At 42.2% G+C, this 72,089-nt stretch overlaps 1 protein-coding gene and 1 long non-coding RNA gene across 2 annotated transcripts; one reads left to right on the top strand and one right to left on the bottom strand.

Annotated features, from left to right (window-relative positions):
- Positions 1–8,847: 8,847 nt before the first annotated feature.
- Positions 8,848–9,521, bottom strand: LOC141754670 (uncharacterized). The gene is made up of 3 exons (XR_012590699.1): positions 9,462–9,521; positions 9,185–9,355; positions 8,848–9,069 (listed from the first exon to the last, which is right to left on the bottom strand). It is a non-coding gene; the product is annotated as an uncharacterized LOC141754670 (long non-coding RNA).
- A 16,189-nt stretch (positions 9,522–25,710) lies between these two features.
- Positions 25,711–69,562, top strand: kcng2 (potassium voltage-gated channel, subfamily G, member 2). Its single transcript, XM_074613624.1, has 3 exons — positions 25,711–26,173; positions 40,434–41,337; positions 68,291–69,562. Exons 2-3 carry the CDS (start codon positions 40,546–40,548, stop codon positions 69,119–69,121), a joined length of 1,623 nt encoding a protein of 540 aa, XP_074469725.1. The 5' UTR covers positions 25,711–26,173; positions 40,434–40,545; the 3' UTR covers positions 69,122–69,562.
- Positions 69,563–72,089: the final 2,527 nt, after the last annotated feature.

The raw sequence follows: 72,089 nt of genomic DNA, 5'->3' as shown, positions 1-72,089 counted from the left end.
AATATATACTGCCTACCCTTTTAGCTATAAAGGTGAGCATCTGATGAATGATATCTTCCTGTGACTCAGGAAAAGAAAGAAACCCCTTAGGGTCTGCCATTCATTTACGTGACCTTCTACCGCGTCCCACAGGGGTGTCAGCTATGCGATGTGTTGGCTCTGCTGCATCACGCTGCATGATGCCACGTTTTATGGTCCTAAGAACTGAGAGCACACGTAAAGACACAGCAAGAACAAAAAAAATCAGTCAGACAGAGCTTAAAAGTAGTCAAAAAACAGGATATATAGAAACAGAATAACATTATTTGTCAATTAGGATGTGCAAATGTATTTAGGTGTTGTAATTTTCTGTTTGTTTTATTTTGTGTGTCTGTGTAGTATAATAATAGCTGGCTGGCTTGTTAGTGTGTCGTGTCGTGCACATGCTGTACTGTAGTACCAAAAATACTGTTGCAGTGGTGAAACATTTTGTCAGAAAATAACATTCTTACATAAAACATTACAGTACAAATGCCTGTCCCGAGCTCAGCAAATAACATCTACCACAAAAAGATTCCCTTTCTAAAAATCACATATAATCATCCCTCCTGAAGAGCTCACCAGAGATGAAGGGTATTTTACTAAAAAGTATCGCCCTTAAATCATCATTTAATGAGCAATAAAACATGAACTTCAATCTTAAATCACATAACAAACAAAGCAATTTCTCTTCAGAGAGATCATTAAAACTGACTTACTATAGCAAATGGTACTGTACCTGAACGTTAAATTCTACTTCTCATATGAGAGTTTGAAATATAGTTTGTACCAAGTACCTTAAAGAACATTTTGTGCTGAGCATAATGAATATTACAGTGTCAAAAAGAGTGAAATGTGTAGTAGGTGGAGTATCTAATTAATAGTGTAATAATAACCATAATCATCATTTTCATGATCGCCCATATACTTCCACACAGTATGCACCTAATCTGAATAATAATGATATTCGTTGTGTCGATCATCATTATCATTATGACTGTCATCACGACAATTAACATCTGTCATTGTCATCGTCCCCACCGCCAAGTCAATAACTGACAGTAATGACGGAGAGTATATTTTTAGGAGCATTCAAGGATGCACAGTTTATAGTGGATGTGAAACAGATACACTGATGAGGGAATAAATGAGGTTAAAAGATGAGAAATGGGAATAAGAATAAGGGTGAGAGAAAAAAAAGTCCTTCACTTACCGTCCCTGTGTTCGTCCATGTACAGGGAGTGTTGCCAGATTTGGTGGCCAAAGAAAAAAGTTTACATCTGAAACGAGTGGACTCACTGTTTAAACGTTTTCAAAAAGTTGGTGGAGATAATTTGTCATTACTGTAATTATGGTTTTGGGTTTGCCTAAACCTAAAACAAAGGCCACTTCTCTTCTTCCATCTGTATTTGGCCATGGGGAGTCTCTGAGGACCAAACTCTCAGCACCACAGGACAAACCCAATATGACCATAACTGATTTACTGTGTATATCATGTTGTAATTATTAAGGTAAAGTGTTTCATGCCGTCTAAATGCAGGCGTATCTGTAACCAAGTACGTATTATAACCTCCACCAAGGATGTTATGTTTTTGGTTCGGTTTATTGTTATTTTTTTGTTTGTCAGCAGGATTACGGCAAAACTACGGACACAATTTTCATGAAACTTGGTGGAAGGGTTAAGCATGGGCCTTATTTTGCAGGACAGCTAGATTATCATGATGGTCACGGAAAATCGCGGCATCACCTATCGCACGAAAACCCATCTTGTCAGGCTTCAAGTAATGCGTTTGTGTCTGGCAAGCCAGATCACGGACCAATCATTATCCTGTAAGGAGCTACTGGCTTTGGCAAGAGCTTGATTGACAGATGGTTCATCCAATCACCTGCCAAGTATTTTTTTTTTTTTTGAAAGTGCCTGCCCCTTTCCAAACAGTTTCCAATGACGGCTTCACAGATGGTTTTGTGTAACAAACCATCTGGCACATCAGGCTAACACTGGCCAAGGAATAACCCATTAATTCTGGAGTGGATCCGAATCACGGGGCGATATACGCATTATTTTTCACTTATGGAAGCGTCTTTGGTGGAGGTCGGTGCTGTCCGAGTGCCCTTGTAGTTTTAATATAATATCATTATACCCCACTTCAAAAAACTGGGAAAAAAATGTACAGTATGTAGCTAAGACAAAATACTATCTCCAAACCAAACTAAAAAAGAGCTTATTTTATAATAGTCAAGGCTCTGGTTGGACTCTCCTGTGTCATGATATACTGTAGTTAAATTTAATCCATATGTAGTGCAGATTTTAATGGAAAAGCACCTAAAAAAAAAGTACCAGTCAAACACAGGCGGCTACTTCCGGGTCTGAAAAGTGAAGCCAATGACGAAGTGCCTTAAACTTGCATTCTTTCTAATAGCCAGCAGGGGGCGACTTCTCTGGTTGCAAAAAAGAGTCTGATTATATAGAAGTCTATGAGAAAATGAGACTACTTCTAAATTGATTTATTAACCTAGGTAAACATTGTAAACATGAGTTTATGGTCTCAATCGCTAGTTTCAAGTCTTCTTCAATACAGCATGATGTTCATTTAGTAAATTATGGTCCCATTTAGAGTCAAATAGAGCATAAAGCAGGGGATGCTTTAGGGCGTGGCTACCTTGTGATTGACAGACGGCGTTGTCCGGTCTGGGAGTTGTCCGTGTTTTCGTCATAGAACTTCCACTTTTTCACAGTGTGTGTTCAGTTTATGAAAATCAATTTTTAACGTTTTTGGTCGCCTAAAATGTCTTATTCAGCGTTCGATTGTACTTGGCTACACCCTCTGGTGTCACTTCTGGTTCCAAAAAAACAAGATGGCGACAGCCAAAAACCAACATGGCGACGGACAAAATGCCAAACTCGAGGCTTCAAAACCGTAGTCCGCAAACCAATGGGTGACACCTTGGTGACTACGTCCACTTCTTATATACAGTCTATGGTTTGATATTTCAAGTTTTTTTTTCACCATTTCCACTAGATGTAACTCCTTACAGTAGATGTAACCATTGCTCAACTGATCTATTTTCAGACCGTGGAACATTAATGTGTTTTATGGTGGATTTTCGCATCTTGTGTCATGCCAGTGCATCTCAAAGGTGAAACGAGGTGAAGAAAAATGGCGGGGGCTCAGATCAAAGGTTGTCCAAACCTTTCATACCTTTGATTACAGAGTGCAGACATGCAGCAGCTGTTAGAGTACAGTATGTAGGGCAGCAGAGGGAGGTGTGGGGGGGGGACGGGGGGGGCTGTGATTCGCTGAGAGCTTCCATTAATAAGTCAATGAAAAGGGCCGATTACTCTGACTTTAGCAAGCCATTACAGGACCCAGCATCCACAGTTATTGCTCCAGTCTGTTAAATAAGCGTGACGTTTCATGAAAATAAATGATGTAAACCTTGTCATCCACTTGGGATTCATTCCTTTTCTTTTAAAATAACAACACTACAGTAAATCCAATTTTCGGTTATTACTGGTTGCAGCCTGTGAGCTTCAACAGCAACAACATTTTCGAGCAGTGGCCCTTGACCATCTCTGTAGGCTTCATATCCTGCATGATACATACAGTATGTCTCTGCAGTCATGTAATCCTTCAAAGTCTTTGAAATGGTTTTACTGGAAAGTCCTTATACAAGGTCCACGAGCATGATAATCAATCATCTACAGTGTAAGTTGGCAAGATAGATAACAGCGTGAGCTGAAAGCTGCATAATGAAACATGATAAATCAAGTCAGACGTGTGATTTCACTGCTCTAGGGCATGTTCAGAATAACAGATATGTTCCTCTTCCAAGTAACTTTCAAGTCACGGCAGAGACAGCCCACTTTTAAAACAGGTCAATAAAGTTAATAATAAAGTTTAATATGTTCCCGAAATAAATGACTATTTTAATAACGTGTAAATCTAAGAAATGTGGAGCTGATAACTGGGCCAGGTCAACATTGTGTGCCAACTTCCATTGTAAAGCTGATCACGTCCTACTGGGAACAAGAGTCCTATTGTTCTCTTTCAATAGTGAGCTTAATAAATGTATAACCCTTTTTCATGGTCTGGCACTTTTTAGGAACAGTGTGACACTTTTGGAGAATACACTTTTTCGCTGGACCGCAGAGGAATAACAGAAAGTTTACGAGCAGGCCGCCATGTTGTTTGTTGTTTGAAACGGCAATCGGAGAACCAGCGACCAATCGGGTGCGTTACACGATAGGGTACGTCTCCGCTTGAATGGCCAGCTGAGTGGAGCAGCGCGTCCCCTAGTGTCTCGTAGTGTCGTCGCAGGACCTGGTGGATATGTACGGCTGGCTTTAAAGGTCCCATATTGTAAAAAAGTGAGATTTTCATGTCTGTTATATTATAAAGTAGGTTTAAGTGCTTTATAAATACAGTGAAAGTATCGAAGCGCTCAATATACGGAGAAATACACACAGCCCGTATTCGGAAATTGTGTGTTTGAAACAAGCCGTCCATTTGTGATGTCACAAATATACAATATTTCGACCATTAAACGGTTTTAAACGTAAATGTTCTAAATGTGTCCCAGTTTATTTCCTGTTGCAGTGTACCTGTATGTGAATAACATCAGCTGACAGGAAGTAAACATGGATCCAAACTTTTGTCAGGCAACACAATTCTGTTTCAATTCCGTTGAAATGCGCTAAAACGGAGCGTTTCAGACAGAGGGTAAATACAGGTATATTCAGGCAGACAGTATGAGAGAAATAAAGTGTTTTTTTTAACATTACAGCATGTAAACAAGTTCTAGTAGAAACACAAAATACAACCTGAAAATGAGCATAATATGGGACCTTTAACTTTAGAGAGAGCCAGGCTAGCTGTTTCCCCCTGCTTCCAGTCTTTATGCTAAGCTAGGCTAATCACCTCCCAGCCCTATAGCTTCATAATCAGTGTACAGACATGAGTGATATCAATCTCCTTACTTAACACTCTGCAAGAAAGAGAATGAGGGTTTTCCCCAAAATGTCCAACTATTGCTTTAATTATATCACTGCTTAGATGAATTAATGTCATAAAAAGGGAAGACACTGCTAGATTGTGAAAAATCATAATGACTGAGCGTTTCCCCGTATAGCCAGATCACACGCCTCTCGCAGGGTTGTCTAGCTTGTATCAAGCCAGTGGCTCTCTGGTCCTGATTCATTAGTGACTGAGAATATTAATCAAAATCACACACCTCAGCTAATTTCCGTTCCTCCAGAAATACAGCACTCACTAATTCCCAGGGTATTTTTGTCCATCGTCATGTACTGTAGTTGATTTTTCCAGCTTTTTTTTTTTTTTTTGAAAACATCAAAGTCTTTTAAAGATATTGTAATATTGTACTGGCAGATTTCTCCATGGCTCTGTCTGTGTGCCATTATGCTCTGTTTATGTAACAGGGATTTTCAAAACACCACTGCAGCTTTGCAAAGACACAAAGCTCGACTGAGCTTCCTGTACAGCAAAAATATCCATATTAGCATGTCGGTCTGTTCGGTGATGAGTCTTAAAATGTTCTCAAAACATATGAAAGACGGTCGTAATTGGGTGGATTATTTAAACTGTTATAATGCAAATTAATGTTTTCTTTCTTTATCTCCATGCAGCTAAAGAGGACGTCACTGCAGTATTTGCAAAATAGGTGAAATTACACTGAAAACTGCTGAGATCATTGAAGCCAAGAGTGTGTTTTTTGTTTTTTTTATTTATAAAAGTACAAAATTCAAAATCAGTATACAATTAAAACAGTATCAAAACAAATCAGAACAGCCAGGGGTACAAAACACTAGACAAACATCTTGTGACAAACAGAAATTAATTTTGTAAATAGCCTTTTTGTTAGTCAAATTACAAATTAGTTTTACATATTTTTAGCGTCCTTCACGAAAACACAGAAACATAGTTTATTGTAGCTGAATTGAAATTTATGAATAAAATATTTTGCTAGGATTATCATCAAAATTATTATAATTTTTTTTTTTGAAGAAGAAGAAACCAAAATCAAGATTTTCCCTTACTAAATTAAAGTCTTGTAAATCAAATAAATCTACAAAGGTTTTGCCAGAATTTCTTGGTGTGAGAACAATGCCAAAATGTGTAAAACTGTTTCTGAGTAGCGGTCACGGAAAGAACAATTTGTGTTAATGTCCATTAAGCCAACTGAAAAAGCTCCTTTTTTTTATTTTAGTATAAAAAAATCCAAGATTTCTCAAAAGATGACATTTTTTCTGCAACAGATGGAGCCGAACATGATGTTTAATAACCAAATAAACAGATTTGAAGGAGCGGGACATAGGCGGCCAGACAAAACAACAATGCCAACAGCAAGAACATGCTTCTTATCAACTATTCAAAGGAAGCCTTCTGTTGAAAGACACAATAATCAGACTTGTTTCCAGACCAAAACTCAAGGCGAAAAGAAAAGCTGCTCCCCGGTTACTGTATTTCCTTCAGGGCGTGTTGGATTTATTAATGGCGAGCGTGTTTTTTGTGGCAGTGAAATGTGACTGTGTTCACCGATGTGGATGAGCGGGTCGCTTGACAGCTTTATGATGAGCCAGTTGCATCTTGCGTGCCTCTCTGTCGGTGGGATACGAGCAGTGATGGCTGAAGTACAGGAAAGCCACACTCGAGTAAAAGTACAGACATCTAACCAGGAAATGACTTTAGTAGAAGTTAAAAGTCACCTATTAGAATATGACTTTAGTAAAAGTCTTAAAGGAACAGTGTGTAACATTTAGGGGGATCCATTGGCAGAAATGGAATATAATATTAATAAGTACATCCAACACGCTTGGCACACGAGAGAGGCTTCAGTTGGTTGCAATCTCAACCTCACCTCCGGATACCACCAGATCCTACACACTGGACCTTTAAAGTATCTGATATTTACTGTACTTAAGAAGTAAGTCAAAAGTAATGTTCTGATATTAAATGTACTTAAGTATTGAAAGTAAAAGTACAAGTAAATGCTGTTAATAAAAAAGCAAGAATTTTAATATGTTCACCACCTTAAAAATGGAGGCTACATTAGTCTTGAAAAAAACGAGGTCTCCACAACTTAAAGGATCTAAAGAACAAAATCCAGTTTTCCTTATTCGCAAATAGCATGTAGCATGATCTGACATGCAACTTGCCCGGACGTGAGCAGAAAAAGAAACTTAACTACGGCTTTGAGAGCACTTTGTTTGCTCTTGGCCATCATGTGAATGATGTAACTTGCATGCGAGGACCTCTGATTCACCGAACCTGCTTGCTTGCAATAGTAACGAGTAACGAAGATGCTTAAGGGGAATGTATCGGAGTAAAAGTACACATGTAATTAGTGGAGTACAAGTGAAAGTTGACAGAAATATAAAGCTGTCAATGTGAATGGGATAATGACAATAATTCGTATTAACGTCACTAATTTCTTTAACGCAACTTACGATTTTACGATCGTAGCGGGCTCAGTTTTAAAGATAGAGTGAAGATATACTGGCATCATGTGAAACTAGAAAAAAACCTAAGGAATACATTGGTATCATAGGCTAAATAACGCTCCAAACATACACTTGATTTTGGCGAGGAAAAACTGGCAGGGGTCCCCTTGACCTCTGACCTCAAGATATGTGAATGAAAACGGGTTCTCTGGGTACCCACGAGTCTCCCCTTTACAGACATGCCCACTTTATGATAATCACATGCAGTTTAGGGCAAGTCATAGTCAAGTCAGCACACTGACACACTGACAGCTGTTGTTGCCTGTTGGGCTGCAGTTTGCCATGTTATGATTTGAGCATATTATTTATGCTAAATGTAGTACCTGTGAGGGTTTCTGGACAATATCTGTCATTGTTTTGTGTTGTCAATTGATTTCCAATAATGAATATATACATATATTTGCATAAAGCAGCATATTTGTCCACTCCCATGTTGATAAAAGTATTAAATACTTGACAAATCTCCCTTTAAGGTACATTTTGAACAAATAATAAATGGGCGATTATTTTGCGATTAATTGTGATTAACTATGGACAATCATGCGATTAATCGCGATTCAATATTTTAAACGATTGACAGTCCTAATAAAAACTCAAGTAAAGTACACTGTTAAGAATTTTCCAGTAAAATAACAGTAAAGAACTGGCAGCAGGGTTGCCATTATTCTACTGTAAAATTAACATTATTATACTGTCGCTGAAATTTACAGCTTTGTACTGTTAATGAAAAATACAGTATATACAGGTTTTTTGATTAATTTCACAGTATTTTATAGTTAATTTACTGTTTAAAGATACATTATATAGCTGTTTTTCCCCTTTCTTTTACATTATCTTACTGATTTGTTTTAATGCACTATTTAGGTTGTATTTTTTACATACATTTTAATAAACATTATTTTTTGCCTATATGAATAGACTTAGCAGGTTACAGACAAAGGAATAGTCACACTAAATACAATTAAAGGCACTTGTTAAGAAAAAGGCTATAATTAAGGCTATGATGCCCAAAATGTCTGTCTATATGGCTACAAGCACAGAATGCAAACCATAAAAACATGTGAGTGAAGAACAGAGCTAATTCACTGCTTTTACAATCATGTACAATGTGTGAGAAAAGAACATCTACAGCTTATCTTATTGCACTTTACTTTTTATTTTCATATGAAGTTCAACACAGCGCCAACAAAAACCTGACACAGATAACAAACCAAATTTCAGAAGAAATAGCATTTCTGAAGACATCTGTCAATCTTACTAACCTTACTTTGTGGAACAGCTACAGACAGTTGAACTATATCATAGAGTTAAAACAAAACTCTCAAATAATATTTTGCCTTATATCATAATGAGCACCAACACCACCAGACATGTGACATCATGTCCAAGTATGAATATTCAGTCTCTAACAAGGCACATGGATAAGTGTGGAAGTCCAAGTATTGGGCGATGGTCGGGGAGTGAGTTAGTGAATGACTTATGGCCCACTCAAAGACACCAGTTCTCTCAATCCAGCCTTGGTAGCCCGCTGACTGTGTGAGAGAGAGATATATGAGTTCCAACACAACTTTCATTGTAACTTCTCACATACAAAATCAGCGTGTGTAGCCCTCATTTCCTCTTATCATGTATGTAATGTAAACTCACCATTTTAAATGAAGTCCCACTCAAGTCCATGAGTCCCATCAGCAGAGTGGATACATGTGGATATACGGTTGTAGTCTTGTCTTGTAGCTCGTGAATTTGCCAGTTTTCTTTGAGAAGACTTTGCCCTGTCCATCCTTGGTGCCTCTCTCAGGGTTTATTCCTACGGTGCACCTGAAAAATGATAGTGTTTCTTCAGGTACTGTGTAAAAATCAAGTTGTGTGAATCACTTAGATTAATGCCACAATAAAAATACAGGTTTTACTGAAAGTATCTAACCTTGAGATTAATTTGAGCGTGCAGGTGTAGAAGGTGGAAAATAATGCAGCAAGCCCCATCGAGAAGGTGGGCTGGATCCCCTCACATATGAAGTGGCCCTCAAGGCTGACCATCCAGCGCCAATAGCTTCCTGCTGTTTCACCTGAAACTTAGAAAGAATTTTCCTCAGTCAACTTCATGGATTTTTAGTCAATGTTTGAAATGAATTGTGTTGAGTGGTGTGCATTACTGGTTGAGAAACGTTTTTTTGATCAATTATGAATATTCTGACCATCTGATCTATAGAACATGTGGTTTTCAGATATCATTCAAAAACACTAGTTAGCTAGTAAATAACCTTGCCTTCAATTTTGTATCTGCTCTGCTGAATTACCACCCAATAACCAACATGCACTGAAGTCTTAATGTTACTTTAAATGTTGAAAGGACTTCCATAGACTGTAAAATGTATACACCGTCGTTATGCATGAATTCACTGGCAAAATACATGTGTCAGCACATTAACTTAGATATTAACTTGAATACATAGATATTAAAATGAGCTCCTTGTGTTGTCCGATTAATGTGCAATCATCTGTGAAATTCTAGCTAGCTGTTGAATCCCTCTATCATGACATGCACATATTCTGTAATGCAAAACATCAAACATCAAACTGGAAACATCACTGATAACCTTTGCACAGATTTATTAATTAAATAAAATTACTACTTACCAAATAATCAGTAAGATGGGAATGGATGAAGAAAAGAACGGATCCAGCCTCACATGTGCAGATCAGGTGAAATGCTCTTCCCAGAATTCAAAAAATACTGCATGAAACTGTTATTCATGATACTTTAGACTGTTGATCAGCAGTAAAGTGCTGTTTTTTAAGAATACATTATAGTTCAGTTAAAAAACGGCCTATGAGCGTAATTTAACAGGTTTTCTTTTGTATTAACAGTAAAGCACTGTTTTTAGCAATAACAGGTTAATACTGTTGAAATTCTGCTGTAAATTAACAGCAATTGTTTACAGTGTACAGATACTCCAAAAAAAATACATAAGTACCGCAACAAAGTATTATTACTACTGGATATGAGGCTATAGGCCCGGGATCACTGACTCACGACTTCTTCACGATGACCTTTAGATCCAGGATCTGTATCAGGGATATAAACAATATCATGGGTCACATATATTCAAATCATGTTCACATGTATAATAACATTCTGCTGTGCTATTCCCATCCTTATCTTAAAAAGCATGCAATTTATGATCCTGCTAACAAGCAGTTAGACAATAAAGGGAGTAGAAACTGTTCTTTTTAAAACATTATTTTTTATCAGAGTTCATTTTTACAGCACACCCTCGATGATTCAAACACTGTTATGATTTGATTAGATGGCTGATATTTAATGGGATAATCATATTGGTGGAAATATATATCGCTAATTATGATTTCACACAGCAGCTGGGATGCCAACCTTGATAACGAGGGGGAATTATATCATCGGCATGATTAGTGATAGACGGATAAGTTTATATTTTATTCATTGTATTCTCACCAAAAGGAGCAGCAGGTACCAGAACAACCTAATCCCCGCAATAAAAAAACAAAACTTTGTGACTTAGTAAAAAATTACATATCTGTGCCACTTTGATTTACAGTCCTCATAAAGCCAGTGGCCCCCCCGGGCTTCAGCGGGAGCCACGGTGTACCCTCGCATGTCGCAGCCATAGATAGAAACGCGTGCAGACCGGGGTTAATTAATCAGAAAGTGTCTTTTTCTGCAGCAGAAGCTGGACTTCACCAGGTTATTATTATACTCCTGCGATTCAAGTCATGCTCAGCGCTCAGCTCTGGTTGTCTTAATGTCTTCAGGGGTTATTGGTTTGCTGTAAAAGAAAATTTTATGACTCTTAAATGCAACAGCAGCAAACCGTCTGGTTGACTGCAGGTTCCTTTCATAGTTATCTATCAATATACCCCGGTGACAATAAGCTGCTTTACTGGCCTGTTTTCATTCAGCCTTTTAACATTCCACAAGTGAAGGGGACATACAATGAGAAGAGGCATTTTGGCTGTTTGTGCACACAGTAATAACATCATATTTTCTATTGCAGTTCTCGCTCTGCATCTTCCTGAACGCACCGGAGGCTCAAGGTCCTTCTGCATGGCATCAACTCTGAAGAAGGTATTAACATAATAGATAATATGATTCTTGATGAAAAATTGGTTTGCCTCTTTTCAACTCTATCACAGTTGTGCAGCTCCGACCATCTTTCAGTGTCATACAGTAATAACAGTGAGCATGGAGGGAGACGGATGGCGAGGGGAAAGTGGTGGTGGTGGTGGTGGTGAAGGTGGGAGGAGGTGTAGGCATGAGCAAACCTGACTGTTGCCGTGTGACAAGACAGACGTCCTCTGACACCCACAGTCCACCCTGTTTATGAGATGTCTCCTGCAGCCTGGTGACAGCAGTAACAAATGTGGCAGGCAGTGCCATCCCATGAATCCGCCCCACACGCCTCTCTGTTGGCTGGCTGAGCGCTGATTGTGTGTGGCAGCGGTGAAGGGCATCGAACACAAATGCTGTGACAGGAAAAAAAACAAAAGCCTGTCCCTCCATGTGACTTTGAGATTTCCATAACTTTGACTTAAAATCACTAAATCAAACTATGATCTAGTGATCTTCAGAGTACATTGTGTGTTCGTAAATAGCACTGAGTGCATGAAGACAACACAGAGTAGATTATATAGACACATTCTTATAGGTTTATATGTATATGGCAACTAAGAAAAGTTGACGCCATAATAACGTGTTAACGCAAATTTGGATGATAAATAATACTCCAAACTTATGCAAAATTTTGGCGTGGCCATTTTCTAAAGGGGTCCCTTGACCTCTGACCTCCAGATATGTGATTGAAAATGGGTTCTATGGGTACCCACAAGTCTCTCCTTTACAGACATGCCCACTTTATGATAATCACATGCAGTTTGGGGCAAGTCATAGTCAAGTCAGCACACTGACACACTGACAGCTGTTGATGCCTGTTGGGCTGCAGTTTGCCATGTTATGATTTGAGTATATATTTCATGCTAAATGCAGAACCTGTGAGGGTTTCTGGACAATATTTGTCATTGTTTTGTGTTGTAAATTGATTTCAGTTAATAAATATATACATACATTTCATAAAACAAGCATATTTTCCCACTCCCATGTTGATAAGAGTAAAAAATAGTTGACAAATCTCCCTTTAAGGTTAATTTTGAACAGATAAAGAAATGTGTGATTATTTTGCGATTAATCAAGGACAATCATGCGATTAATCGTGATTAAATATTTTAATAGATTGACAGCTCTAATAGCGCCCTTTATAACCTCACACTTATCAATAACTACTCTGCTGATACAGCCCGCTCTCAATCTCAAGGTGTCAAACACCGACGCTTTGTCAATACTGACGCACAAGGCACCCTTTAGCGTCAGTATGAGACGCTTTCCATTAACTACAGAGTAAACCCATCTATGTCAATATTAAACTCTCAGAGAAAGTGCCGTGTTGACGTAGTTTAAAGTGCGAAAGAGACACACAGAGTGGACGGGAGGGGTGATGGATGGGTCCAACAAACATACAGTAAGACTGTCTTCCAGGAGACTGCTGTTTGTATCCTGTGCGTTACATTTTACTTTTTACAATCAGCTGTTCATTTGTGTTCAGTGTTCACAACATGAAGTCACATTTTCACTGTAAAAAAGTAGTAATTTTAAACCCAACCATATTGTTTTTTCCTAAACCAAACTAAGTGGTTTTGTTGCCTAATCCTTAAAAACTGTTTTTGTTTCATACACAACATTAAGCATGTGTTTACTGCGACCGAAAAGTGATGCTGAGGGGTCTGACAAAGCGTATGTATATGTGACGAGCTGGGATGATCATCCCAACACCGTTACCATGTGATTAGACTGCCAAAATCTCCACTTAGTCCAGTCATTTAGTTTACTAAAGTCCCCAAATCTTTGTTTTTTTCAAAAAAAATAAAGATAATCTGCTAATAGGGTGACATTCTTTTACCTCTTTGCAAAACAAATCAGCTTGTTTAAAGAATGTTCTTGTTACTAATGCAGCGATTTGCCTCGTTTTATCTTGTCTCAAAGGTGTTGGTGCTCATTGGTACAACTGCACTGGCAGCAAGTGGGATTATCCCGCTGGCAACCCGTTGTAGTTTCAATAAAAATAAGTCTCTTAAAAGCTCCATGTGAGAATGTGCCAAGACATGTGAGACAGATGTTTTTACAGTGTATGGATTTCTTTTCTCATTAAACTCTTTTTGCTGTGTGTGAAACAATGCAGGTTGTCAGCGGTCAGAGGTTCATTCAGAAGATCCAGCTGCTGCTGAGGCTGCTCTCTGATGCTGGCAGGGCTCCTCCATGTGAGCTCTGTTTGACAAGGGACGTCAGATTTCCACATGCAGTTCCTTTTTTCATCTCCGGCTTGTGGGACTGTTGCGAGCTGAAGGCGTGCTGTGTAGAACAGCCGATGTGAACTGTGCAGTTAAGTGCCGTGTTTCCCTGTTCTTCAGATGCTGGAGCTGCTGTGTTTCCTGGTGACATTTTCCCCATTCTGTCTCTCTCTCTCTCTCCAAATCAAATCAAATCATGCCCAAATCGAATTCCTTTTTTTCTCTGCAAATCAAATCACACACATGCTAATGCACGTGTGTGCAATGTGTGCGCCAAACGCACATTCAGGCATCATTAAGGCGACCTTGAGGACTTCCTTTTGCTGTGATTCTGTCTGTGGCGGACGGATGGATTGTTTCATCCTCTGTCCCTTCAGTTCCAGGCTTTGTACAGATTTGATTCTTCCATCTGAGGAAGACGTGATAGTGACATAAAAAAAGAGACACAGTACTGTAGGATGGCGGTTTGTGTGGGAATTTCTTGCCTCTGTTCCTCTCCCCCATGTCTTCAATATTGCACAACAGCAGCAGAGCACTTGTCAACCTGATGGGGCCAATAAAGACAGAAAGAAGAGGAGAAAAAGAGCCGTTCTCTGATGGGATGTGATACCTCGAAGAAAGCTCGCCAGGAGATTCTACATTATTTACTTTCTTCAACAGCCTCATCTCTGCAACTCCAGATGAATCAATCTACAACACTGGGATTACTGTGAACTGGACTACACTTCTGATACCCTTCCAGCTACTCACAAATCCTCATCCTTTCCACTTTGCGTGCCACTTTCGTTTCAGTGCTCATCTTGAATAATATGAATTCATTATAAAACTACCTGCAGTGCTGTAAATCATGTGGGTGCTATTTGCACAGCCTTTCAGGATGAAGGCACCTAATATATTGGCTCTTCTGTTTTTCATCCTTTTAAAAAAAATACGGCTCGGAGGTATTTCTTTGAGCAAATAGTCCCCAAATTTTAAATCTCGGAGCCAGTCTGAACAAATGGACCCTCTGCTTTCACCGCAGGGCTGGCTTCTGCTTCCCCAAAAGCTTTTTCATGGCCTTGAAAGTAAGGCAACTCTTTAATCTTTTCATTGTTTCGAGGCAGGGGATTAAAGCAGGATTAATCCATTTTTGGCCACTTGGAGACAGCGAGCTATGAACACAACAGTGTCTATACATTTTATCCCCTCATGGCAAATGTGTTGGCAAAGAAAATCGTTAACTTGGCAACACTGACTGCACCAGCAAGTTGATAACTCCGTATGTCTGCTGCACATTCGCATTCTTTTGGGTAGTGTTTGATTTCACCTGATAAATGTAAGTCTATAATACTCGCTCACCTTTCAGCTCTGTTTTGGTCTGCACTAACTCACAAGGGAAATACTTGTGGGCTGTTTAGCTATTTGTTTACCAGCTAGTCGCTAACTTCATCTGTGTGCAGAGCTGGGAGAGTACAGTGGGATTTTTAGCATTTGTGCTGAAAACCGCTGCATTCTGCTGGAAATGAGGTTGATGAGAGCAGTAAGACTGCACCACATTATTAAAACCAAAATAATGAGCTAAAAGACACTAAAAAGCTCTAAAAAGAGGGGAACTGGAGAGGGTGCCATGCCATTGTTCTGACGGCCCATCATTCCGAAACCCCAATAGTCCGAAAAATGTCCCATAGGAGTTTATGGTCTCAATCGCTAGTTTCAATCTTCTTCAATACAGCATGATGTTCATTTAGTAAATTATGGTCCCATTTAGAGTCAAATAGACCATAAAGCAGGGGATGCTTTAGGGCGTGATTGACAGGTTGCTACCACGGCTAGTTCGGTCTGGGAGTTGCCCGTGTTTTCGTCTTACAACTTTAACCTTTTCACAGTGTGTTTTCACTTCATGAAAGTTAATTATAACCTTTTTGGTTGCCTAAAAATGTAGAACTCGATGCTTCAAAACGGCAGTCCACAAACCAATGGGTGTTGTCACGGTGACTACGTCCACTTCTTATATACAGTCAATGTGTCCTATCATGGCAAGGCATGACCCGCTCTACTCTGCCTCTGATTGGCTTACCGTAATATTTTTTACCCTAAATCTAACTAATCTCACTCCTCATGCCTAAACTTAACCAACCCAACCAACGATGGCAACAAGTAAGAGGCAGAGTGGCTGGTCATGCCTTCGCCAGTAAGAAAAAAAAACATCTGGAAGATCCGATGACGTCATTCTGCATGATATTTAGCAATGTGTTTGTTGCACGGAGAGTGTTCGGAGCAATGGTTCTTCGGAAAAATTGGCGTCTGTTTTCGGGATAATGGGCTGTCGGACAAATGGAACATTTTCCGGACTAATTAATGAATAATGGGCCGTCCCCCTGCAGAGTTGGGTGATAATTATCTGTGAGTTTGTCACTACGAGCAACCTCTTTCACATTACACATAGTCATTTGATCCATTGTTACTATAATAACATCGATTAGTGCAGCTTTAAATGTTGCATATAGATGAATAAGAGCATATTAATCACCACATACAACTTTGGCTGCAGAGCAGGACTCAGCACCTTTCTCTCTGCGCCGCCGTATAGCTACAAGGTCTGGCCTTGATCCTAAACCCACCTCCCATTCAAAGTCGGATGACATTAAGAAAAAGTCTATAAAGCGGGGGGGAAAGTGCTCACATTGAAATGCATTTATGTAATTTATTCAACTCTAAAGTGCCTTTTTTTCAAGATTGATTTGACCATTGTGACTCATTATCTCATAATGATTGCTTTCAGGTTCCTGCAGAAGGAGGAATATCTTTATATCTTTTCACTTAAAGGATAACTCAGCGAGAAAGGTAAATGGCTTGGAGGCTGATGTGGGAATAAATGCCATTCAGAGGTGACATTTAAGCATTTATTTTCCAGCTTTATGTCAGCTCAGATCCCCATTAGCTATCGCCCCTGTGGCCACTTTTCTCGCCGTGGTCTTCAGACTGAAAAAGTAATGGAACAGCTCTATCCCATTATGTCTGACAAATTATGTCTATTTGATGTTAGATCTCTGTGTCTCTGCTGTGATGCATTGTTCTGTCCAAATGTGTTCATTGGTGTGTGAGCCAGTGAAAATCAGTACATGGAATCTGCCAAGTTGAAAGTTTATGTTTTTGGAAATGGGCGCTGATTTTCATTACTTGGTAGAGTAACGAAATGTTAATTAAACCTGATTTTAAAGTTTAAAAGTTTTGAGTTATATTGGGTAATTTAGGTTAAGAAAAGGACTCAACAGAGATTTAAAGAAAAGTTTAAAATGTAGGACTAGGCCCATGCCATTTCAAAATTTTAATTATTCTGCATTGTGTATGATATGTTTCCTTCCTGCCCTGACTTTTCCTTAATACCTATTCTGCACATGACTGTATTGCCATATTGAGTAACATTTAGAAAACAAATAGTTGGGTTTTTGGTGTTTTTTTAATGCCAAAACCCCCTTTAGTGGCAAGGAGTAGTGCTGATTAACGTTGGTACTTTCCGCCAGCAGCTGAATCGAGGCATTTGCATAGTGGCCGCATTGAGACAATGAATGGGACATAGAAACTAATTTGCTCGCCAGTATTCACTCACATGCACTTATAATCACTTATCATCACACTAAGGTATGTAGGCCCACAGTATTCATCATATCATATGTGTAAAATATCAGAAATGAAAGCGAGAATAATCATACTTTTTGTCTAGCTATAAAAGTTGTGTCCCCTGTGTGCCAATATACACACATATAATCAGGTGCAGAGCAGAATTATAGAGAAAATCATCATTCAACCCAGGTTTAAAATTATTTATTTCAGAAGACATCTTATTATTATTTATTCCTATAAGAGCCTGGTGCGCCACACTTCCTTTAATTTTTAATTTTTAATTTTTAATTTTTAATTTTTAATTTTTAATTTTTAATTTTTTATTTTTTATTTTTTATTTTTTATATGCTACAACATCCGTATATGTAGCATAAAATATTTGTATTTTAAGAAATGTCTGGAGAAAAGAAATTTGAAGATTTTTCAGGGTCTATGTAACTAAACATTGGAGTATAATATAGTAATATTTAGGGGTGTAACGATACATCGATCTGGATTGATATATCGATTCGAGGATCAACGATCAAATATCAACGATGCAAAGTGAAAACATTGATACATATCGTCATCTTTAAGATACGCCTTTATTTTTAAAGTCCCATGGCACGTCTGTGTTTACATTTCCATCCAAGCGTGCCTCCTTCCTACAGAGCCCAGTAATAAAGTTGTCAAATCATATTTTAGTTGCTTTTTGCAAGTGTATAAATATAAGTGATTGTATTAAATAGGCACATGATATCGTCTCATATTGATCGCAGGTCCATGAATTGAATTGAATTTAAATGCTATCGTGGCAGACTTTGTGATATCAGCAAATATCGTATCCTTGTCCAAAGAATCAATATAGTATTTCATTGTGATGAAACTCGTGCACCCCTACTCATATTGCAAACAAAGATATATTAGATCTATTTATACACATAAATATGTTTCCTCTGTTATTTTCTCTCTCCTCTTGCAAAGGGCACAGCGGTTCTCTGGAAGAAGACTGAAGCTCCTATTTTAGACCTTAGTTCCTATTTGTTGTGGCTTTTTAATGTATCCATCAGAGTTTGAATTATGTTCATTTAATTTGACACAAACAGAAAACTAAAGGACTCAATTATCCCAGTTTGCTTAAACCAAATGTGCCCGTGGTTCCCGGCACCCTCAAACCACATCTACTTTGTGTGTAAACTTAGACGACATCAACTTTACTGACGGTATACGAGGACATGTCCTTCTTCAGACTTTGAGCTCATTCTTTTTCTCCTTCGGCCTCTGCGCCACCTGATATCAACCAGCTGTGAGCTGAGCCCCAGCGGACTGGCGGGCAGATACTCATCAACAGCTTGTGCCATTAATATTGAGGCCCACTCCGTCGGCCTCGGATCACGACGAGATCTTCCGCAAGGTGAGCATCTCATTACGACAGCGGGTCATGATCATGAGGCCAAACCTGGTATTAGTTGATTCGTAATGTACACTGTGCACATGTTCACTCAGGTAGAGAGCCACACTGCCCTTGACAAACAACCTTACTGTGGAGAGAGAGGATGGATCAATATCCCCAGCAGGGCCAAAACCTTTACAAAGAAAGATGTATTTAATCAATCCTGTGAGGAAAGCATTCATATTAAATAACAATAACCTATAACCTGCTTTCAACAGCTCAGATGGAAACAAGAAACCACAGTAAGGGGTATTTGTACCCTATGAGGTACTGCAGTTGGGATATGTGTAAATGATTGTAGAGTACACAATTATCACTTCCTGATAACAATATTATCGCAATATCTATAGAAAATTTGAAAACAATAATAATAATAATAATAATAATCAGTCAAATTCATCTTTAACCTTGTTTATTGTGCGTTTTGTCTCTTTTTTGGCAAATTAATTACACTCAAAACACGAGTGTAGGGAGGTGGAGAGAGAATCTTTAACCATAACAACAAAATTGTGATTTAAGAGGAGCTGGATTATTTACACAATATTGCCATATGTTAACATGATATCAATAATTCATTTTTATAATATCACAGGTATCGTTAAAACCGTTATATTGTGACATCACTATTGTAGAGTAGCTAAAACGTGACCTAAAAAAATTTAAATTAAAATTATATTCAAATATATCCAGAGTCATCTGTAACATCTAACCACTGGGACTGAGTGTGTGAAAACTAGTTAGCAAGTGAAAAAGCTACGCTAAAGTTGAAATTAATAAACAGTCCAAATAATTAACCATAATTTGTATAGCGGAGTAAACAGTTGAACTGTTTAGTTAAAAGTAATGGATGGTTAAAATAGATTGAAAAAAAAAATGGATAAATGGTTGAAATAGGTGGCTTAAAGTAACGAACAAATTGAAATAGATAGCTAACAGTTAGATATAATTAGCTACAAATTAATAGATAAATGGTTAAAATAGGTGGCTAAAGGTAACAGGTAAATGGTTGAAAAAGCTAACTGTTGATATGTTTAGCTAAAAATAAAAGATAAATGGTCAAAATAGCAGGCTGGTCTCATACACCGTTCATAGCTATATCTACAAAAAGTAATGTGCTGTAATTTGTGTATATCCCGTGAAACCAATTCGTATGTAATCCACGTAATCGTGAACCAAGAAGTATAAAGAGTGACAAAGGCTGCCTAGGCAGGAGGTCTGGGTGGATGGATGGGGAAAAAAAACCACCAGACTCTCGCCCAGGAGACCGGTGTTCGTGTCCCGTGTGAAAACAGAAATCAACGTTGATTTATTTGTCACATAACTTCCTTACTTCCTGAGTTATTTTAACCCAAACCACGATCTTTTCCTAACCAAGTTGTTTCCTGTGAAGATGGAAGTTTATTTTGAAAAGACTGTATGCATGTAATGAGCAAAAACTGACACGTGTTGCTGGACATTTGTAGGAAAAAGCATGAAAAATTAGGAATAACCTTTCGAAGGATATACGATATGTGATGTACTATGATATAGTTAGCTTAAAATAATGGATAGTGGTTAAAATAGAGCTGAAAGTAATGGATAAATGATCAAATAGTTCAAAGTAATGGACATATAGTTGAAATAGTAAGCTAATGAAGAAAAGGTTGAAATATCCAGCTTCTGCTAATCCAGTGCAAAATTGACCAAACCGAGTTAAACATTGACAGTTCTGTTGTATGAAAACATTATCTGCTTTCACATAATCCCTCTTCATATGAACACATTAGGAACATGACAGATGGCCACTCTGCGGCCCTGAAATAAAAAGCATGGCTAATGAGCCTTAAAGGAAGAGGAAAGCATGTTTTCGTGCACATTAGCGGGTATACAAGCATCATTAACCGACTGCAAACACACATCTTTGTCACACTTTGTCTGGAGAAAACAAGGTCTTATATATGTTTTTGGCTCCAGGACAGTTTCAGGCCTGAGAGGACACGAAGAAAACTGGAAACATGTTGCGACCATAATCGCAGGTTTAGCAGCTCGTTACTCAAGGCCCAGTCACTTCGCCCCCCCGCAGAGGGAGAGGAGGAGGGGAGCCGAGATGATGAAGTCAAAGTTTATTATGTACCTACATGGCTGATGCAGCATATTCGGAGCATGGTAATTCATCAATGTCAGGCGCTTGTGGAGAGCGGCTAATAGCTGTATCAGTGTAAACTCATGGTTACTTATCTCTCGGACTATAAACTCATTCTACTGATGTTTAGTTTTTTTTTTTGTCTGCCATCATGAGTAGCCTATTTAAGCTTTTCATGTAATGGATGAAAACCTAAAATAGCTGCCTGAAAACACCTTGAATAGCACACACTGGGACAGGGAAAGTCTGCAGTCTGGCTTGTGAGAGAGAAAGAGAGAGAAAGATGAATACAAGGGAACGGGTGGCAGATTAATAATGTCTGTCTGCAGACAAAATGGGCCCGGGAGGATCTCTTACCTTGCAAAGAGAGGAATGGACTTGCCGAGAGGGGACATCTAAAGGGCTCCTTTTTTTTGGCTGCCTATGTGAGTTTCCCACTCCATTAAAAAAGTCCAATTAACTTTTCCCAAATTTAAAAGATCTCTCACCGTCTGATCTTTATGGTCTTTTCTCGCCAAAGTGGAAACTCATTGGGTTATTTTTTTGATTCGAGTCAGGACATTTCCCACTCAGGACCACCTTGCAGTACTCAGCATCTTTCTTTCTGGATGCCTTTAAGGTCCAGACTCAATACTTTCTGCAGCTCGTCTTAAAAGCCAGAACAGGAGTGACTTGTCAAAGAAAAACAAACAAAAAAGAATAAGTGCCACCATTTCTAAACAGTTCAGGCCCCTGCATCGCACTTGGTTTTAAGGTTCTGAATGGCAGGCCAGGATGGGAACCCAGCAGCAATCTCCCGTGAGTGCACCTCGTCGTCAAGTCTGTCAGCCTTCGGAACAGGTCGCAGGGCACGGACGCTCAGGTGGTAGGGGGGATATGATTGTACGTGTCCACAGGATCCGTCCTTTCCACACTTCCCATTCATTGTCTATGTAAGCAGTCGTGCAATGCATTCTGGTAGAGTGGTGGTTAAATGGTGATTCGTGAGATGGGACATCACGTTGGCCGCTCCTCATTTGCATAAAGTTGAGGTCTAGGTTACTTTATGCAAATCAGCGGTGTCCAGCGCGACTCGCCGCCTCTGGATACTCCCAAGAACCTTTTAAACTAACCGTTGTCGATCTAAAATAAAGACAGATTCAGCAACTGCGTGGCTTATTTCTCTCATAAAATGTTTTAAGAAACACATTTCGGTGAACTATTTTCGTAATATTCGTAAAAAGAAGGCAGTTTCCAAATGAGCCGCCGTGTTAGTTTGAAAGCTGGGTGCAGCAGCCCACGAGGGAAAGCGTTCGTCCAATCAGGTGCCTATAGTGTCTAATAGCAGCCCATCAAGCGTCCAATTCTGAGAAGGGAGGGGACCCCTCGCATGCAAAAACGCCCCTGTGGACACGTACCATGAGGAAGGATGCATCCGATCGTGCCGCACCCACAGCATAGAGATCAGCTGCCAACCTGTCCGATGCTGCCCTCCAAGGAGGCCGGCAGACAGGCCGCCCTCTCACCCCCCCTCCCAGTGAGGACGAATGCCCGGCAAAAAGAAAACCCCTCAGCATTCGGAGACAAACAGACTTTGCGCGCATCCACCAAGCCAACGACCCGCGCAATTTAAATTCAAAGCGAGGTAATGTGACTTTTAAAAATTCAAAATAACACATTATTCATCTTACAAATGAAAGGTTGAATTCATAGCTAATAAATCTCCATCTTGCTCATTTGAAGACACTCAGCGGTTTAGTTGCTACAGCCCTACGTGGTCTGGTGTGACCAGCTTATGGCAGTTACTGTTACAGTAATGTTGGCAAATTTTAGATAGATGTTGCCGAGTAACGGACATTACTGTGACTCGTCTCTACTTGTGCTACTGTTAAGCTACATTGTAGCATTTACCATTGTCAATGTTTCTCAAGGATGATGAAGAACTAATGGATAACTAATTAGTGTAACTAATGGGAAATGCAGTTAACCAATTCCCACTAGCCAAGTTACACTCTACGTAGGTTGCTGCAGGTGCTTTACTTGACTTATTTTAATGAGCCATACATCATTGTGTCCAATCACGCAACCTATAGGCCTTAATGTAACGAAACGATTGTAGCAGACATGCTTAGATGGAGGGCATGCTGGGAGTTTTATGGATTTAAAGGCAACACCAAAACAAAATAATTTATCATGGAAAGGGAGTGGAGAAAAAAAAACTTCACTTACAGATCTTTTCAACCCACAAAACCAAAAGATATACAGAAAATTTCTGGGCAAGTAGCTGAGATGTTATACACGATAGCCAAACTTGCTTGTCCAAAATGGAAATGTAGGCCTATTAAAAAATAAACACAATTTAGACAATTAGGCTGGATTCTAATGTGTAAAATACACAATATAATCAGTTTTCACATATATTTCACTATCATTATGTCAGTTATGACATGGCAGACCTAAGACAGTTCACTAATCAGTGAGAGTACTACTTCATTGTGGACTTCAGAAGATAAAGCCTACTATGTTTTGTCCAAAAGAAGTTCAGTCAATAAAGGTTTTTTTTTTTTCCTCCATAGGGAAATCCAATTTGTTTCTTTTTTTTTACGGAGAGGCCAGAGGTCAGACTCACAGCCACAGAGCAGAATCCCCTGGGACCAGCGTGTGTTCAGTGTTTTGCTCAAGGACACTTCAGCATGAATAATGTGAATTTACCACCATGTCATGTTGTTGACGGGTTGTTTCTGCAAGCAACGCGCAGCCCCTAAAAACAACCACCATGTCCTCGATTCTATTTTTAGTCAACGAAAACAGTTCCTATTTAAAAATCTGGCCAGAGTCATTTTTTATGCCACCACATTTACAGCTTTCGCCCTGAGCTGTTAGCGAAGCAGATATCCTGCATTTAGCGAAGCAGATATCCTGCAAATGGATGCTTCTACTGCCATCACCACTGTTTACTTTGGCATCAATCAGACTCTCGCAATCATTGTCTCTCTGCTGTCTCTCATTTTGAATGCTCTCCGTTGAGCTTGACGGCGTGTTGACAGACTGGGCTGAAATTAAAGAGAAGCTCCAGCCAGTAAGACAGGCTTTCAGCTGGTCGCTGCTGGTCTGCAACACCACTCCTGTACTGTATCAGCTGGGTGTGTCTGCCTCTGACAGTGTCCGGTGTGGTGGATGCCTCAGCCACAATGTTAACTCTAACATACTGTGCATGTCTCAATCTATTAGACCCTTCTTTTAGTTGTTAGTCTTTTGCCTAATAGATTCCCTGTCTCCTTCATCCCAAGTGCTATTAATATGCTCAATAGCATGTAGCACTCTGGCTGCACTTTTTGCACTTCCCTTGTTGCACACTTGCTTATTTGCACGAGTTGCATTGGTACGAATTTCCGTTTCCCTGCTCTAGCTCTATGTTTTATTGTGTTGATGTGTCATTGATGTTGTCCTTTGTATTGTGTTTGTTGTTGTGAACCCTGGCTGTAAAACAAATTACCCTTTATGGGACTTAAACCTGCAGTAGGCATAATGTTTTTGGCATCATTGGGCAAAAATTACATAATAACCTTTCAGCATATTGTAATTCAAGTGTTCTGAGAGAAAACTAGACTTCTGCACCTCCTCATGGCTCTGTTTTCAGGCTTTAAAAAATCTAGACCGTGACGGGAGACTTTGACCAATCACAGGTAATTTCAGAGAGAGAGAGCGTTCCCATTGGCTGTTCATTCAACAGAGGCAGCTGTCATTCAATCTCAAACTCCGATCAAACTAGGCAGCGCTGATCAAATATTAATCCATATTCTGTTACTGTATTGCCTATTTCTCTCCTCAAATGTTTTCAGAAACATCTTGTAGTGTACTGTTTTAGCTGTAAAATGAGAAAGTTTGCTCCGGCTGGTGGGCGGTGCTTGGTATTTCCTCAACTGATCTCAACATGGCTGCCAGGTCTCAAACTTTCTCATTTCACAGCTGAACAGTACACTACAAGATGTTTCTGAAAACATTTGAGGAGAGAAATAGGCATTACAGTAACAGAATATTGATTCATATTTGATCAGCGCTGCCTAGTTTGACCGTTTGATCTGAGTTTGCGAGTGATTGACAGCTGCTCAGAGATGGCAAGGCTCCAGCTTGGCTCTGATTGGTTGTTTTCCTTCTGTCTGAGAAATCTTGCAGATGCCATTAGGAGCACCGGAGGACACAGAGGCACATGATTTTTTTCAGATTACCTGTCACATGAACTACTGTCAGGATATAGTGACCTTTTTATAAAAATAACTTTTTTATTTGCTCCATTTCGACCCACTGCAGCTTTAAGATAACCTAGTTTTCTGTTTGGGAATACATCTTAAAGAGCAAAGGTGATGAGCAAAGTGTTCCAGAAATGAATGTGTAGTCTATATATAAATAAAATTCACCATAATATTATATGAGCAAATTCAGCTGAGCTACGATGCATCTGCAAAGTCGCAGATAAACTTTACAAACCAGAATTCTGTTTGTATGCAGATTTTGGTGCCAGGCCAAATAAAGTGTTAAGAGGATAGTCAGTCCAAATTATTATTCACAAGGAAAGAAAAATCATTAGAGTCCAGTCCATGCTTAAGAAGATATGCACAACAAACCCTCCCCCTGACGCTGGACTGAAGCGTGCGTGCTCTCCCAGAGACGCAGTTTGGCAGCAGAGCAGAGCGCACCGCGGAGCGCGCAGCTCCGACCGGACGCACCTGAGCAGCCAGAGCGGAGCGGAGCGGATCGACCACCAGCAGTCTACTGGAAACAGTCTCTCACCTGCTCTGAGACACACACACACACTCACACACACGCACGCATCATCTGCCACGTCGTCTATCTGTGATGGAGAGCGGAACCAGCCTGACGGAGTCTTGTTGTTCATGTGGAGTCACATGTCTTCCTCTTTTGTGCGTCTCCTTTATCCGCGCTCACATTCTGAGCGTTTAAACGGAGACTTTTAAGAAGCCTTTAAAAAGTCCGTGCGTCGGCTTAATTCTACTACAATGAGCCAGAGCATCTGCGAGGAAAACTTAAAGGCATGCTGCATGTTGAGGGCTGCGAATGCGCGAGCAAGCTGAACCAGATGGACACGAGCACAACAACACACTGGGTAAGTCTGACTATTGTTTGTATGGATTACTGCTTGTCTTTGCTTCAATAAAGCCACAAATAAATCAAAATTGTCAACACGTTTAACGAGGACAGACCAATCAAAATGTTGAACACACAAGTCTTTTATTATAGAAGCAGTCTATTGTCATACACGTGACAAACTTCTTGTAATATTGGTTTTCCCATAGGGGGTTAGTAAAGGGGCTCACTTAATGCTTTCATAATGTCCTCACGGTATGTTTTATTCATTCCTATTATAATCATATAATGCTCCTGAATGGACTCTAAGTGCTTCCAGGAGTGTCCCTGTGGTATTAATGTATCTCCTCCTGTTAGATTATTACTCTATTCCTATGGGGGTTCTATAAGCTGTCTCTTTTCATTAAGCATTGCATGTTAATAAATGAGTACCCGTCATCACATGTTGACTCCCAACACTACTTTATACTTGATATATTTTGTGGGAGAGCATTGTGCAGCTCCCTCCTCACCAGACAGAACATTTGTATAGAGCAATGTGCATGTTTGATTGGATTTGCCTGTCGGTATTTAAGTAAAGTACCTTAACTAGATGAGAGAGGCTTTTAAAACAGCTATCATGCTTCTCAGAGACATCCCCCCCTTCTTCCTTTCCAGTATGGATTGTCCATATATCGGGATCATTAACCTGTTGATGGGTAGAGACGGATGCTTGTCTATCCTGCATGCGCAGTAAATCGTACCATTCTCATTCCCAGGGCGTAAATTACTTTGGTCACGCCCCTCGGCACCCTATAGAGCACTGGTACGAGACACACCGGGCTTTCAAGTAACTACAGCGTAAACCCATCTGCAGATCCACTCAAAGAAACACAAGGCTTTCACCCAGGAGACCGCTGTTCGTGTCCCGTGCGTTAATTTTCACTTTCACGTTACAAACGTAGTCATTTTAAGCCCAATCATGATGTTTTTCTTCCTAAACATAACTAAGTGGTGTTGTTGCCTAAACCTAAGCACGTGTTAATTTGTTTAATTCACAACTTTAAGCATATGTTTACTGCGACCTTAATGCCTAGTTCACACTAACAAAACTTTAGCCCTGATTTTCTGCTCCCCGACACTTTTTGGAGCTCCCAAATAAAAGTCCCAGATCAGAGGCAAATCAGCGCTCGAGCGTCACGTGTGAACTGCTCAAAGACGCGAGCCGAGAAGAAGCTCACAGACTCATTCCAGGTATCTAGCATGCCAAATATCTGAACCTGTCGGAGACTCCGGCCCCGAGCTAAAGCCAATGAGAGCGCGAGACGCGGGTTGAGGGGACATTTTGGTGGAAGAAGGGTCGTCTGTAACAATAGGAACGTATACTGTATGTGCTGCGTTTGCAACACGGAGCAAAGTTGTTCTTGCACCTCGAGGAATAACTAGTAAAAAAGAGTGTGGAAACCAGTGGAAACAGGCTATTCTGTAAACACACGTGCCAACAACAACATCAGCAATGTGTCTTGCGTATGGTTTCACGTCATTTACCGTGAATTTCTCGCGTGTTTTTGTGACAAAGCGTAGTTCTGAGACCTCATCGGGGATTCCTCAAGGTCTTGTGTGACCCCCTGTTGGCGGTCATGTATCGTGAAAACCACAACGACTGAAGACGATTAAAGACTCTCGATTACAAGGCAGCAAGTTGTGTAGTGTGAACAGTATAGAAATCTGATGGCTTTGAAAGTCTTGTAGTGTGAACTTAGTTATAGTTAGCTTTAAGTGACGCTGAGGGGTCTGACAAAGCCTCAGTATGTGTCGAGTTGGGATGAGAATGTGTTGGTCGTTCCACACCGGTGGGCCTTTGAAACCAGAGAGGACAAACTAATGAGAACAGACTACATAAAGTAGATCATGTCTGTGACATGCAACCAAACACTACAGCAGCTCATTTCACTCATTAGCCCTCCTGCTCTGTAGCTGAAGGTGAGCTAACCTGCAGACTCTCCGGCCACGGTGACACAAAGCCGCTGCTGCACTTCTTGTTTTTGCAAAGAAACATAATGAGAATGTAAAAATCGAGAAAAAAGCACAGAGAGAGTGGGGAGACATTTTTCATGTGTTTGTAGGCGGCTGTTGTTCTTCTTTTTTTTGTATTCTGCTGTGATCTCTAAACTCTCTGTCCTAATAACTGTGCTTCCACACAAAAACATCACATTCTCCGCCTTCAGGCCCACCATCAAATAGTTCAATTCCCTTGCAGCAATGTATTCAGCCCATTATCTCCTCCTCCTTCTCCTCCTCCTCCTGTCTCACACTTTGTTACAGCCCAGCCCTTTCAATCAGCTGATTGACACTGACTGTCAGCCTCCAAGCGCAGGTGGAATTTTCAATTAGAGATTGTCATTGTACTTCTGGAAGTCCTGAACAGCAGTACTGATGTAAAGTGGGAGAGACTGGCTATTAAGTTCTGAAGACTCCAGCAGTGGCGCAGGTAAATATTGTATTGTGGGTGGGCCCATAGAAAAGTGAGTGGGACAACTTTTCTCTAAGAAACTGGGAAAGGCAGCTAGTCGTTCCTTGGTACAATTTACAATCAGACAACAAATTCAACACAAACAAGTAAAAACAATCAAGTTTATATTTCTTTATTTCCTTGTTAATATTTATTATTATGAAATGTATTATGATTAAACTTGGCTGGGTGGTCCAGTGTTCAGTGTCAGTGCCACACAGACTCCTTACTGGCTTTGCACAGAGGGCAACCACTTGGTCTGAGAGATGAAGCCAATGCAGAAGTGCCTTAAACGTGCATTCTTTCTAACAGCCAGCAGGTGGCGACTCCTCTGGTTGCAAAAAGAAGTCTGATTGTATAGAAGTCTATGAGAAAATGAGCCTACTTCTCACCTGATTTATTACCTCAGTAAACATTGTAAACATGAGTTTATGGTCTCAATCACTAGTTTTAAGTTTCCTTCAATACAGCATGAATGAATGAATGAATGAATGAATGAATAGTTTTATTTCGGTCATACATCAAAAAGAACACAACTCTACAATCTGTGTGAACATAAACCAACACTGTATCCATTTCACACAACAATGTTCATATAATCAATGACCGAAAAAGGAATAGGCTGAAGCCCCAAGGCTTATTTTTTCCTATAAAATAACCCAGAATATGAGCATTACAAAGGAAAGAAAAAATAAAATTTACTCCAAATTGTAACCCCTACTTATTTCTCATTTTAATAATTTAATAACACATTTATATTTTAAATTGGTTCTCACTTTACCTGTTTCAGCATGATGTTCATTTAGTAAATTATAGTCCCATAGAGAGTCAAATAGACCATAAAGCAGGGGATGCTTTAGGGCGTGGCTACCTTGTGATTGACAGGTCGCTACCACGCTATTGTACAGTCTGGGAGTTTTCATCTTACAACTTGCCGAGGCTTCTTAACTGTAGGCCACAAACCAATGGCTGACGTCAAGATGACTACGTCCACTTCTTATATACAGTCTATGGCTTTGCACCTGGTCTCCAGTGTATTCTGCAAAAGCAAATCCCCCAATAAATCAGAATTGTACAGCAAGTTAAGTATCCAAATCCATTTTTTTTACTTTTAATGCTTTTTTAAATAAGTAAATGAATGGGCTTTGGGGAATAGAAAGGCTTGTGTACTTGGACCAATCCATTTAGACCATTTATGATTCATCATGTAGAAACCAAGCAATGATTTTTTGCCATTTTTTTATTATGAACATTGTGAATTGAATCAATAATAAAGCCTCTCTTTCTGGTCAACCAAATCCCCACTTCCTTCCATCCATCCATCTTCAACCGCTTATCCGGGATCGGGTCGCGGGGGCAACAGCTCCAGCAGGGGACCCCAAACTTCCCTTTCCCGGGCCACATTAACCAGCTCTGACTGGGGGATCCCGAGGCGTTCCCAGGCCAGAGTAGAGATATAATCTCTCCATCTAGTCCTGGGTCTTCCCCGTGGTCTCCTCCCAGCTGGTCGTGCCTGGAACACCTCCCAAGGGAGGCGCCCAGGAGGCATCCGTGCTAGATGCCCGAACCACCTCAACTGGCTCCTTTCGACGCAAAGGAGCAAGGACTCTACTCCGAGTCCCTCACGGATGACTGAGCTTCTTACCCTATCTCTAAGGGAGACGCCAGCCACCCTCCTGAGGAAACCCATTTCGGCCGCTTGCACCCGCGACCTCGTTCTTTCGGTCATGACCCAACCCTCATGACCATAGGTGAGAGTAGGAACGAAGATTGAACGGTAGATCGAGAGCTTTGCCTTCCGGCTCAGCTCTCTTTTCGTCACAACGGTGCGGTAAAGCGAATGCAATACCGCCCCTGCTGCTCCGATTCTCCGACCAATCTCACGTTCCATCGTCCCCTCACTCGCGAACAAGACCCCGAGATACTTAAACTCCTTCACTTGGGGTAAGGACTCATTCCCTACCCGGAGTAGGCAAACCACCGGTTTCCTGCTGAGAACCATGGCCTCAGATTTAGAGGTGCTGATTCTCATCCCGACTGCGTCACACTCGGCTGCGAACCGATCCAGTGAGTGCTGGAGGTCGCAGACCGATGATGCCAACAGGACCACATCATCTGCAAAAAGCAGCGATGAGATCCTCAGCACACCGATCTGCAAACCCTCCTCCACCCGACTACGCCTCGATATCCTGTCCATGAATATCACGAACAGGATTGGTGACAAAGCGCAGCCCTGGCGGAGGCCAACCCCCACCGGAAACGAGTCCGACTTATTGCCGAGGATCCGAACACAGCTCTCGCTTTGGGCGTACAGGGATTGGATGGCCCTGAGAAGTGCCCCCCTCACCCCATACTCCCGCAGCACCCCCCACAGTATCTCCCGGGGGACCCGGTCATATGCCTTCTCCAAGTCCACAAAACACATGTAGACTGGATGGGCATACTCCCAGGCCCCCTCCAGGATCCTTGCGAGAGTGAAAAGCTGGTCCGTTGTTCCACGGCCAGGACGGAATCCGCATTGTTCCTCTTCGATCTGAGGTTCGACTATCGGCCGAACCCTCCTTTCCAGCACCTTGGAGTAGACTTTACCAGGGAGGCTGAGCAGTGTGATACCCCTGTAATTGGCACACACTCTCTGGTCCCCCTTTTTGAAAAGGGGAACCACCACCCCGGTCTGCCACTCCTTAGGCACTGTCACCGACTTCCACGCGGTGTTGAAGAGACGTGTCATCCAAGACAGCCCCTCCCCACCCAGAGCCTTCAGCATTTCTGGGCGGATCTCATCAACCCCCGGGGCTTTGCCACTGTGGAGTTGTTTGACTACCTCAGTGACTTCCACCAGGGTAATTGATGATGGTCCCCCATCAGCTTCCAGCTCTGCCTCTACCATAGAGGGCGTATTGGTCGGATTCAGAAGTTCCTCAAAGTGCTCCTTCCACCGCCCGATTACCTCCTCAGTTGAGGTCAACAGTGTCCCATCCTTACTGTACACAGCTTGGATGGTTCCCCGTTTCCCCCTCCTAAGGTGCCGGATGGTTTTCCAGAAGCACTTTGGTGCCGACCGAAAGTCCTTCTCCATGGCTGCTCCGAACTCCTCCCACACCCGCTGCTTTGCCTCCGTCACGGCAGTGGCTGCTGCTCTTCGGGCCCGTCGGTACCCTGCAACTGCCTCCGGAGACCTCCGAGATAACATATCCCGGAAGGCCTCCTTCTTCAGTCGGACGGCTTCCCTGACCACCGGTGTCCACCACGGTGTTCGAGGATTGCCGCCCCTTGAGGCACCTAAGACCTTAAAACCACAGCTCACCGCCGCAGCTTCAGCAATGGAAGCTTTGAACATCGTCCACTCGGGTTCAATGCCCCCAACCTCCACAGGGATGCCAGAAAAGCTCCGCCGGAGGTGTGAGTTGAAGATCTCTCGGACAGGGGCCTCCTCCAGACGTTCCCAGTTCACCCTCACTACGCGTTTGGGCTTACCAGGTCTGTCCAGAGTCTTCCCCCACCCTCTGACCCAACTCACCACCAGATGGTGATCAGTTGACAGCTCCGCCCCTCTCTTCACCCGAGTGTCCAAAACATGCGGCCTCAGATCAGATGATACGATTACAAAATCGATCATCGACCTTCGGCCTAGGGTGCTCTGGTACCACGTACACTTATGAGCATCCTTATGTTCGAACATGGTGTTCGTTATGGACAATCCATGACTAGCACAGAAGTCCAACAACAAACGACCACTCGGGTTTAGATCAGGGAGGCCGTTCCTCCCAATCACGCTACTCCAGGTGTCTCCATCGTTGCCCACGTGCGCGTTGAAGTCTCCCAGGAGAACTATGGAGTCCCCTACTGGAGCCCCATACAGGACTCCATTCAGGGTCTCCAAGAAGGCCGAATACTCCGAACTACTGTTTGGTGCATACGCACAAACAACAGTCAGAGTTTTCCCCCCCATAACCCGAAGGCGTAGGGAGGCGACCCTCTCGTCCACCGGGGTAAACTCCAACGTAGCGGCACTCAGCCGGGGATTTGTGAGTATCCCCACACCCGCCCGGCGCCTCACACCATGGGCAACTCCAGAGAAGAATAGAGTCCAACCCCTATCCAAGAGTACGGTTCCAGAACCGAGGCTGTGCGTAGAGGTAAGCCCTACCAGATCCAACTGGTAGCGCTCCACCTCCCGCACAAGCTCCGGCTCCTTCCCCCACAGAGAGGTGACGTTCCACGTCCCCAGAGCCAGCCTCTGCCGCCCGGGTCCAGTCCGTCGAGGTCCCTGGCCTTCACTGCCACCCGTGTGGCAGCGCACCCGACCCAAGCGGTTCTTCCTGCAGGTGGTGAGCCCACAGGATGGAGAGGAGGGGGGTGCCACGTTCCTTTTTCGGGGTATCCCCGGCCGGGCTCCGTGGCAAGCCCGGCCACCAGACGCTCGTTGACGGGCCCTCCGTCTGGGCCTGGCTCCAGACGTGGGCCCCGGGCTTCCTCCGGGCCGGGTAACTCCTCCTCTGCCTCGTGTCGTCATTGGGTTTTTTGTGAACCATTCTTAGTCCGGCCCCTCACCTAAGACCAATTTGCCATGGGAGACCCTACCAGGAGCACGAGGCTCCAGACAACACAGCCCTCAGGGTCATAGGGACACACAAACCTCTCCACCACGTTAAGGTGATGGTTCCCCACTTCCTGTGACTCATAATCTAAAAGGTGCTCTCCGTCTCGGTCCCTCAGTCTCTTACTCTTAGGCTAAGTGATTATGTTGTGAGAAGTACTCTTTCCATGATTATTGCAATTTGAGAGGGACGTTTTGCGTCATTCTAGATTGTGAAATCACTTTTTCTCTCGGCTGATTGCCGCGCTGCTTCTGCAGGCAGGAAACTTAATTGTCCTCATATTTTTGAGCACAGACTGTCGCTGACTAAAAGACGCTCCGAGGAGGACCAATCAGTCTGATTTAGGGGCAGGTCAGGTGATAGTTCAGTGTCGTTCAAGTTCTCTGTGTCCCTAAATAGACTTCTGCTTCAGGCCTTTTAGGAAGATGAAGACTGAGTGGATGTGGGAAGGCAGATGTGTCAGTGATGCATGGGTTGCAGATTTATGCAAAGAGGCATGCAAATTATATTTGCATGAGCAACTGGTGGTGACAGAACAAAGCAGAGTTCAAAAGTACTGCACCTTTTTTCACATGCTGTTTCTGATGATGGGGAAAGAGAGAAATCCACCTTGGAAGTATTTCTTAAAATCTTTAAACTTCAACTTTGAAGAAGGAAACAGGTTGAAGAATAACTTTTCTGTCACAGATCCGGATTCAGCATCTGAAACATAAGCACTCCTAAAGCTTTTCCTTCTCTGACTATTTCATTTGAAGTATTTCTCAAGAACAAAGCTATTAGCTAGTCTTGTAAGCCTTGAGATCTGTCTTTGATATTATATCAGTAAATCAGTGAAAAACAAATACAAGCAAAGCTTTGAAACAAAACCATTTTTTTCCTAATTCAATAATCCAGGCCACTAATGCAACAATATACCTATTACATGTGATTTTGAGTGAAAAATTGCTTTCATTTAAAGTACTTCACATCCCTCTCAGCCTCATTAGGTGGAGTGAGTGCAACATATGAGGTCATGTTGTTTCCTTTCATCCTCAACACAAAAGGCTTCAGCCAGAGTCCTGTGACCCTTAACGCCGGTGTATTTTGTTACCTTTGGACAAAGCCAAGCTAGCTCTATATAGGTAGGTCTATACTTACGAAAAGTAATGCACTGTAATACGTATATATCCTAGGAAATCAATTCGTATGTAATGCGTGTAATTGTGAACCAGGAAGTATCAAGAGCGACAGACCCTGCATAGCAAGCATGGATGTATTAAAAGAACCGGATACAGCGTTGGAGGCGGGGTCCCATTCACTCCTATGAGAGTTGCTCATTGGCGCATGAAGCCTAAATGGCTCAACTTCCATCTGGAAAAGTACCCGGATCTTGGCGGATCTTGGGCACATGGGACATGCGCAGTAGCATCCGCTCGGTCACATGACTCGGTCACAGGGTCCCGTCGTCACGGCTTGCGCTCCAGCCTCAGTCTGGGTCTCACTCACATGAACGGAGGAAGGGAAATAACTCTGGATTCAGCTATTAGTGCGTCTTACAACTTTAAAAACTGCATTTTTTAAATAAGGGCTATTGATGTGTTCGTACTGGGAAGTTGATTCACCTAAAAATGATCCGCTGAGTCTTTCCCAATGTAAGTCTATGGAAAAAAGTGCTTTTTGGGCCGTGACTGACACGGAAGTTGCAGTACCGCCGTTTGGCCACTAAGAAAGTTGGGATCGACGACCGGCGCACTTCCTGGGGGCTTGATAGCGAGGAGGTGAGGGTGGATGGATGGGTCAAAAGACCCTGAACTTTCGCCCAGGAGACCGGTGCTCATACCCCGTGTCACATCAGAAGTCAATGTTGATTTATTTGTCACATAACTTCCGTACTTCAGTTACACCACTTTTGTAGTTGTCTTAACCCAAATCGTGATCTTTTCCTAAACCTAACTAAGTTCTTTGTTGATGACACAAGTTTATTTTGAAAAGACTGGAGCGAATATTGTCATGTGGTTCACGTGTTGCTGGACATTCGTAGGAAAACGCACGAAAAATGAGAATTTACTTTTTGTAAGATATCTTACAAACCTTTGTATGAGGATATGTTGTTATGCTAAGCTAAGCTAACCATGTAATGGCTGTAGTTTAGATCGTCTTATCTAACTCCCAGCAAGAAAGTGAAAAAGCAAATTTTCCAAACTAGGCCTGAATCTCGCATTTATAAATATAACATTTCCATGATTCAAGAAGCCTTGTTTGACACGTCGCCTCTCTGTGGAGCTCTTCCTATATAACTTGAATTCATTCTCTCTGTGCTCCTTGAAGCCACCCCTGGGTGCAGTGTCATGCTCAATAAACTGCTCCTGTCAGAAGCACTTTGCTGAGTCGCTGTAGAGGTGCAGCTCTCTGACCCCCTCTCCCTCGGAGAACGCGGCCTGTCTCAAAATGATTGGCCTCACAATAGAAGAGGGAACTCTGAGGATAGCTGGAGGGGTCCCACTGTTAATTTGTTGTCATGATGTGCCCTTCCTCCGCACATCAGCTCCACTGCCTCAGGTCCAGCACAGTCATCCTTAGTGAGTGAAGGATCGCTGGCCTGTTGCTATACTACAGCCCGTGTTATCTCCAGATGCCCATGTTTAATAAAACAAGAAGTGTCCCAGCTTGTTAAGACAGCATGGCTTCAGAAATTAGTAATTTATTCTAAAAAGCTTTTTTTCAGAAGATTCAAGAGACATTTTACCGTTTGATCATGGAATGGTGACGCTGGTCGGATTCAGTAAAAACAGCAGGCAGCCGGACATCACTGTCTTGATGTAGTGAAAAACTTATTTTTACTTTTTTTAATGACATACTATACTATGACCTTTTTTTTAGGACTTTTAACATATGCCATTAAAAATGTCAAAGGCATAAAAAAGTCATAATGTCATAAAAAGTCATAATATAGTTTGTCATAAAAAGTCATTACAAAGTCATAAATAGTCATAAAAAAGTCATAGCAAAGTATGTGCTTGTTATTGTCAATTTAGACGCCGTAATATATGATTTCATCATGATGCAATTCAATTGAAAGACGATAAATTATCAATCTGCAACCACACCACTAGATGCAACCAAATCCTACACACTGTACCTTTAACTATCCATCCATCCATCTGCAACCGCTTATCCCGTTAGGGGTCGCGGGGGGGGGCTGGAGCCGATCCCAGCCGACATTGGGCGAAGGCGGGGTACACCCTGGACAGGTCGCCAGTCCATCACAGGGCTGACACATAGAGACAGACAACCATTCACACTCACATTCACACCTACGGGCAATTTAGAGTCAACAATTAACCTAACCTGCATGTCTTTGGACTGTGGGAGGAAACCGGAGTACCCGGAGAAAACCCACGCTAACACGGGGAGAACATGCAAACTCCACACAGAAGGGCCCCAAGCCAGATTTGAACCTGCAACCCTCTAGCTGTGAGGCGCCAGTGCTAACCACTGCACCACCTTTAACTATATTATATTATATTATATTATATTATATTGGCCCATTTTCAGAATAAAAGCCAACAGGTGCCTTGCAGATGTACAGATACATATTTAACTTAAAATAAACAATGAATACAATTAAATATTATAATATGTATTTCTTTTTTTCTTTTCTTCAAAATTAAAATGAGCTTATATTCAAGATGTACAAGGACAAACAAACAAAACAAAATGTTTCAATTGAACATGTGATTCTGACTACATTGACGGGCGCTTTCTTGTTTTCATATCGGTGTTGAGAGAGCCAGATAACACATATATGATATCACACATATATGATGTTGGGAATGCGAAAATATCACAGTGAATGCACTTATATATCGGACAATGATGGATATCTGACCCGGAAAGCGTTTTGTGTTACTATGACAACCGGCAGCCTTGAGTTGTCATGTCATTAGATGTTGCATAACTGCATATTAAACACAGTGATTTTGATATGCATTACTTTTATCTTCTGTTTGATATGTGCTATGATTAATCTTGTGGCACCCTTGGCTCTCAAGGCACCACAGGGGTGCGTCGGCACCCACTTCATCCTTAAATAAAATACAGTATATGTACATTGTGATCAGTTGTTCTATCATATTTCTGTCTTTGTTTCTCTTTTATTTCTCTCTGACATTGCAATTAAGTGCATCCGTGGGGAAATCATTTTCATTTTCCTGTGAAGTTTCTCCCTTTCTCGTTGTGCTATTAGTTCTTTCTTTCATACATTTTCTTTAGTTGCTGTTTGAATGTTTGAAAACTTCATACTCCTTTTCCTTATCACATAAATACTGCATCAGCATGCATAGGAAATGTAATGACTTCCATTTTGGATTTTGGATTTATAGAGAAAATGCCTCCCCATATACAGACGTAGGCAAAATTGTTGGTACTCTTCCGTTAAAGAAAGAAAACCCCACAATGGTCACTGAAATAACTTGAAACTGACAAAAGTAATAATAAATAAAAATTTACTGAAAATTAACTAATGAAAATCAGCTGTTGCTTTTGAATTGTGGTTCAACAGAATCATTTTAAAAAACAAACTGATGAAACTGGCCTAGACAAAAATGATGGTAGCCCTAGAAAAGATTGAAAATAATGTGACCATAGGGACATGTTAAACTAAGGTGTGTCCTGTAAATAGCATCACAGGTGTCTTCAAACTTGTAATCAGTCAGTCTGCCTATTTAAAGGGTGAAAAGTAGTCACTGTGCTGTTTGGTATCATGGTGTGTACCACACTGAACATGGACCACAGAAAGCTAAGGAGAGAGTTGTCTCAGGAGATCAGAAAGAACATTATAGACCTTCATGTTAAAGGTAAAGGCTATAAGACCATCTCCTAGCAGCTTGATGTTCCTGTGACTACAGTTGCACATATTATTCAGAAGTTTAAGGTCCATGGGACTGTAGCCAACCTCCCTGGACGTGGCCGCAAGAGGAAAATTGATGACAAATTGAAGAGACGGAAAATACGAATGGTAACCAAAGAGCCCAGAACAACTTCCAAAGAGATTAGAGGTGAACTCCAAGGTCAAGGTACATCAGTGTCAGATCGCACCATCCGTCGCTGTTTGAGCCAAAGTGGACTTAATGGAAGACGACCGAGGAGGACACCACTGTTGAAAGCAAATCATAAAAAAGCGAGACTGGAATATGCCAAAATGCATATTGACAAGCCACAAAGCTTCTGGGAGAATGTCCTTTGGACAGATGAGACAAAACTGGAGCTTTTTGGCAAGTCACATCAGCTCTATGTTTACAGACGCAAAAATGAAGCATACAAAGAAAAGAACACTGTACCTAATGTGAAACATGGAGGAGGCTCGGTTATGTTATGGGGCTGCTTTGCTGCATCTGGCACAGGGTGTCTTGAATCTGTGCCGGGTACAATGAAATCTCAAGACTATCAAGGCATTCTGGAGCGAAATGTGCTGCCCAGTGTCAGAAAGCTTGGTCTCCGTCGCAGGTCATGGGTCCTCCAACAGGATAATGACCCAAAACACACAGCTAAAAACACCCAAGAATGGCTAAGAACTAAACATTGGACTATTCTGAAGTGGCCTTCTATGAGCCCTGATCTAAATCCTATTGAACATCTGTGGAAGGAGCTGAAACATGCAATCTGGAGAAGGCACCCTTCAAACCTGAGACAGCTGGAGCAGTTTGCTCACGAGGAGTGGGCCAACATACCTGTCAACAGGTGCAGAAGTCTCATTGAGAGTTACAGAAATCGCTTGTTTGCAGTGATTGCCTCAAAAGGTTGTACAACTAAATATTAAGTTAAGAGTACCATCATTTTTGTCTAGGCCAGTTTCATTAGTTTGTTTTTTAAAATGATTCTGTTGAACCAAAATTCAAAAGCAATGTCTTATTTTCATTAGTTAATTTTCAATAAATTTTTATTTATTATTACTTTTCTCAGTTTCAAGTTATTTCAGTGACCTTTGTGGGTTTTTCTTTCTTTAACGGAAGAGTACCAACAATTTTGCCTACGTCTGTAGTCAGTAATGAGTACAGTAGTTGTTGTTTTGATCTGCACAACATAAACTATTTCTCATGTTGACAGGAAAGCCTGTTTTGAATAATCCCTTGTTACAGAAGTGTGTTAATATGAAATGAAATTATGAATAAACCATTACCACATGAATTAAACATCGAACATGTGTTTAGTTCACATGTTGTATATAGCAGTTGATACTTTCCTTTAGTTCATATCTGCCTCGTTGTGCTGTGATTTGGTCTAAATTGTGTTGTTGATTTCCCACAGTTTGTTACATAATGCTTTAAATGGTTTCATTCCAGAGCCTGGTGAAGCAGTAAATAGAAAAACAACATTATTAATTTCTCTGCTTTGGCTTCAGGCTGCTACTTGACATTGAGTTGCTTTTGTTTGAGCTTCCAGTGCAATTAGAGTCCAGAGAAGTTGTATTTGACGTTCCTGTCTAAAAACACAGACTGTTTTGACTCGTGGGTTGTTTTCAACATTATTTCTGTGTTCTGTTTTCAGTCCAACAAGGAAAGCAGTGAAAAGCACTGATGTTAGGACTCTGTGGACCACTTTCATACAGTCTACAAATATGTTTTTCCTATGTGAGGACTACATGCTCTTATTGTGTTTGTCTGGGTTTTCTCTCAGAGCCTGACGATATGAAGTCTAGAAGGATTGAAGAGGGCAATTAAAGAAAAGTGTGTAACATTAAGGGGGCTCTATTAGCAGAAATGGAATATATGAGCCCTTCATATCTACATAGGGAGCAGGTCCTCTTCATGGAGTCCTCCATGTTGCCCAGAACGGACAAACCAAACAGCTTTTCCTGCTTGAGCCGGAGTCCATAATGTTACTCGCTACTGTCGCCGCCACTCTCCCTCTCTCTCTTGCTTCACCACTCACTTCCTACGCACACACGCACTACCGACAACTGGGGGAAAGACACAACAATCATACAGATGGGGATACACTTTTGGACAGGTCCAGTCCCAACGTTGGGGTTGTAAAAGTACTTTGTTTGAAGCATACTGACGCCTTTAGACCTTTCATAGACTGACTTGTCTTGATAGAATATAGAGATACAGATATACAGAAGAGATAGAATTGAACACTGCTATCCTAAAAAGTGTGTAAAGACACTAAATATGTGTAATCGTTGACTCATCTTTTTTGTCCTACAGAGACGTGCTGTGTTGCTGAATGGGTGACGAGCTCCCAGTCACCTCACATAACCTGTGAAGCCCCCCTCCCATCGCATTGTGCAGGACCGGGTCCCCCGGCAAAGTGACAGTGATGTACCAGGAGGTGGCCTTCCTGGCTGGTAGCAATGAGCACCAGTTCACCACCTTCCACTTCAAACCTGTGCAAAACCCGCAGGAGGTCAAACCCAAGAAGGGTTTGTTCTACAAGCGAGCCCAGCTCCTGCTCCAGCCCCAGCCCCGCCAACAACAGGACGGAGATGAGATCGCCCCAGCTGACGGGGCGGCCATTATCAACGTGGGGGGGATCAAGTACCGCATCCCGTGGTCCACGCTGGAGGAGTTCCCCCTGACGCGGCTGGGCAAGCTGCGCGGCTGCAGCAACGAGGACGAGATCATGGACCTGTGCGACGACTACGACGGCAGCCGCAACGAGTATTTCTTCGACCGAAGCCCGTCGGCTTTCCGCACAATCGTCTCTTTCTTAGCGGCGGGGAAGCTGCGGCTGCTGAGGGAGATGTGCGCCCTGTCCTTCCAGGAGGAGCTGCTGTACTGGGGGGTGGAGGAGAACGACCTGGATTGGTGCTGCCTCCGTAAGCTGAAGCTCAGGCAGGAGGAGTACAAGGAGCTGCAGAGGCTGGAGGAGGAGGAGGCCGAGCTCACCACGCCGCAGTCCTGCGAGGAGAACCAACAGCCTTCCGGAGGGGATTCACAGGAGGAGACCAATACGGGGGGCTGCATGCGAAGACTGAGGGACATGGTGGAGAACCCCCACTCGGGCCTGCCGGGGAAGATCTTCGCCTGTCTGTCAGTGTTATTTGTAGCCATCACCGCCGTGACGCTGTGTGTCAGCACCATGCCGGACCTCCGAGAGGAGGAGGAGAGGGTGAGTTCACTCTTCAATAATCAGTTTCAGTAATTACTTTTTTTCCTTGCCCTTCCTTATTCACAGATCCATTTTAAATCATCCAAAAAGTCCAAACGCATATCTGGTTCCCCATATTTAGTTTCTGGAATGAAGTCCTGACAATTATTGAGTTGGAATGATTTAACTTGGCAAAAGCAGCAGCACTCAGCATCAAAATCATTTAGCTACCATGGTCGTTTGCACAAAGCGAGGCATCTCCGAATTTTGAAGTTACATAAGACAGGATTAAAATCAGCAATTTTAGAAAGAAAAAAACAACAACACAGTAATGTGTTATCATATAGTATGGCTTCCGCAGAGTAAAATAGACTGCTCTCTGTTGCGTCTAACTATAGACTGTATGGACGTAGTCGCTGTGACGTCACCCATAGGTTTGTGGACTGCCGTTTTGAAACCTTGAATTCTGCATTTTGACACGAGAGGGTGGAGCTAAGTACAACCGAACTTTGAATAAGTCATTTTTAGGCGACCCAAAAGGTTACAATTAACTCTCATGAACTGAAAACACACTATAAAAAGAGTTAAAGTTGTAAGGACGAAAACACGGACAACTCCCAGACCGGACACCGCTGTGGTAGCGACCTGTCAATCACAAGGTAGCCACGCTCTAAAGCATCCCCTGCTTTATGGTCTATCTGACTCTAAATGGGACCATAATTCACTAAATGAACATCATGCTGTATTGAAGAAGACTTGAAACTAGCGATTGAGACCATAAACTCATGTTTACAACGTTTACTGAGGTAATATCAAGTGAGAAGTAGGCTCATTTTCTCATAGACTTCTATACAATCAGACTTCTTTTTGCAACCAGAGGAGTCGCCCCCTGCTGGCTGTTAGAAACAATGCACGTTTCAGGCCTTTAAGCATTGGCTTCACTTTTCAGACCCCGGATTTGCCCACTGGCTACCATGCTCAAAGATAAAAAAAAGCGAGGCATCTCTGAATTGTCAACTTACATTAGCAATTTGAGAAAGGTAAAAAAAACACAGTAGTATGATATAAAATCGTATGGCTCCCATGTTAAATGAAATGCTCCCTGTGGCATCTAACCACAAAACAAACACTAATGCCATCACATGCTGAACAGGCTTTCATGATGAACACAGTAGTCATGGCATTATATAACACACGCACCTATAAACTTAAGGAACCTCGATCTCAGCATTCCTTTTCATTCCTTAACCGCCTCAGGGATGTGAGTGTTTTACAGCTGCTACAGTAGAATTCAGATTATGTTGATGCAGCAGCCCACATACAGAGTCTTCCTGGGCTTTATATCATTGTGACAGAGACAGAGGCGAAGGCTCAGGGACACCGAGGCTTCCTCTCCATTTACTTGAATACCAGATTATTGTGTAGCTCTCCTCACTGTTTCTGCAGCGTACATTCCTTCATAGGGAAATAAGATCCAAGCTCTCCCAAATGTATGCGGTAATTGACAGTGCATACACAGCATGAGGATGAGAAAAAAAGGCTACATCTTTAAATGAATAGTCTTTTCTGGTTTGGGGCTCCCGTTTCTGTATTTGCAAAATCCCACATACAGTTGATTTTACTTGACCTGCTTCCAAAAGTGAATTTGAAATAAGATCAAATGAATGTAAAATAAGCTCCTTATTGTTATATAACATGATGATTATGCAAATTATAGCCATGCAGTCTTATTCCATACAGTTGAAGGCTTGTTTACCCAAACCTTATCTAGACCTGCTGACCAGGAGCTTTAAATGGAAAATAAATTGATTTATATTGCTTTCACTTTGAAGCTTCATGCATTTTAACAGCTGTGCAGACAGTACACAACATTGTAGAAAGATGTTACAGTCCAAAGATTCTGTGCATATATACATTTGACCCTGAAAAACAAGACAAAATGGATTACTCCTGAAGAGGAAATTCATCATTCAACATTTTGGGAAATTACCTATATTCACTTTCTTTCTGAGGGTTACATGAGAAGATATCAATCTCATGTCTGTATGTTAACGGAGGGCCTGGTTAGCTTAGCTTAGCATAAAGACTGGAAACACAGGGAAACAGCTAGCCTTGCTTTGTCCAAAGTGGAAATATTCAACCTAGCACCAACTCTAAAGCTCTAATTAACACGTTAAAGGTATAATATGTAACCGTTTTTTGTTGCTGTTTGCAAACACACTGCATTCAAGGTCGGCCACTCCTCCTCTATAGAGTGAATGAAGAGAGGGAGCGGGGTTAGTAAGAACAAAGCAGGGTATCAGAGAAACACAACGTTATTTTCTGATTGTTTCACGACGGTTACGTTCTAAAGCTCAAATAAAACACAACCATAACTCTGCAGGAAGGTGTCTTGTTGAAGGATAATGAATGAATGCAACTGAAGAGCAGATTGTCCTCTCTGCTCGTTGGCTGTGCCGAGACACACTGATAGCAGCACAGAGAGGAACGAGGAAAAACTGAAGCACATAGCGATGTAACAACCCATTCTCATCTGTCAAATATGGCCGGTCGTCTCTGACAGAGCTAAATGAGGACTTGTGCCTCAGTATCAGACATTAAGGGGCGTGACAAAGCGACAGTAGGCCTATTTGATGACCTGAACGGGCTGCACACCCTGCGCGCTGTTATTGGCTGGTGGTTACACCCCTACATGGGGCCAAAGGTTTGCAGATGCCCAGAAGAGTCCCGAGCACACCAAAAATAATACGAAAAGAGAAAATCCAGGCAGAGGGCTGCAGGGTCTCTGCAGAAACAGACACCACCACACACTTCTAGCTGGGCATTGGTGATGATTGAAAGGGATTATTTTTGCATCAGTCTATATATTATTTTTAAAGGAAATTCTTGTCCACCTTAACGTGGTGGAGAGGTTTGTGTGTCCCTATGACCCTGAGGGCTGTGTTGTCTGGAGCCTCGTGCTCCTGGTAGGGTCTCCCATGGCAAATTGGTCTTAGGTGAGGGGCCGGACTAAGAATGGTTCACAAAAAACCCAATGACGACACGAGGCAGAGGAGGAGTTACCCGGCCCGGAGGAAGCCCGGGGCCCACGTCTGGAGCCAGGCCCAGACGGAGGGCCCGTCAACGAGCGTCTGGTGGCCGGGCTTGCCACGGAGCCCGGCCGGGGATACCCCGAAAAAGGAACGTGGCACCCCCCTCCTCTCCATCCTGTGGGCTCACCACCTGCAGGAAGAACCGCTTGGGTCGGGTGCGCTGCCACACGGGTGGCAGTGAAGGCCAGGGACCTCGACGGACTGGACCCGGGCGGCAGAGGCTGGCTCTGGGGACGTGGAACGTCACCTCTCTGTGGGGGAAGGAGCCGGAGCTTGTGCGGGAGGTGGAGCGCTACCAGTTGGATCTGGTAGGGCTTACCTCTACGCACAGCCTCGGTTCTGGAACCGTACTCTTGGATAGGGGTTGGACTCTATTCTTCTCTGGAGTTGCCCATGGTGTGAGGCGCCGGGCGGGTGTGGGGATACTCACAAATCCCCGGCTGAGTGCCGCTACGTTGGAGTTTACCCCGGTGGACGAGAGGGTCGCCTCCCTACGCCTTCGGGTTATGGGGGGGAAAACTCTGACTGTTGTTTGTGCGTATGCACCAAACAGCAGTTCGGAGTATTCGGCCTTCTTGGAGACCCTGAATGGAGTCCTGTATGGGGCTCCAGTAGGGGACTCCATAGTTCTCCTGGGAGACTTCAACGCGTACGTGGGCAACGATGGAGACACCTGGAGTGGCGTGATTGGGAGGAACGGCCTCCCTGATCTAAACCCGAGTGGTCGTTTGTTGTTGGACTTCTGTGCTAGTCATGGATTGTCCATAACGAACACCATGTTCGAACATAAGGATGCTCATAAGTGTACGTGGTACCAGAGCACCCTAGGCCGAAGGTCGATGATCGATTTTGTAATCGTATCATCTGATCTGAGGCCGCATGTTTTGGACACTCGGGTGAAGAGAGGGGCGGAGCTGTCAACTGATCACCATCTGGTGGTGAGTTGGGTCAGAGGGTGGGGGAAGACTCTGGACAGACCTGGTAAGCCCAAACGCGTAGTGAGGGTGAACTGGGAACGTCTGGAGGAGGCCCCTGTCCGAGAGATCTTCAACTCACACCTCCGGCGGAGCTTTTCTGGCATCCCTGTGGAGGTTGGGGGCATTGAACCCGAGTGGACGATTTTCAAAGCTTCCATTGCTGAAGCTGCGGCGGTGAGCTGTGGTTTTAAGGTCTTAGGTGCCTCAAGGGGCGGCAATCCTCGAACACCGTGGTGGACACCGGTGGTCAGGGAAGCCGTCCGACTGAAGAAGGAGGCCTTCCGGGATATGTTATCTCGGAGGTCTCCGGAGGCAGTTGCAGGGTACCGACGGGCCCGAAGAGCAGCAGCCACTGCCGTGACGGAGGCAAAGCAGCGGGTGTGGGAGGAGTTCGGAGCAGCCATGGAGAAGGACTTTCGGTCGGCACCAAAGTGCTTCTGGAAAACCATCCGGCACCTTAGGAGGGGGAAACGGGGAACCATCCAAGCTGTGTACAGTAAGGATGGGACACTGTTGACCTCAACTGAGGAGGTAATCGGGCGGTGGAAGGAGCACTTTGAGGAACTTCTGAATCCGACCAATACGCCCTCTATGGTAGAGGCAGAGCTGGAAGCTGATGGGGGACCATCATCAATTACCCTGGTGGAAGTCACTGAGGTAGTCAAACAACTCCACAGTGGCAAAGCCCCGGGGGTTGATGAGATCCGCCCAGAAATGCTGAAGGCTCTGGGTGGGGAGGGGCTGTCTTGGATGACACGTCTCTTCAACACCGCGTGGAAGTCGGTGACAGTGCCTAAGGAGTGGCAGACCGGGGTGGTGGTTCCCCTTTTCAAAAAGGGGGACCAGAGAGTGTGTGCCAATTACAGGGGTATCACACTGCTCAGCCTCCCTGGTAAAGTCTACTCCAAGGTGCTGGAAAGGAGGGTTCGGCCGATAGTCGAACCTCAGATCGAAGAGGAACAATGCGGATTCCGTCCTGGCCGTGGAACAACGGACCAGCTTTTCACTCTCGCAAGGATCCTGGAGGGGGCCTGGGAGTATGCCCATCCAGTCTACATGTGTTTTGTGGACTTGGAGAAGGCATATGACCGGGTCCCCCGGGAGATACTGTGGGGGGTGCTGCGGGAGTATGGGGTGAGGGGGGCACTTCTCAGGGCCATCCAATCCCTGTACGCCCAAAGCGAGAGCTGTGTTCGGATCCTCGGCAATAAGTCGGACTCGTTTCCGGTGGGGGTTGGCCTCCGCCAGGGCTGCGCTTTGTCACCAATCCTGTTCGTGATATTCATGGACAGGATATCGAGGCGTAGTCGGGTGGAGGAGGGTTTGCAGATCGGTGTGCTGAGGATCTCATCGCTGCTTTTTGCAGATGATGTGGTCCTGTTGGCATCATCGGTCTGCGACCTCCAGCACTCACTGGATCGGTTCGCAGCCGAGTGTGACGCAGTCGGGATGAGAATCAGCACCTCTAAATCTGAGGCCATGGTTCTCAGCAGGAAACCGGTGGTTTGCCTACTCCGGGTAGGGAATGAGTCCTTACCCCAAGTGAAGGAGTTTAAGTATCTCGGGGTCTTGTTCGCGAGTGAGGGGACGATGGAACGTGAGATTGGTCGGAGAATCGGAGCAGCAGGGGCGGTATTGCATTCGCTTTACCGCACCGTTGTGACGAAAAGAGAGCTGAGCCGGAAGGCAAAGCTCTCGATCTACCGTTCAATCTTCGTTCCTACTCTCACCTATGGTCATGAGGGTTGGGTCATGACCGAAAGAACGAGGTCGCGGGTGCAAGCGGCCGAAATGGGTTTCCTCAGGAGGGTGGCTGGCGTCTCCCTTAGAGATAGGGTAAGAAGCTCAGTCATCCGTGAGGGACTCGGAGTAGAGTCCTTGCTCCTTTGCGTCGAAAGGAGCCAGTTGAGGTGGTTCGGGCATCTAGCACGGATGCCTCCTGGGCGCCTCCCTTGGGAGGTGTTCCAGGCACGACCAGCTGGGAGGAGACCACGGGGAAGACCCAGGACTAGATGGAGAGATTATATCTCTACTCTGGCCTGGGAACGCCTCGGGATCCCCCAGTCAGAGCTGGTTAATGTGGCCCGGGAAAGGGAAGTTTGGGGTCCCCTGCTGGAGCTGTTGCCCCCGCGACCCGATCCCGGATAAGCGGTTGAAGATGGATGGATGGATGGAAATTCTTGCATATTACACATTTAAATCTTATTTGTTAAATCCACACAGACAGAAATGTAAATGCACCTAACTGTTGTTTTGTGCTAGAACTATTTCTTGGCAAACAACAGCAGTGTGCAGTGACTGTGCAGAGCCACTCAAACTATTTTCAATGGAAAGTAGCTTGAAGACGTGGGCTAATTTGCGTGCACATCATTACGCAGTGATTTGCATGTCTATAAAAGATTTACATTTTAAAGGATTGGAATGATTCTCATACAATTTAAGTGAATCTACCTAACAGTTTTGTCATTAGCTGTTGTTGGTGTTCAAACTGCGATCATCCCAAATACGTATATATTCATCTAAATATTCCTGGAATTTCACACATTTTTATCCAGGCTACAGAACACTGGAGTAAACAAACCTAGATTCTTGTAAATAAAATACTAAATCAAGTGAAAAGTATTTCATCTAGAACAAAAACAAAGGAGGAAGAGTTCCACAGGCAAACACTGCAGATTAATGATTGGTTGTTTCGAACACTGATCTTCACATTCACATTTTTGATTGGACTCTTCAAGCATACTTGCCAACCTTGAGACCTCAAAATTAAGGATTTCCAAACCAAATTTGAGTTTCAAAGTCTTTGTTTCCTGCATTCTGGTGACTTTTAAAGAATAAAAATAACAAAATATACTTACTTCAATAGCATTTTTATGTTAAATACTTTAAATTTTACTTTTAATTCTCAGGAAAGAATACAGAATAATTTGACCCTTCGGCATGAACTTGCATGAATCACTGGCATAAACTTATATTCATCAGTTTTCATTCATTACCTCCGCCAAGGCCGAAGGCCGGAGGTTATGTTTTCACCAGCGTTGGTTTGTTTGTTGGTTTGTCCGTTTGGAGGATAACTCCAAAGCGACGTCTGCGCTCTCCGAGTGCACTTATAGTTCATTCATTAATTTTTTGCCCCTGCCATTTGGAGAGACTGTGCACTGCACGCCACTGTTCTCTGTGGCCGTCTACAAATGCTTGTTATAGTTAAAAGTACAATGCTTTGCAGCCAGATGAGGCGCGAGCAGCTCTCTTCCGCGTCACATTCATGCCAGGAAATGACCTATGGTGTAGCTGTATTATTGTCTGGCTGGAAACAGTAGACTTTTAGAGTTTGGGCCTTATACAAGCTGTGCAGTGCTAGAAACAGGTTGTGATAACGAAAAAGGAAAAATATAAGAAAAAATTAGATAAAATAAGTACAAAATTTGACATTAATCAGGAGAAATGCAGGAGAATTGTGACGCCGGGAGGAAACCGGGAGAGGGCGATGAAAAACGTGAGTCTCCCGGGAAAATTGGGAGGGTTAGCAAGTGTGTCTTCAAGGGAAGGGTTAGGGTTAGGGTTGCTAGATTTGTTCTTTTTTGAAGAAAAGTCACGAAAACGGTCTTAAGAGTCAGAGACAGGCTGTTTCCCCCTGTTTTCGTCTTTATGCTAACACATACTTGCCAACCCTCCCGATTTTCCCGGAAGTCTTCCGTTTTTCATTGTCCTCTCCTGGTGTCTTCCCGGGGTCACAATTCTCCCGCATTTCTCCCGATTTTCACACTTTTGTTTTACTTTTCGTTATCTCAACCTGTTTCTGGCTCTGTACAGCGTGTATCAGCCCGACTGTTTCCACTCGGACGATAAAAGAACTACACTATTGTTTCCCAGCGGAAGAGAGTTGCTCGTAACCACAGATATACTGTATATATGCTCGCGACTGGCACAGCGCGGTTTGAACTGCGCTCGCCGCACATCACAGCTTGCAGCGCCCAAGTTGCTCGACGCAGCAAAAAGCCATCGTGTTGTGATGCAAACCATTGGAAATAACGGATTTCACAGTGCAGTGGTGTTGTTGTCACGTTGTTTCTGAAAGGGCCTTCAGTCAGTGAGAGAAGGAGAGGGAAATGGAGCAAGAGAAAGAAATACTCGAGCAGAGGCAAAAATATGAAGGAATAATAATAATACAAATTGATGAATATTAATTTATGCCAGAGTTTCACACATGTTCAAGCCAGAGGGGAGAATTGTTCAGTTTTCTTTCCAGAGAATTAAATAAAAAATAAAAGTAGGCCTATTTAACATAAAAATGCTGTTGCAGTGTACTTATTGTTTTGTTGTTTTCATTCTTTAAAAGTCACCAGAATGCAGGAAACAAAATCTCTGAAACTCAATTTTTTCTGGGGGACGACCTCCACACCCCCCCGCTTTTTGGTTTTGAAATCCTTCTTATTGAGGTCTCAAGGTTGGCAAGTATGTGCTAATAGAATAACCATGTCCTGACTCCAGCTCAGTATTTAACGCACAGACATGAGACTGATATCAATCTTTTCATTTCACTCTTGGAAAGACAGGAAGCGTATTTCCCGAGATATTGAGCTTTTCCACAGTATATCCCCCCAAAGAATCTGATTATAGCAAGCACTGTATTGGCAATTAAAAAGAAATATGGCCTATAATATGCCAAAGCTGGAACCTGTTAGGTTGAAATGTCCAAAATAAAATGATGATACTCATAACTTGCAGTCTCTGGTCTCTAATTAGGTCTGAAAGTGAGAGCAGAGCTCGTCCACTTGTTGCTGCGTTTAGCTTTAATCATGTCAGAAGAGAAAATATTGCTACCTCAGGCTTTTGTTCCCACTTACTACACATGCTGTCACGGTCCGTGACAAGTGGAGCAAAAGCATATTAAAGCTGACGATGTCTCCCTCCCGAGACATTTCATGTCCGCCTTTCCCTTTGACACTTCAGAGATCCTTAGAGAGCTGCAGCTCCGGAGCGTCTTTGTATCGCGCTAATTCACCTCTTGAACGACATCAGCAGACCAGTGTATGATTAAAGAAGAACCCCGCAGCTTCCCCCTCTGTCAAAGATATGTCTTCATCAGCAGGCTGGCGGGGGAGGGGGGATGTTAGTATAAGTGTATACGCTTCAAAGGAAAAATCAATCAGGAAAACAAAGCGGATGAAAGCTGAACCAAGACCAGCTCAAGTCTCAATTTTATCTCCAATTAGGTGTCATCTGTCATTACACGCCCGTATGAACCCGCAGCTTTAATTATTTTAATCAGAAGAGCAACATGTGTGAAATCTATGTTTCAAACTCCGGACAGCTGAAAACAGTGTCATAGTGAGAGGTGCCTGAAAAAGTGAGCCTCGCTCCTCCTCATCCTCCAAGAGAACATTAGTTTGGTTCATTAGAAGTGAGAATCTGAAGCAGCCACGGGAGGCAACCCCAAAAACGCAATGGTTTATGGGTATAATGAGGTGGCTGTGTCATTCTTGGAAGAACCTAGGATAACACAGTGAAAGGAGGTAAACCGCAATCTGCCACTTCTTTTACGTATTCTTAAAACCACAATGAACACCAGAGACGGTAAATTAAAACAAAGTGCCACCCCACATGCCAAAGACTGTTAATAGGAGGTGACGCGTAATTAAAACTTTGTCCTTAAAAGTAATGTGAGTGTTTTACAACTTCTGGCTTGGTGCTTGTGCACATAAAAGCACACAAAAAAAAGGGACAAAACAACCTTTCTCATAATGGTTTAAGAAGACAAATAAAGGTGTGATCGCACTCTGTGATCTCCCCTGGTATGTTCCCAGCTGTCATGGTTGTGTACCGAGGTGACAGAATCCGCCGCGGAGCGTCTCCTCTCCTCATTACCATGTTAGGAGAAGAATTCAGCCTTGCTCGGAAAACTTATGTATGTGCTCTCTGTGTGTGTGAGTGGACTTCACTTCCTGCATTGTCTTCATTCACACTAATGTCAAGCAAAGCATTTAAGTAACTCAACACGTTCTTCTTGGATTCAGCTCCAAAGCTTTGGTGAATTGCTTTTACTAATTACCACATCTCTTCCAGTGGAGTCAACCACCCACCCCCCCCCCCCTCCCCACCACCCATTACAGAGCTTCCTAATATCCATTAGCTTTGATAGCCAGCCATTTACATCTGCACACATCCTCCCTATAATAATGAAACTAATGAAATGATCATTTCCTCAGTTACCCATATCTAGATTGTAATATATTGTGTATTTGTTATGTATCTTAATGTTTTTGAGACTTCAGTTATGGCTCCAGTGTTCGGCAGTATGAAGGCAGCAGCACTCCATGTTAGATACAATATAAAGCTTCTGTTTAGACTGTTATTTAGAGCATTTGAAATGAATTTTATTAACGTATTATTAAACCTGCAATGACTGATTTTGTTTGTGCAGTTTGGGGCAGTGGAAACGAGCTTTGAACACCACACATGTTATCACCTTTTAAGTTTACATATCATGTTATTAAACAGTTGCCAAATTACACATCCAACAGATATGAAGCAACAATAATAGCAACATTCACTTAAAGTCCTTTTTCTGGCCACTTGTTGAATTTAATCCAATATTCACTCTGCTTCTTTAGCTCTGTTTTTGGTGTTTAAAAACTCCTGAGAAAAATATCTGTCTCCAGTGTTGCCAGATTGGGCTGTTTTTTACCCAATTGGGCTACTTTTGATTAAGTTGGGCTGGGAAAAATTGCATTGGGCTGGTAGAGGAAATTTGGGCTGCTTTTGTCAACTTTTGACACGGTTTGAAAATATTGTGAAAACAATATTACCAAACAAGCTCTCCTTTTATAGCCATAGTCTGCTAAACTCTGCAGAGCACTGAGGCCCCGCCTTCGCTGCTGCACAGAGTGTCGTTCACTTGTTTATTCAAAGTTTTATTAATATTGAATGTAACGTGTGTCCAAATTGCACCAAATTTGAAAGAACACTCCCTTGGCTCCCCAACAGTACACCCGCCAAATGTGAAGTAGATCGGATCAACGGTTCTTGAGATATTTGAAGGACACACAGACAGACGGACAGAGATTCCTCTCTTTTTAGTCAGATTCACTCTCCCTCTGGCTCTGTTTTGGTCTCCACCAACTCTCGATGGAAATTTACAGGCTGTGTAGCTGCCTAATGCTACACTGTCTTCACTAACTTGGAGCTAAGTTTGTCTTTCTGCTGTTTGATGCTGGGCAGGTATAGTGTACAGTTAATTTGTAGAGCTTTTTCGCCTAAAAAAGCTGCCAAAATAGCATAAAGTTGTGGCACATAAAACCAAAACAGTGAGTTAAAAGATGCTAAAACACTTTGTAGAGCTCAGAGAAACAACAAGCAGGGACCTCTTTCACATACATATAGTCATGTAAGACGCTCAAAGCATCTCAACATTTTGATTTGCCAGTAAATGAAGTCACGTTATGAAGCTCTCAGACGTGTGGATTCCGGCCTAAATTAAATTGCACTGTGAAGCGTGAGGGCAATGCAACCTAAACCCAGGAAGCGTCTGTCTTTATGCACTCGGCCACTTGAGTTCGGGCAGAAAAATAAGTTTTTAAGGAGCCTCCCACAATGGAAAGCACTTAGACTGGCTTTCTAATCTAATGTGGCTCTTAGAGAAGCATTTGGTGGCTGAGAGGCCTTTCTATAACCCTCTCTCTCTCTCTCTCTCTCTCTCTCTCTCTCTCTCTCTCTCTCTCTCTCTCTCTCTCTCTCTCTCACACACACAAGCAAAAAACAAAAAGAAAAAACAATCTATATTACATTTCACATTTCATGGTTGCTCGTTGCACTCTCTGGATGAATAGGGGATTAAACATCTCAAGTGTTTTGTCGATTTCTTCCCTCAGAATTGCTTACTCGGTTCACATAAGCATCTTTGAAAACTGTGTTCTTGTCCCATTTATCTCCCGCGAGAGCCCCGGCTGTGGATCTAACCTTTCAGTGACTCCGCTTATGCCTCAGAGCCCTATATCCATTGTGATGTAAATCCCAGCCACTTTTAAAGTACACCCTCACCACAGCCATATATCATCACAAGGGGAACAGGGAGCCGGAGCTCAGAGGGTGTGGACGGCTGGAAGAGAAATGTGTTCAAGTGCTGTAGGAAAATAGAGAGGATTTTATAGCTGAAAATAGGAGGTGAGCATCAGTCATTCCGCCTGTCTGTTCGTTAGACGTACTGCTGTTCAGAGAAGTGTGCTATCCATCTTGATGATGATGATTTGTGTTTCTCATTCACTGTTCGATGAATGATTTCCGGTGAGTCGAGAAGCGATTAATTTCAAAGTATAAACTGTAAATCCCCAATATGGGATTATTGTCATGATTTATGCTAAAACTTTAGCAAACCTTCACTACTGTCAGTTTCAAAATGTGAAAGGTGATGTACAGCGATTGGATGAGTACCTGTTAATATTATAGTACTTTACAAGAAGCAAATGAGTAGGCAGTGTCAATTAAAATAGGGTCAGTTAAATTTTACGCTAGATTTTTTTTTTTTGAAGGCCAATATGGATGGTAATATTCAAGAATTCCGGCCATATAGAACATTTACCGGACATCTGTTTTAAATAACCATATAATAGCCTACATTTGACACAACTTGGAAATATGTTAAATGAAGAAGCAGTCTAAATTAATCAAACACGCACACACTCAAAGCGAGTGTGACGGTGGTCAAAAGTGAAAACATATTGAAAAAAATTCACAGCATGTTTTTATCTAATGAAATATTGTGCTTCAATAGCCATCAATTTATCCGATTTTTAAAATATATTTATCAATTTAAGTTTATAATTCTGTAACGAAAACAAAACCATGACATCCACCAAAAACTATATTAGGCTACTGTACCGAAAACAGTAAATTAGCTTGACAACAAGCTAGCAAACATGAAGCTGCAATCAGCGGCTGATTTGTTTTTGATGTGTGATTTATGCCTGCATTTAGTATTATCAATATATGTTTCTATATTAACATTGAACCAAATGATTTAAGTGCAATGTGAAAGGGCTAAATACCAAATTCTGCAGCTTTTAGCTCATTGTTTTGATTTTCTGGCCCACAAATTGACTGTATAGTTGAGTCCAATGGCTCTCACCAACTCCTGTACAATAGTGGTTCTCAACCTGGAGGTCGGGACCCCCAAGGGTGGTCACAAGATCATTTTTGGGGGTCGCCAGATGGTTGTGGAGAAATAAATAAAATAAGGTATCAAAAATAAAATAAGATATTTTAGACTGGGGAATGCTTTTTACATTACATCGCCTGTACCAGTGATATAATTTGCCCTTGAATAGATTATATTGTTTGTGAGAGTCAAAGTGTGCACGCACATGAGTTTCTGATGGGGGATTTCTGGCTGGTCAGGGGGAGAGAAAAAGTCACAGAACGCATCGAAAATCCACAGTGCCTAGAGCACACCTATAGGTGCTATCTGTTAAAACTAAACAAAACAGTTTTTACAATAATCACACAAAATCAGCGTGGGGGAGGCGTGTAGCTGTTTACGCCGGGCGGGGGTCACGAACACCGAGCTGATTATTCTGGGAGTTGCGACTCTAAAAGGTTGAGAACCACTGCTGTATAACACCGTCTGTTTGCTTACATGAGCAAGATTTTGAACATTTAAATTTCAGTCCAAAGACATGCAGGTTAGGTTAATTGTTGACTCTAAATTGCCCGTAGGTGTGAATGTGAGTGTGAATGGTTGTCTGTCTCTATGTGTCAGCCCTGTGATGGACTGGCGACCTGTACCCCGCCTTCGCCCAATGTCGGCTGGGATCGGCTCCAGCCCCCCCGCGACCCCTAACGGGATAAGCGGTTGCAGATGAGGATGAGGAAATTTTAAATATTTGAAGACACTAAAAGTTAGTATTGGCTGCACTCAGCCTGTAAAAATAAGGCTTAAGGTTGAAGACTAAATATTGCTTTGATTACATTACCCCACTACTGCCTTTATATCTAAATCCCATTCTGACTGACTTTAACAACTGCTCGGGCTAAATTCCAGCGTTTACCACCACAGGCCTTTGAGACCTTTAACTGTTAACTGGCTGGTGCATCGCCATTTGGTTTCTGGATTAATCGAGAAATCTACAAAAACTGAGAGTAAAAGAGGTTAAATAATTATTTCTTTAGCCCGTTGGTTACTTACTGCTAATAGATAAATGCTCCAGTTGTGCTCGCTCTAATTGCTCCTCCCCGCGGAGCTGCAAGCACACCCAGCTGAACAGCCTCTCAACACATGAAGAGGGAACATAATTGACTTTAATATTAGAAAACGTTTCCCCCGTTACCATAGAAGCATTTGCATTAGTAAACATTTGCAGCTAGAGCAGTCGGTCTGCCATTAACTGAAACACTGTCCAGTAATACCCAATATTTAAAAAAAATGATTTCTTCCAGTGTAACCACAAAGGAAGCACTTTGCAGTGTGGAAAGCATGAAGGATATTGACTGATGATTCTCCGGGAATATGAGGGTACAGTTGTGCCAAAATCTAATCAAAACATGGAGAGTCCCAGGAGATTGAGCTTTCAAGTCGTGTCCAAATGTTCTGCTCAAGTGGAATATCAACTGTAAATAAACAAAACTAGATGTTAAAACTTTTACTCATTTACTCCCTCTCTGTTGTGCATCAGTTATAGTCGTGTTTATTAACTAACTGTTCAACAAGCACACAGTTCGGTTTGTATTGCAGTTTATGGGTCACGGTTTCGGTTGTGTTTTGCCCATTAGGGAGAGTAAAAACCATACCCATTTCCAACGTGTTTAACTTCAAAACATATAAATAGATGATAGTAATTAATGATATATCTATATTATAGGGCTGTGCAATTAATCTAACTTCAATTTTGGCTTCCAACGATTATGAAAACAAGATAATCAACATGTCTTGAGTTATAAATCCAGCGCAGCCCTTTCCTTTATGGCAGTGCCCTTTCGGCGGGTCGGGGACGGACGCTCCCTGGCGCTGGCCGGCCCTCGCCGGGCGTGTTTCCTTTGTAGCGGTGTGCCACGACTGGCTATATGTCGGCTTGGAAAGGTCCGGGATGAAGATGCCGCTTTACAGCACCCTGAAACACGGACCCCGGCTCGTTTACCAGGCTTTGTGAGGACTTTTAAAGCCGTTTCATCACAATTAATATCTACGCAACCAATGTGTTTATGATTAAATTGTTTACTAGAGCACAAAGTTCCCTCAAAAACCTATTAATTTTGCTCTCAAAATGCACCACATTGATGGATTTAACTTTAAAATGTAAGCTACAAACTTTTCTTTCTAAATGGTTGATGTTTCCAAAGTCAATGAGTAAAGCGTGTTACATAATTGTGATCTCAATATGGACCAAAATAATGGTGATTATGATTTTTGCCATAACCGAGCAGCTCTACTAACTTAAATGACGCCGTAACACTGATTTCATACATGAAATAATGTAGGCTACTTAATGATCAAGTAGGCGTATGTTCAGATAATTGTCTCTGGCATCTCATCAAATAATTAGCAGGCCTGTATTTGATAGCGGTGCAATGGTTCAACAAGCCCATAGTTCAGTTTGTACGTCATCAAATGTTTCGTCTTTTTACGGTTTCCTAATATTAACATAGGGGGGGGGGCAGAGAGAGGGAGTGAGAGAGAGCACACACTTGTCAGGCAACAGCCGTCAATGTCGATGGTACTTTAGATTAGGTTAGATCAGATGAAACTGTAATGTCCCCCATGGGGAATTTGGATTGTCACAGCAGCAGAGAACAGGATATAAATAACAGTGTATGGGCCTGCAGTGTAATGACACCGTGTTCCTGTTGTTGCAGGTTGAAGTGGATCAGCTATTCAGCTATACCATTAGCAGGTGTACAGACGGAACAATGAATTAATGTGTCCAGAGGTGCAAATAAGCAGTGCAGGCTATTAGCAAAGCAGGTTAGTTCCCGGTAACATGCATTAAAGGTCCCATATAATAAAAAAGTGAGATTTTTTTTATTATCAAGCAGGCTTAAGTCCTATATAAATACTGTGAAAGTATCGAAACGCTCAATCCACAGCGAAATACACACAGCCCGTATTCAGAAACTCTGCATTTGAAACAAGCTGTCAGGATTTCTGCCCATTCGTGATGTCACAAAAATACAATATTTAGACCCTTTACACAGATTTAAACGTAAACATTCTAAATGTGTCCCAGTTTATTTCCTGGTTGCAGTGTATGTGAATGACATCAGCTGACAGGAAGTACACATGGACCCAAGCTGTTGCCTAGCAACGCAATTCTGTTGCAATTCCGTCAAAATGCGCTAAAACGGAGCGTTTAAGACAGAGGGTAAACACAGGCATATTCAGACAGACAGTATGAGGAAAATAAAGTTTTTTTTTAACATTACAGCATGTAAACATGTTCTAGTAGAAACATAAAATACAAGTATGAACCTGAAAATGAGCATAATATGGGACTTTAAGGTGTGTAAATGAGTGTTTAAAGAGGGAAGAGCATGTATTCTAAAAGCTTTGCGAAAGATTGGGGATTGCAGATTGAAAGGGAATAAAATATTCTGGTCCAGCAAAGTTCAGAACGCATCTGCCATAAAATTCTGCTGCCCTCTCTAAAGAACCGGCCGTAATAAATACATATTGACAAGCAACAAACTGCTTGGGCCGAGGCATTGCTTGTGTGTGTGTGTGTGTGAGTTATAGCAGTGTTTTCAGCCATATCGAAAAATAAATAAATTAAAAATGATTAAAGATTTGGATCGGTCTCCATTGCGGTTGTGGATTAGACCTCTCTTTCTTGCCAAAGTTGATGTTTATTAAAAAGTTCCAGAGAAAGTAATCACGCTTATGTAATTATTGAGTTTGAGCAGAACACTTTGCTTGTTAATCACGATTTCTGTATCGTAATCACACAGACGTACTGACGACATTCATCAAAACATGGCTGAGGAGCGACTGATGAGATGATTTTATTTGGTCATTTTGAGAAATGATTAGACACACAGCAGGTCACTAAGCTATTAACTTAGTGGGAACATCCGTGTTATTTGTTATAATTTGTGTAAAATGACTCGAGCGAGCTTCTCTCTGCTCAGATTTCTCCCCGAGGCAGGTTTCTCTGTAATGTGCCAGATTTGCTGTCTCCTTTTCCCTAGGCAACTTGCAATAATCTCAAACCCATCATTCAATGTCACAGATTTTTACACTGAATGAAAGTCATTTCAAGGTTGTTGGGAGAAGAATTAACACGAGGATAGAGAAATATACTTGACTGACTGTCAAGTGTTTAGATAAGCAGTAGACATGCATGAGGCCCTGTGCTGACGGTGACATGCGGCATGTTACACACTCTAAGTATTAATGGTTATTGAGTACGTTGTTAACTGTGGGGGGCAGGAGCTTATCCCAGCATGCACTGTGTGAGTGGCAGGAGGAAGCCATCAGTCATTTACACGGTTATAAATAGACGGACAAATATATTTCCTCTATGGGTTATGTCAGAGTTTCCAATTCCCCGAAACCGCAAGAAATTAAATAAATCTTGCCTGTGGAAATGAAACATTGTGAAAGCATTTGAGTTGAGCAACCATGTGTTCATTAACTTTGCAATTATCTTTTAGCTGTGCACAATTATTACCTCGCATACCGCATAAAGATAAAGAAAGTCACACCCATAGTAACGTTCCGATAGGGTAGGTATAGTCCCTAGTTTTCAGCTGGTCCAAAGCAAAATATCTCAACAAATATAGGATGGACTGCCATGAAATGATGTAACCTACAGCCCGACATGATCCCCAGAGGATGACTTGTAATAACTTTTGGTAATTGCCAAATCTAGCGTCATCTAACAATAACAAATAACAAATACAAGTACCTGCAAAACATAATTCACATGATGACATCCACATTCACAAACACCTCGGCTGTACTTTTTGTTCGGTGGTAATTAGCAAATGCTTACACACTAAATTAAAATGGTGAGAATGGTAAATGAAAAAAAAATACATTTCCTAAATGATTACAAATTTGGATCGGTCTCCACGGCGGTGGTGGAATTAGACCTCTCTTTATTGCCAATGTTGATGTTTATTAAAAAGTTCCAGAGAAAGTAATCACGCTTATGTAATTATCGAGTTTGAGCAGAATACTTTGCTTGTTAATCACGATTCTAATAAACATCAGTAGGGCTGCAACTAATGATTATTATGATTATTATGATTAATGATTTGTTGATTAATCTGTCGATTATTTTCTCAATTAGTGTTTGGTCTATAAAATGTCAGAAAATGGCCGATCAGTGTTTCCCAAAGCTCAAGATGACGTCCTCAAATGTCTTGTTTTGGCCACATATAAATCTACCGGGTCGGGATCCCATGCACGCTTGCTTATGCGCGCTTATCGCGCTCGCGTGTGGCTGGAGTCTCTGCTCCTCTGCCTGCTTGCCTTCACGCACACACTGCGCGCGTTCTCGCTCCACCTCACGTTCATGCGCGCTCACTCCACACTGCAGAAGACTTCGTAGCTCTGAGAATATCTAGTGAATGTACAGTGGACGTTTGTGTAGAAATAACTGCTGTAGCTCCTCCAGACCAACAGATGTTTCCCGTGTCTTGTGAAGTGAAGGGGCTCCGCAGAGAGAAACATTATCGCCTCCGACCGGGTGCCGGAGGGAGACACCGGCACCCGGTCGGAGACGATAACGTTTCTCTTCCTGCTAGCCAACACTAGGATCAGCATTGATTCATGGAGAGACCTTCGTCTGGTCAGCTAACATTACTGCCAAGCAGGTGAAATATAGAGTGATATTGTGGTTTTAGCTGACTTGTGTCGAGCTCACTGTTTTGAGCGATGCTCGTTCATGTATATGTAGAGCAAGCAAGCGCGAACCCGACGCTGACTTTCGTTGACTTAACGGCCACAGGTGTCGCTGTTAACAAGCAATTCTGAAAGTTACAAACAGTCCCTTTAAAAAAATGCTCAAACCGATTAATCGATTATCAAAATAGATGGTGATTAATGAGTTGACAACTAATTGATTAATTGTTGCAGCTCTAAACATCAATATTTCAAAATTGTCATTGTTAGTATGCTGCCATCAGCATTTAGCATTTAGCAACTGATGTGCCTACTACTGCCAATGTCTCTCTCAACTACTGTTTGATATACAGTCCCGAAGGCTTTCCATTCAAAAGCTTAGGGAAGCCAGACGTGCATTCGCCAAATCAGTCTTCATTCCTGAAGCCTTTTCTTGTGTAAAACCAAAACATACTGTTTGAACATACTCCAAACTTAAAGGATAACTACACCTCCAAATTCTGCTAGAACACTTCCTCCAACAGAGGAGTGAGGGAGGAGTGAGGGAGCATGTGGTGATGCGGTGTGTATGTTGTGGAGGCTGCATCAGACAGTGTGAGTGTCTTTGTGCGGGATATAGTATAGTATGCATATAGTGTGGCCGTAACCCTGCTGTTTCTCACAGATACTGTTCGTCAGCTCTAAATATCTTGTTAAACTCTGAATATAGCACAGTCACCGGGGGCCCATATGTCGTGTTTACTGCCATAGAGGAGGAATAAATATCTTGTTCATGTACAGCATCGTGTCTCCGCTGGTGCTTATGAAGCTTGATAATGCACGTCTGGTTAACTCCCTGTAACTGTCTCCCAGTAAATAAGACATTCCCAAAAGGGGCTAGTGTCGACGCTTAGTCTACATACATTTTGTATAATATCTCTCTCTCTAAAACTGCAAAATCTTGGAAAGTGTATAAATAACCTTACCATTTTAGCGTAGTATTTTGGTTTTCAACTGCTACAAGTTCTCATTTACCATCACGTAGTGTATGTTGAAGTTTTAGCATGATACTGATCCACACCAGGATGAGTGAGGTGTCTTTGTGTAAAGAATGTAGGAAGCAGAAATGAGGCGAGGTAAAAGCAAGTCGTCTGTTTCTATATGAATTGACCTCATCAGCCGCACCAACTGTTGGTAATAGAACCCTTTTCATCCTGTACTGTATGTAACTGGTTTCAATCTATTTAAATATTTATGACTGAGCACAACCTGTCCGGCAGATGATCACTTCATATGTGAGAACATTCAATTATGTCAAAATAAGACTTTCTCTTTTTTTAGACACATGCAATTTATTTTTTCTAAAAGTGAAACCTAGGCTGTGTTCGAAGTCACTCACTACTCACTCACAGAGCTTGCTATTTTGTCGTGCTGTCTGAATGTATAGTGAGAATTATTATACCCTATATAGTGGACTCAAAGTGTCCCACAATGCGTCGTGAAAAGTAGTGGACAACAAAGGTCACTAACTGAGAACATTATACCATCATGCATTGCGGTGAAGGAAAAATGGCAGACAGACGATGAGACTTACTGAAAGAGGCTGGGACACGGGTCTTAAGCTATGGGGTATGAGTGACACATGCGAAGTGTAACTGGAGCTGTGGTCGTGCGTTGCTATTTGCTCAAATGTGCGGGCCAGATTTTACTGTGCATGTGTTTTGCCCCAATGATATGACACAATGATGATGCGTGACATCTCCTCTTTTCACCCTCCTTGACAGACGAGAGGAAAGAGAGCGGCGCGATTGAGACAAATCCATGAGTTGTGGCCCGAAAATAATGTATTTAATGTGAGCAGAGCAGCGCATCACAAGAAAAACGGCGACAAAGTACTTTGTATTTATTCATTTTGGGGAATACTCTTATTGCCCCCACATTCACAACTGCCGTTAATTCTTAACGTTCACAATAAAAGCCGTAGATGCTCCATCACTGCTTACCAGGGGGAACTTAAAGCTGAAGTAGGTGAGATTGGAGCAAATATGATTTAAAAAAGTTATTTTTATAAAACGGTCGCTATATCGTGACAGTAGTAGATGAAACAGGTAACCTGAAAAAAATCATGTGCCTCTGTGTCCTCCGGTGCTCCTAACGGCATGCAAGATTACACAGACCAGAGGAAAACAAGCAGTAAGAGCTGATCTGAGGTTTGCTGAGATGAGAGCCGGCTGTCAATCACTCCAACCAAATGCTCAAACTAGGCAGCGCTGATCAAATATGAATCAATATTCTGTTACTGTAATGCCTATTTCTCACCTCAAATGTTTTCAGAATCATCTTGTAGTGCACGGTTTTGCTGTAAAATGAGAAAGTTTGTGACGCCACCGCCATTGTGAAATCTGGTGAAGGAACGCCAAGTTCCGGTCACATGACCGGAGCACAGCCAATAGGAACGCTCTCTCAATGAAATGACCTGTGATTGGTCAAAGTCTCCCGTCGCAGGCTAGATTTTCTAAAGCCTGAAAACAGAGCCATGAGGAGGAGCAGAAGTCTAGTTTTCTCTCAGAGCACTTGAATTACAATATGCTGAAATGTTATTATGGAATTTGTGCCCAATGATGCCAAAAATATACTGCCTACTGTCACTTTAAATTCCCTCTGAGCATTTCGCTTAAGGGCCAACTCTAAATAATTGCTCAAATATGTATTTATCACACACAAAAAATACATGTCAGTATTCATAATGGATAGTCTTTGATGTAGATCTGGCATGTTTTAATTGTGTGACAGCAATGACTTAATTAACAGGGCAGAGAAAATCCAATCCAATCCAAATGTATTTATAAAGCACATTTAAAAACAACAAAAGTTGACAAAGTGCTGTACAATTATAAAAAAAAAAAAGAAAAAAAAAAGAAACAGTAAAACCAATTTAAAACCAATAGGACATTAAATTAATAAAAGCGTTAAGACCAATTTGAAAGGAAAAAGGATTAAAAAAGGGAACTCTCATGCCGAGCCAAAAGCCAAGGAATAACAGTGCGAATGAATGAAGTGTGAATAAAAATGACCTGAGTAATGTCCGAAAGTGTTTTTTCATTTCAGCAATGCACATGAAACCTGCCTTGGTTGAGGTCTGCGCTCTCCAGGGTGCACTTCCAGTAGTGCATACGATCATAAATCTGCCATCTCTTCTTATAGAGGGAAATTGTACTTGCTTGACCTTAAAACCCTGAAAATTCACACACAATCACGTTATTGTACTGTAACAAGATTCTTGCTTTTTGAAGAAGCATATTACAGTAAGATGGTGTCTGGAAGTGTTGAAACTCAATCTGGCCGGCAGAACAAACACACAGACACTCAGTACACACAGCAGAGCCCAGCGAGGTGAATAAATGAATCCATTAAAAGCATGGGTGTGCCGAAGATACGACCAGCTCGGCACTTGAAGAGCGTCTGTTTGTGAATCATACCCACTCCAACTTATCTGTGGGGATCAGAGGTTATCCGCCACCGCCGCCTCCTTCATTGTTTGGTTTACATGTGTTGTCTTCAGCATGTGACAGGGTCAGAGTCTCCTGATCGCTGAGACGGATAATTGTGTGCTTTTAATTTGATCCTTCTGAGTGCTTCTGCCTGCATCGGAGGCTTTTCCGTGTGGAGAACGGTGCAGGAGGGGAGTGGAAAATGCACTCAGCCAGAAAGCCTCTGACGGAGAACAAAACAAATACGCTGGTCAAATTCAAGAAAAAGGACAGCATCAGTTGCAAATGTGTCACAGACAGACAGTTGGACTCTCTTGTGGACGCAGACTGACAGAGGAGTTTTGAAACATACTGGTTAACATGTGAAAAACGAGTGAGCTCCTTAAGGATTTGGACAGTTTTTGTTTTGGCGTCAGACTCGTATTACTTTGGATGTGAAATGACAGCATGTGGTTAGAGGGCGGATTTCAGCTCTAATTTGAATCACTCCGCTGTAACAGCAGAGCGTCAAGATTGCCATGTGCTGCGGCGCTTTAATGGCCCCGCTGATGCCAAAACTGGTATAAAGAAAAAACACTTTGCATGAGGACTCAAAAGTGGATTAATAACCACAGACATAATGCGTATAATTGAGGTTCGAGAGAGGAACAGAGAATATGATACTGACGATATGAAACTGAATAGACCTTTTCAAACTTGACAACAAGCCCATCTGTATTTCCTGCTGCAGTGTTTGTTAATGAAGGAGCTGACAGGAAGTAAACTTGGACCAAAGCTGTTCCCTAGCAACAGATAAAAAGGCAATTAAAAGGTCTATAGAGAGGCTGTTTTACTAAATATAAAAATATTTAGTAAAGTACTGTTGCCTCTATAATCTATCCAAATGTTTTTGGCATTCTGAAATGGGAAAATATGAACAAAAATGTATTTATTTATTTTTAAATTTCTGGTCCAATTCAGCTTAAAATTGCCTCAAAGTGTATCTGACAGTCTGTGCTCTTAACCTCGTAGTTACTTTATCATTTCACAATTTCAAAATAAGATCATGAAGTGCTTGTTAGCAGCTGGTCAGGGACCTATGGAGCTGTGCCGAGGCAGAGAACTGACTCCCTATAGGTCATTTTAATTTAACTGTGAACTTCAGCCAATGGAGACTTTCTGACAAACAGCAAATACAATTCTATATGTCCTTATGTTATTCTCTGCTTTTACTCCTCAGTAAGCAGAATGTGTAATTAAACTAAAGTTTCTATACTATAGATACACTTTATCTGAGTGGGAGGCGGATGTAAATGAGCCTCCATTACTACTGTGGCAACTCACTTGTAAACCCACACAATCATTGTGATGTAAAGAAAGGATTTTACTTTTTAACTGCTCAGCTTTTGCTCAGAATAATCTCCAAGAGATCCTGTAGAATCTGTTATATGATATAGTCATTGAAAATGCAATTTAAATAAAGGTTTTAATCCAACAGTACTAACAGTCTACAGCCTTGCTAGCGCCTCTGAGGCTGTTACTTTAGCTAAATAGTCGACTTGTTGTGTTTCCGGTCCACAACCTCTACTTCTTCTTCTTCTTCTACTACTACCTTTACTGGCGGATAACAGCCATGCAGCCTATAACGCCAACTTCTGACCAAACTACGCTGTAGCCAAGTTTGTTCGCTCCAAGCCCGTAGATATTAATGCGCCTAATTCACATTTCTTTTTTTGTGACATTGCAAAAGAATTTCCTTGACAGTTGAAATACGGCTATTGTCGCCCTTAGAGCCATGCCACTATATGATTAGCTGTAAAGCTAGAGTCCCGTTGTGATGACTGTCTGCAGAGGGCTGCTGCTGGCCCGCAGATGTCTTGTTAACTGTGTATGGATATGTTTCCAGGTCAAAATTGCACTTTCAAATTTTCGGATTCTTATTGAATGACGCATTTTATCTGATTACAATGTAAGAAATCCTGGATTGGAAATCATTGATTTTCTATAATAATATATAAGCTCCTGTAGCACATAAAGCTAGCTGGCATTTAACTACTACACAGCACTTTCACATCCACACCGTGGAGGTCAGACAGAACTAGTATTTTGTAGACTTTACATTCAGTAAATGGGAAGGTGCTTCATCTGTCAGAGGAGGCGATTTACGACCGTGATCAACCAAAACAGCTTGGCTTTTACTGTCAGTGGAAAGGCGTTCAGATTATTTCTGCCACCTCAGTACTAAAGAACATAACACATAAATCTGACGGCAGATACCACTTTTGATTACGACGACTACTTTTCAGTGACCATGGAGCAGTTTATTGCTGCAGCTGCTGCTGCCGTGTGAAAAACTGCAACTCCATATGTGCCGATCAGAGATTTACATGGTCCTAATGGGTTTAGCAAGTTTGAGGTCTCTAGGGCAAAAAACATGCTATATGCAAAACTAAGTGTATACTCTGAAAAATGCATGAGAGGACTTCCTTTTCTGTGAGGGCAGTCAGTTGGAATGACGTCTCCATGGCAGCAGAGCTGTTGACTGAGCAAACACTAAGGGGAATGTTTTGCTTATATCTTCACGCTTGCTCACGTTCACACCTGGAGATGACCTTTACACCCACAGTGTATGTATCTGTATCCCTAATGGATCGCTAATGTCATCATATGCTTCCACACAGCCTCAAAAGTCTTGAATATCTGAGCCATGAAAACACAACAAGGGGAGTGTGTCTGAGGAGATTCAAGATGTTTTAGAGATATACCTATTTCACAGTATTATACGACATTTCAAAGAGGAAAGATTTAAAAGTTTTAAAAGAGAAAGTTTTCCACAAAATCTAATTAATCCGCACATAATTAACTGACACACATAAAGCAAAGGATATTTTTTTGTAATTAATAACACTTGAGTAAATGCAGAAAAATGAAATGCACACTTTTTTTTCAGTCTCCTCCAGGGTTGACTTTGACTTAATAACCAAGTAATCTCTTATAATTATATTTTAAAATATTTATGAACGCTATTTCAGCAGTCTTGAAAAAATAGATTATCATTAAAAGAGAGAATATTTCAGCTGTGGTAGTGTTAACCCTCATCCTAACTGGGTTCCCCACAGACCCCAGAGGTTTACTTTCTGTCGTATCTCACAGGTCATTTATTCTTTTGTTCCAATTTTTCATGACTTTGTCAATCAGATTGTTCCTAATGACTACATATCATTGTTAACTGTTTTTCTTTTAATTAGTGCTTTTTAGAGACCAATGTATTGGGGTCCCCTAAGCACTCAAAAAGTTAAAATAGATAAAATAGAATAGATAAAATGTTTGCCATGGGTCCTAAATTAAATTATCACACACTATCAGGGGGGTAGGGGTCAGTCATTTTGAAGGAGACAGACAGATGCGACAGACACAGATTTACTCATGTGCTCTGTCTATTTTCAATTTACACAATATGCAAATTAAATGTATATTTCCAAAAAATAATAATAATAATTTTTTTCTTCTTGAGATGACAATAATTACATAACTAATAATGTTTTGAGAAGAAATAAGTTAACATTTTGTTTCTTACAGTAGTTTAATCTGTGCATGTTAAATGGGTTGGTAGGATGACGGTTAAAGTAAATATTTTTGGCATCATTGGGCAAAAATTCCATAATAACCTTTCAGCATATTGTAATTCAAGTGTTCGGAGAGAAAACTAGACTTTTGCACCTCCACATGGCTCTGTTTTCAGGCTTTAAAAAATCTAGCCCGTGAGCCCTTTCAGAGAGAGAGCGTTCCTATTGGCTGTGCTCCAGCTGGTGGGCAGTGCTTGATATTTCCTCAACAGATCTCAAAGTGGCTGCCGGGTCACAAACTTTTTACAGCTAAACCGTGCACTACAAGATATTTCTGAAAACATGTGAGGAGAGAAATAGGCATTACATTAACAGAATATTGATTCATATTTGATCAGCGCTGCCTAGTTTGACCGTTTGATCAGAGTTTGTGAGTGATTGACAGCTGCTCAGAGACGTCAAGACTCCAGCTTGTCTCTAATTGGTTGTTTTCCTCCGGTCTGTGAAATCTTGCAGATGCCAAAAGGAGCACCGGAGGACACAGAGGCACATGATTTGTTTTCATATAACCTGTCTCCTTTAATCATTTTTGATTTGCTCCATTTCTACCCACTGCAGCATTAAGAAGCCACAGTGTAGGTTTATCCATGACTGACTCCGGTGAGACAGTTAATTATATACGTAACATCGTCTGCACGGCTCCAGCTTCCACCTCTTGATCACTCGGGTTTGATGTGCGAGTCAGTGGAGTTTACTGAATGAGATAATCAAAGCCTTTAGTTTTACACATCATGAATCTTTCAGCACCTTCTCTTTCGCGTTTTGTTCAGTCACCTTTTTGTTGTGAGATCAAACGCGTCAACCTTCGCTGTCAATGACGAAACCACGAATCAAACAGCAGGCTTTGAAATACATTCTTAATCACTGACTTCATGCGACCTTTTCCAAAGCACTTTTTGGAGTTCATAGCTCACATCACACACTGAAAGGCTGTTGCGTAATGTAACACAACCCTTAATGTCTGTCTTTATGTGCTTTTTTTTTCTTTCCTCTGCAGGGTGAGTGCTCCCAGAGGTGCTATAACATCTTTGTGCTGGAGACGGTGTGCGTTGCCTGGTTCTCCCTGGAGTTCACGCTGCGCTTCATTCAGACGCAGAGCAAGTGTATGTTCCTGCGAACGCCTCTGAACCTCATCGACGTGGTGGCCATCCTCCCCTACTACATCACCCTCATTGTGGACTCTCTGTCAGTCGGAGGGAAATCCGCGGGCACGGGGAACAACTACCTGGAGAAGGTGGGGTTAGTTCTCAGAGTCCTGCGAGCTCTACGGATCTTTTACGTGATGAGGTTGGCCCGCCATTCCTTAGGCTTGCAGACGCTCGGTCTGACGGTGAGGAGGTGCACGCGTGAGTTCGGCCTGTTGCTGCTGTTCCTTTGCGTGGCCATGGCTCTTTTCTCCCCGCTGGTGTTCCTAGCCGAGAGCGAGTTGGGCGCCAAGCAAGAGTTCACCAGCATCCCCGGTAGCTACTGGTGGGCCGTCATCTCCATGACGACAGTCGGCTACGGAGACATGGTGCCCAGAAGCATCCCCGGCCAGGTGGTGGCGCTCAGCAGCATCCTGAGCGGCATCCTCCTCATGGCCTTCCCCGTCACGTCCATCTTTCACACCTTCTCTCGCTCCTACTTGGAGCTGAAGGAGGAACAGATCCGGGCGCTGAGGCAGAAGCCCGACTCGCAGGACAGCACCAAGTCCCAGAACAGCGAAGACTCTCAGGAGACGGACAGCTACCACGGCATCACAGAGGCCGCAGCCTCGTCCATGCAGCGGAGGAAGTCTATGGCGGCTCACAGGGCTGCTGAGATTAGAGCGGCGTCTATGAAAACTTAGCGGCTTTGTCGGGTCTGCGTTCGAGCTGCAGCCCCGGGAGGCCGTGACGCCCGGTGCTGGGACTGCCAAGTTGACAAGCTGCAGGATTGTGAGCAGGGAGGAGATTTTCTTCCCTGGAGATTGAGGCCTCTGCTTTGATCGTGTGAAAGCGCCTTGTGCACCAGAGTGTATCTGAGTTTCTTAAGTTTTACAGAGGAACTTCAGACGTCTTTTTTTTTTCCACAAATTTGACTTGAAAAGATTAAACAGCCGGTCAAATGAGATTTAAAAAAGTGACATTACTGGCACTGACTGCGATTCAGACTTGAGATAAGTCTGAGCAAAAAGGGAAATCTAACACCAAAACATCACACGTTGTTATTCAGACCTCAGACTAATAATTAATGTTCCTCATGTAGCTGCATTTGAGAGGATTGTCTGAAATAAAGGTCTTTGCTGAGATGTCAGACATAATTTATTTATTATTGATGTGCAATATCATCTCCATCTACTCTGTATTGTATTTGACCTTACCAAATACCTAGGGCTCTGCTTTATAAGGTACACACACACACACACACACACACACACACACACACACACACACACACACACATCATGAGGTCAGTACATTCATTTGCGGTGAAGCAGAGCTAATTAATCTCCAGCATGATAACACAACAACTCATTTATCTGTCAAAGGGCTACATGTATGCAGTCGGTTGGGAAGTTTTGTTCATTGGCAAATGACAAGAGGATTGGTCTCACTCTGTCTGGTGCCCATGCTGGTGCTTGTAGTTAATTAGTTTTGGAAGTACGCTCATTAACTTTTATCAAAGTATCAAACGTTTCAGCAAAGTTGGTTTTAGTTGTTGCCTTGTTAAAAATGGGGATGTTGGCTGATAACAGCCTCTTATCCAACATGTTCTCATACCAACTTATCACATACTGACGCTTTTCGGTTGCAGTAAAAACGTGCTCAACAGTGTGAATTTAACAAAAAACACTTGCTTAGGTTTCGTCACCAAAACCACTTAGTTAGGTTTAGGAAAAAAACACGTTTGGGCTTAAAACTACTACGTTTGTGCAGTGAAAATGTGACTTAACGTTGTGAATACGGGAAACGAACAAACAGCTGATTGTAACCTAAAAGTGAGACTTAAAGCTGAAGTAGGCGAGATTGGAGCAAATATGATTCAAAAAAGTTATTTCTATAAAACGGTCGCTATACCGTGACAGTAGTACATGAAACAGTCAACCTGAAAAAAATCATGTGCCTCTGTGTCCTCCGGTGTCATCTGGTGTCCTCCAGTGCTCCTAACGGCATCTGCAAGATTTCACCGACCGGAGGAAAACAAGCAGTAAGAGCTGATCTGAGGTCTGCTGTCCAGCTGCCGTCTATGAGAGCCGGCTGTCAATCACTCGCGAACTCCAATCAAACGGTCAAACTAGACAGCGCTGATCAAATATGAATCAATATTATGTTAGGTTAATGCCTATTTCCCTCCTCAAATGTTTTCAGAATCATCTTGTAGTATACGGTTTAGCAGTAAAATGAGAAAGTTTGTGATGCCGCCGCCGTCATTGTGAAATCTGGTGAAGGAACGCCAAATTCCGGTCACATGACCGGAGCACAGCCAATAGGAACGCTCTCTCGATAAAATGACCTGTGATTGGTCAAAGTCTCCCGTCACGGGCTAGATTTTTTAAAACACTGAAAACAGAGCCATGAGGAGGTGCAGAAGTCAAGTTATCTCTCAGAACACTTGAATTACAATATACTGAAAGGTTATTATTGAAGTTTTGCCCAATGATGCCAAAAATGTACTGCCTACTGCCACTTTACTGCACAGGACACGAGCAGCGATCTCCTGGATGAAAGCCTTGTGTTGTTGGACCCATCCACCTCAACCTTTCGCTGGCTGCTTATAATGTAACATTATAACTGCATCTTATTGCTGTTTTTTTTCCTGTCTTTTTGCCCAATCCTCTCACAATTCGGGTAGGTTTTTATGTGTCATTATAGTAAGAGATAGATATTATCAGTGATAACGTAGTATCCTTGATACTAAAACTGGAATGTGCTGGACCACGGACCAAAAGCAAATACTATTGCATTGTATTTTATTGCATTGTTAAGATGCAAAATGGTACTGGGATCCCAAGTTCCCTTATATTAATGCCTTTTGTCTGTGGGCCACTGTTTTTTCTGACCTCACTTGTGCCAAACCAACTTCCTGCACAAAGAAACAAATGAAACATAATTAATATTAATAATTAACATATTCAAAGATCTTTTTTACTTCACAAAAATATAACGGCATAAACAGCGATTTTATGTTGTGTTTTTTTTTTTTTTTTAAATGAATTTTCTTTCTTTTTTATGCCAAATCAAACCTTATGGCAGGCCAACTTTGGGCAGCCCTGGCTTAGAGCTACTGTATCTGGTGGAGAGATGGATGTTGGTGCCAGTCCTCTTGTCACATATTGGGGTAAAGTGAAGCAGTGGACTAAACATTGAAATGAATTCTTTAATATAAATGAAACCAGTTAGAGAAGCACACTTACAGAGAGGTGTAATTACGGTTTGATTCTCTTCAAAGAGGCTGATTGACTGTTGCAGATATTATACATCCACCTACAGGCAGTGAAAACAACACTCCCCAAAGTCTAAAAACATGTCAGTTAATTAATCATTTAATACTAATATTTGCAGTCTTGCATGATTTCCTCATATAATTGCAAATAGAGCACTTCATTTTCTTTGACTTGAGTGCCTTGCACTTTGAAGTGACACATTAAAAAAACAATTCCCCAAATTATTGTCAAGTTGGAACCCATCAAAGCAGCAAAGTGCTCGAGAGTGCAAATTCGTTGTAAGGGCATGTTTAATCTGCCGACTCTGAATCGCAGTCACTGGATTAACTGAATCATTAAAATGCATTGAAATATTACACACAACACTTAAAACTATTACATCTACAATATT

The sequence above is a fragment of the Sebastes fasciatus genome, chromosome 17, assembly GCF_043250625.1.
Source record: "Sebastes fasciatus isolate fSebFas1 chromosome 17, fSebFas1.pri, whole genome shotgun sequence".
In the NCBI taxonomy this organism is placed as follows: Eukaryota; Metazoa; Chordata; class Actinopteri; order Perciformes; family Sebastidae; genus Sebastes; species Sebastes fasciatus.
Note: the sequence above shows the minus strand (reverse complement) of the source record. Positions and strands in the feature narration are given on the sequence as shown.

What these genes read in the sequence shown, in the direction of transcription:
- kcng2 (XM_074613624.1), top strand. Translation starts at nt 40,546, where the DNA reads ATGTACCAGGAGGTGGCCTTCCTGGCTGGTAGCAATGAGCACCAGTTC. An exon ending in TCCGAGAGGAGGAGGAGAGG is followed by an intron (nt 41,338 to 68,290) that starts GTGAGTTCACTC and finishes TTTCCTCTGCAG; the next exon opens with GGTGAGTGCTCCCAGAGGTG.